We start from the raw sequence: 51,000 nt of genomic DNA on the forward strand, positions 1-51,000 counted from the left end.
GATTGCGAAAATTGTATGAGAGTTCTTCACTTCAGCCAAAAAAAAACAAGTGTATTGTCTTTGAACTGAGTAAGATCTATCAGAAAACTATCTGTCAACAGAGACAATCCAAAGAGAAACAAAATTTCAAAAAAAACAAGAAATGAAATAATTCTGAGAATAAAATACAGACTACGAGAAGAAGATGTAAATAACAAGGACATAAAACGCGAGAAAGCCGATTACAATCTAGCAAAAAACTAGAAGCATCGCACTATGAACAAGTTAATAATAAAGACACAACAGTTTAGAGTCTGAAAGAGGAAATACCAAAGTTATTGGATCGACTCCAATTCCCAATGTGGGAAAACAAGAACAGCAAACGCAAACATTGGGCTTCTCGGCAATACAAGACTGTCCCGAGGCGGATGTTAAAAAAGCAGAAACTTCGGAGGATGATTTGTACAAGAAGAAATTTTCATTTATCAGCAAGATGAGAGCAGGATTTTCAACAAAAGTTGGGCTGAAATCAAAAGACAGATGAAAACGTTGCCTAAATTCAGGAAAAGATGATCGGCATAGTAACGTCAGAGTGGGCGGAGACGGAACCCAAGACGGCAATTCCTGAGAAGCAAAAAGACAGCAAGGCATTTTTGGACATCAACACCGTCAACGATCAAAAATTACTCGCTTTTTTATTGAAAAAGTGGATCTCCTCCCTTAAAAGATGAAAAAGAGAATAAGAGATAAAAAATGAAGACCTTGAAAAGGGAAAACTAAGACATGGTAGCAAGAACAACGGGAAAAAAAATGAGCGAGTTTTTAGATGGTAGGGAATCGGAAAACACACTCTCTCTCACACACACACTCACACACACACAGAGAGAGAGAGAGAGAGAGAGAGAGAGAGTGAGAGAGAGAGATATCGTGAGGGAGGAAGATAGGATAGGAATCAACATTTAGGAGATGCAGAAACGATGAAAACCTACTCAGCCTTGAAGTAAGAATGGTGAATAGTTAACCAGATTTAATCAGCCAAATTTACTCAGATAACTCGTGGATCCTTGAAAACAAGCTAGATGCTCTTATAAGGAACTCGAACGCACCCTAGCGGAAGGTATTCCGCAAAAAGAGGATGCACAAAATTTTAGTTTGGATATCAGAGAACCAAATGGACCTTTGCTCAAGAACTCGACCACTACTAAAAAAAGAAAAACATAAACCAATTGAATGAAAACCTGAACACAATACAACATTAATAACATTCTTAATAACCTTTAATAACATTTATCAACGTCAGGTTTAGGGGCAACATTAGAGCAAAATTGCCCGGAAGGCTGGGTGGCCATAGCATATGCTTCATGTTTTCTAGATTCTCTGGAAGAAACGTATTCTGTAAACGAGCAAGAATTACTCGGCGTAGTTTGGACCATCGAACGTTTTGAATATTATCTATACGGAAAGCACTTTGCTGTCATCACGGACCATCAAGCTTTAATCAGCGCATTAAACGCAAGTGAAAGATCAAAAACCAGTCAAAGCAGGTAAACCCGAGAGACTGACCAGCTAATTCCCTTTTTAATTTTGACATTAAATATTTTGCGGAGAATAAAATGGGTCTAATAGATTATATGTCACAAAATCCGGCTGGATCAACAAAAGCCCCTAGCGCATACGACGAGGAAATTGTAGTAGCATCAATTATTTCATTCATAAACAATCTTGAAATGATTTTCAGTGTCATACTGAGCAATCTAGCCAATCTGAACAAGGCACCACATCGGCTGATCAAAGAGCGCGCGGAAAATAAAAGAACGTTAACTAGCAGTTCAACATATCAACCGAAACTCAAACATTCCGCATATTCCGGACGCGGTCATTCTCAATCACTCAAATCAAATCAGTTCTGCTCCAAACCATTTGAGATCCAGTCAACAAAATAATCAAACTAATTTCTTAATACTCGGTCAACTTGTATCGAAAACACTCCGAGAAAGTAGGACGACAAAGGAACCTTAAAGAATTTGAAGCTGAATTCATCCCGGATGATGTGAAAACGCTTGAACCACGTAGCAGGAACAAAACGCAATGGCAGGGCTAATCGAAAAGTGAGGAGAGCCTGTCCGATCTACTGTGGCACAAGAGAAAAACAGTTTCAAAGAAAACGAAACTAAAAACTACGCCCCCGCGACAGGAGTAAAGAACGCACGATAACTCCTCTTATCACAACCTAAAAAGCAATCGAACTTTCCGAAAATTGCTTTTAGCGACTACCCACCGATCACAGAAATTTAATGACCATCAAAGCCAAATAAAACTGCTATCCAAGCAATGCAAACAGAGAATTACACGATAACAATCGCCAGTCAAACACAAGTCTCCGTAGAAGTACACGAGACAAATGATTAATGCATAAGCCGCTTGGACCCATCTCAATGTAGCCAAGAAGAACATATACCTCCCACTATGACGAATATGCAACAAACACAACTAGAGGCCAGCCACAACCTGATCACAGAGGGAATCATCGACAAAATCGACCAGGGTACGAATACCGAATTAGAGGAGGACACAACTTTTTTTCCTGAGAAAATTCCAAAAATCATCGAAACCGCCACCACCAATTTCATTACCGCCACACATATACCTCCCACTATGACGAATATGCAACAAACACAACTAGAGGCCAGCCACAACCTGATCACAGAGGGAATCATCGACAAAATCGACCAGGGTACGAATACCGAATTAGAGGAGGACACAACTTTTTTTCCTGAGAAAATTCCAAAAATCATCAAAACCGCCACCACCAATTTCATTACCGCCACACCAAAAAGGACAAAACCTTGCGATCACTCAAAAACTTTGTCAAAAATCGAGACTTCGGGTGCCAATCATGACTTTGCATGAACAATACTGGTTCAACATCCAAAATAGACTACACGTGAGAGAAGAGTGTTTGCTGATTAATGAAAGAATTGTCATACCGACAAACTCAGACAAACAGTGCTAGACAGCCTAAAATTAACTCACGCTGGGTCGGTAGACATGTTGGATATGTGTAGTTTCCACAATTACATCGCTCGATAAATCAAATGGCTCAGAACTGCCGACATTGTACAGAACAAGGTGAAAAACCTCAAAACAATAACAGACAAACAACACTCGTTCCAAATTGAGCCGGTGGTCGAACCAAATGAATAATTAAAGCTAGATTTCGCCGGGCCCCTCCCTGATGAACTTAATAATGATGCATACATTTTGGTTGCAACAGATAAATGGTCAAAATTCCCCAAAGCAAATTTCTTTCGTATTAAGCACAACGGTAGATATTGCAACGATATATATCAAAAAAGGGGGTATCGCGACGTTTTTGATGTGAACAACCACATACATTTAGGGCCGAAAAATTTCAACTGTTTTGCAACAAATAACGTCAAATTTCTTTTTGCACCAGTGTTGGCCATAGAGCAATAAGGGTGGTAGAAAGAATGATTCAAACACTAAAACGTAAATTAGGGGTAAGGAGGGAAGACAAAAACAACACACCAAATAAACTTGCCGCAGATGTTGCCAAAATTATGAAAACAGTACGCATAACACCACACGGAGTAAAAAAAATGTCACCGTTCGAAGCTCGCATGGGTAGAAAACAGAATATTCTCTTTTCCACCTTAGCAGCAAGTAGCTCTCCAGATTAGAACAACCTCACCAAAGAACAACGTCTCTACCAGCAGAAATGATGCAATGCACGGTTTACAGAGAGTGTCGGAAGTTTCAATGAAGCGACGCAGGACACTATCAACAACCCTCTGATTGGCGAAAAAGTCACCGCCACAAAAGCACTGAACATCAGGTGCGAAAATTGGGCGAGCCGTATAAATTGTTAAGAATGAGTTAAGCTTAGGACATATAGGAGAACAGGAATTTGTAGACATACACAATCCGTATTGCTACAAAAGTAAAGGACCCAAAAATTTTTGAACAAAAACACAAAACCATCGATAGTAAAAATTTATTTTATACGCCACACAACGCGTGGCCACAAACGTTTGGGAAACAACCCAGACTACTGAGAAATAGTGGATTTGCATTTGTCCCTAATCCTCTAATATACGGGCCTTGCAGACCCTCACGATTAAGTGATTAGGTTGCGTACAAATCCGCGCGGATATTTGGACATTAACTACGTTTTTTAGACAATAAACATCCCAACGCCCAACAACATCCAATGTTCAAGGAGGACATAGCGACATGTCTCCCCAAGCGCCTCACCAGGAAAAAGCAGATCGCAGGACAGCAGAGCAGTCCAACGAAGCGACTGGCCAAGCCCACAGGAAAACGAAAGGGCCGCCGGCCTAACCGCGCGACCCAACCCACAATTGGAATGAGCCTCCAAGCGGAAGAAAAACTAAAAAACAACCCGACCAGAGCCACCTCTGAGGAAAGCTCTTCCAGCGAGGACGAGGACGAGGAAAAGCCATCTACGACATCAGAAACCTCGGCACCGTGGCCAAAACGACTGAATCAGAAGAAAACACCCCCAAATGCCCTACCCACCGAACCGACCAGAAAGCCAGTCCGGAACCGCCAGTCGAACTTGGCAAACGCCCTGGGAAATCCTGAACTGATTGATACAAAGAAAAAGGAAAACAAAAAGAAAATTCAATTCATTTCGAGATCGAGTCACCACCGGACAAAACGCCGCCACCCACAAAGCTAAGCCTAAAATCGTTGAGCGCGGAAAGGTATTTTTCCAAAAGGAAACCAGAGTACAATGCTTGTCTGAAATTCCTCGAGGCAATTAGCCAAAAAACAAGGGTAAACAACAGAATACAACTGAAATCATTGAACTTATCTCATTGAACTTATCGAAAAAAAAAGATGATGCAAACAGAAAAGAGAAGGAAGACGAGACGACAATTGAGGAACATGAAAACCAGACGGAAGACGACATTAACAAAATCGGCACCAAACTCGATCAAAAGACCAAAACCTAGAAATGACTTTATAACAACGAAGTGAAGGAAATTGAGGTTCAAAGCAAAAAAAAATCTAGGGAAAATTAACTCAAAGCCAGAGAATTATATGACCAACAGCTCAGACGTCAATAAATGGTTTTATGAATCAATTGTTTTGTCTCGCTTACACAAGAGATCATGTGTATCAATCCGTTTGGATTCAGTAACTGACACGTTCATACATCGCGGTATGATACATCTCTTGTGTCAAAGCCGATGATTCAACGTCGCACTTTAAAAGATAAATTTTTAAGGTTTACTGAATACAGTTTATTCGTTTTTAGATCCTTTTTTTACCTTGATAACAAATTCACTTTTCAGATATGTGATTTTTCATTAGAACTTTTTTTTGTTAAAAAAACTAAGTTAGAAAAAACAGATAGAAAAGTTTGTTAATATTTTGTTTTCAGGACTGAAAAAATGCACACAACAGTCTATATCGCTAAATAGCCATAGTGATAAATTAGTTTTTTTTTTTGGAAACAAGCCGCAAGTTCTGCAATTAGAGCCATATTGGGAGAACGTCTACACTGGAACTCCTATTCCAAAGGAATTGTGGAGGAAAGGTAGGGGGCTTCCCAATCTAAATCTGGTTGATTGAATCAACCACCTTTAATAATTTTTCGCTAGCGCAATTAATAAGTAACTTGAAACAACTTGATTTGAAAAACTGTTCCATCGAAAATTGGATTGCGTCTCAAATGGCATAATTCCCAAAGGCATAAAAATGAAAAATTTCCCAAATAGCATAAATTTCATGCAACAGCTGCTTTGGAAAAATGGAGAACAAATTTTTCGTGAACAATGTGAGAAAATTAGTCAAATTGTCAATTCAAATGTTGATTGACATTTTATCCTGAAAAACTTGTAGAACTTTTTATCAAAAGCAAGAAGCAGAAGCTTGCGATTATTAATAAGCTTCTTGTGGTCAATTTTTTTTGACAAATCTGTTGCTTAAATTTGTTTGGAAGCAATTAATTCCAAATCTTGTTCACATGCTTTCGTTCCTGACAAAATCATAGAAGTAGAAATTGATAGAAAACGTTTAAATTACAATGAAAACTTAAAATTTATGCCATTTGGGAAAAATTTCCTTTTTTATGCCATTTGGGAATTATGCCATTTGGGAAGTAACCGAAAAACGTACATCGCATAATCTTTCTTTCTCCAAAAATCTGCTAAGTTAATCTTCTTTAGGTTGCATCAGACCACGAATGTTTGACATTTTATTGTTTGAATCCGACACTTATACAGGCATGAAAATTTTTTCCGAGAAATTGATGAGCAACAGCTTCATAACTTAGAAAATTAAAAAAGAATGTTAAGAAGCTATCAGTATCTTTTGGGGGTAACACTCTCCCCTGAAAAAATGTCTCCTGTCTCCTGATAGCAAATAAATTTGAAGAGCCACCATCAACTTTCAGATTTTTAGTAGACTACTTTTTGTAGTAAAATTTTCTCCTGATAAATTAGCTACAAAATCATAAGTAAGATTTCAAGAATAAAATAAGTGCGGGCAAAAATTTCGCTCGGCTTCTGCTTGACAAAAAGTCATCAAAAACGATTTACCATTAACCAATTTGAAAAAAAAAATCGACTGAGTGGTCTGTTGATTATGCTTGGGAAATCCCCTGTGTTACAAAGGCCAGCCAAGTGACCCTTCAAGTGAAACCTGCGTTGATTCGTGGGTTGGCACAGGTCTGAATGACAAATCGTGTTGGAGAGAACGGGAAGTTTTGTGCGAATACAAACTGCCCGAACCAGAACCAGACCGCTTGATGCTGACTGTTTTTTAATTAGGTTTATTTGGAATTGAAAAAAAGTTCAGGATAGACAGAAATATTTCACAAAAAAGTTTCCTTTCAAAATTTTGTTCACACCAAATTTAGCTATTCTGACAGAATACTGTGTACTTTCAATTTTGCACGATAGTTTGATTAGAATCGACAGATTGCTTTTGAACTAATTCTGTTCGTTCGATTTTTTGAAAAGCGTTAGTTACTCAGCTGATAATTTCCGAAGAACATTTTTCAGAACTACGCCATTTATTTTTTTGTTTTTATCTTTGATCGTTTTTGTACAAATCTTAATATGTGCAGTTGCCTATGGAAAATATTTGTCAATCTGCTGGTATAAACCATTTCTTTTGACCATTATGGAGCTTGATTATAAATGGTTGAAAAGAAAAAAAATATGTTGTCTTATTTTTGCAAACGGTTGCTTATAGTTGTGCTTATGCTGAAAAACTACCTCTTTGAAGCTTTTCAAGCATCTAGTTTTGCTTTTAAGTTTTCCCCGAAATGTTTTAAAGTTTCTTTTCCAGACTATGAATAATCGGAAACCCGGGTTGTTTCAGCTTGTTATCGATCTCGGACATTGCGGGTAAAGCCATGAATCAACTTCGTTGACTTTACTTCTTCTAGAAACACTAATTATAGTTTGTCAAGTTTGACAAAAAACATTGATATCGTGTTTTTCATCATAATCGATGTTCAAGTGCTGTAGTTTTTTGTTCGGAGCTTTAGTGTTATGTTCTATGATTACCCAGGTTGACGTGCATAGAAGAAAAATGCTTATCATACAGCTTCATATATGAATTCTATGGAAAAAAGCTTATCATACAATTTTCATGTATAAAAAAATATAAAATAGTCATTTCGTCATAGAAAAATCAAAATTTTCAAAAATCACCAAAAAACGTGTCTGGGTAACTTTAAATAGTTTTAAATAAGTGTATCTATGATAGAGGGCATATTGACAATCAAAAACCTAATTTTAATTTTGTTCAGAAAAATGCTTACCATAAAGTTTTCATATATGAAAACTGTATGATATGCATTTTTTTCATACACAAAAATAAAAATTTGAGGTAAAAAATTTTTAATCCCTTTTTTGGCTGCAAATTTGCATTTGTGCTAAACAAATTTTGAGAAAAAAAAATTGCTGCAAAATTTGACATTTTAGTGTTTATAACGTAGTCCAGGATGAGTTTCTCACCCAAAAAACCAAAAATAACATGAAAAGGTTTTTTTTTGTAAACACGATTATTATCTTTTGTTTCCTTTGCTAAGATAAAAATAAGTTTGTAAAAACAAAAAGGCCTTTTTTCTCAACCATCATATTTTTCCAGCTAAAAATTATCTAGCCATGTTCGAAAAATTACATTTTTGGTATACATTTCAAAACGTTAAAATTAACTTTTATGGCTGAAACCACCAAATGCAGTTTATCTGCGTGGTAACTGCCAGTTACACTTTGGGTTTTCTCATGACAAAAAATCCTTGATTAGTGGTTCGGTATTTTTTGAATTTCCATTTATGGAAAAAATACTTATCATTCAATTTCATAGTATGGAAAAAATACTTATCATACAATTTCATTTTAAAAAAAAATACTTATTTTGCTATTTTCATAGATACTTTTTACTCTATGAAATTGTATGAAAGAATATGATACGCATTTTTTTCATTTATGAAAATTGTATGATAAGCGTTTTTGTCAACCCGGGTAGTCATTTTTTGTCAACCCGGGTAGGGAGCTTTACTTTTTATTGTTCAATGATTAATTGTAGGTTGACTGATATCGTGTTCTTCAATTTAACATGTCAGTTAATCAATGTTCACGTGCTTTAGTTTATTGTTCGGAGCTTTAGTGTTATGTTCTATAATAAATTGATGGTTCACTGATATCGTGTTCTTCAGTTTGATATGTCAGTTAATCGATGTCCATGTCCTTTAGTTTAATGTTCGGAGCTTTACTTTTATGTTCTATGATTAGTAGAAGGTTGACTGAAGTTATTACCTTTTTTCAATTTATGTAACAAATTAAAACAAATTCTCTTCAACAGTTTTATCCGAGCTGAATCTAGATATCAAAAGATATAAAAATAAAAGATAAGTCGTTACAATTCTGTATAACCTCAGTAAGATTTAACTCAAAAATTGGGAAAGTTTTATGTTTTGTCAATTCCCCATAAAATCAAAATGTTAGTTTTTTTCTAAAACTTTCGAACAAAATAACTAAAAAACAGTATTAATTATTAATACCGCAAGTTTATCATTTATCATTTTGTTGCTCTGTGGAATACAGAGTCAATGTTGATCACGAAAATCACAAAAAAGTGCTGGAATACATTGAATGTTTATTGATTAGATTTATTGTGATTCTAAAGTTATGATTAGGTTAACACTTACTTCCCATAAACTTTGAAAATCTAATTAAAAATCCCCATCGATTAGTGTCCACTGAAGATTTTCCGACATTGTAATAAAGTAAACTAAAACAGCACACGGGGGGTTTTTTGGTAGATATGAATAATTTTTCAAAAGAATTGCTGTAGAAGGCGGTAAATCCAATACTTAGTTAGTTGATTGACCGCAGCTTGTTAAAAATGTTAATGAAGTTTGACTTCTTAATGAACTAAGGACAATACAAGATTACGCCTCAACCAATTTGACCATCTTGAATGATATGTTTGCGCATTCAAAGACAAACCCACTTCAAACAGTATATCGAAGCCCGCAAAACGATACAGGACTCCGCATATGAGCACCGCAATGGCTCAACGACGATTCACAAATTTAAAGCAACGGTGATAGTCAGAGGCAAAAAGGATAAATCCAGTGGCAACAAACTATACGAATTTACGTGAAAACTGCTACTCCAGCAAAAAAAAATGTCTGCGTTGCAAGGGCAAAAAGTTTTGTCAACATAAAGTCATCCGCTAAGGTACGACTAAAGCAGCAACTTGAAAAAGAGAAATTTCGCTGAAAGGCTCCAATTGTTTGAAATTGACCATGGAGTAATTTGCTGCTCAATTTTTTGTCAGTTTTGTACAAAGTTGGCGATGAAAATCTCACATGTCCTTAAAAGACTTCGAGCATTGCAAATTTCCATGTAAAATTTATCATTTGAAAAGGTGATTAATTCGACTCAAAGAAAAACCTTATCGGATTTTTTGTAATAAATTTTGGAGCTTTTCTCTGTTTTTTTCTACTTCTATCAGGCTAAACTGTTTGTCTTGATTGGAGTCATTATCAAATCATGCTTCTTAATAAATAGGTGAAACTTTAATTCAAACACTCAGATTGGGAGCCCTTAAACCATGACCCCTGAAACTTTGGGCGAACTTGCATGACCGAGAAAAAGTATATAGGGGCTTATTGCCCAAGACGAGATATTTCAATATAGAAAAATAGTATAGAAAAAAAATTGAAACAAGTTCAGAGGCAACGGATTGCAAAGTTCCTCTGTTGGCTCGCAATTGAATTCGATTTGTCAGACTTTTCTGAATTTTATGTGAGAAATAGACCTAAATTGCAAGCAATTTTTTAGATTTTTAATTATGTTACAAACTTGTGCTGGCAATTTTTAGTACTATGTTTCCTATTATTGTAACACCACGGGTTGTTCATGATGTCTTTCTATTTTCTACTCCGAGAACTCTAATGAGTTGAAAATGCAACACCAAAGTTAACGCATCAATTTTCACGGAATATCTGCTTTTGAGGTTATTTCACAAAAGTCTATGGTTGTTTGTCGCAAAAAAGGTTCATAATTCTTTCAAGCGGTGTATGGACTGAGAATAACGGTTGCCGCGTTCCTATTGGCCCAATACCTAATCCGATTTCAGTGACTATGTTAAGGTAGAGACTTGCTGTATTAATTAGTCAGCCTCAATTGAACTCGGAACAGTTTTGTGGTGCGGGGGATTATTCGCCTCAACTAACTATTGCCCGTTAAATTTTGAGCATCGGAGTATCATAGCGCTCTTATAGTCGCTTTAGTCTATTTGTGAGCGTTTTCTAGCAATCTTTAAGTCAGGATAGTCTATTGGTGAGCGCAAACATTCCGGAACCACAAAAATCTATGAATCGGTCCACCGAGTGAAATGTTTTTGAGATTTGGTCCGAATAAAGAAACATCCCGAGCGTATACATTCGTTACTGTCCTCAAAATTCGGAACAACAGGTAGAAAGAAAGTTTGTTTGCAAGTATTTGATGCACTGGTTTTTCTCATAGCTAAAGCAATCACGCTGTTTTTTTTCAAACCAAAACTGAAACACAATCCAGTAAAACGTGTCTTAAGCTCAACCAAAACACTACTGTTAACACAAAAATCTTGAAATGTATAATTTTTCATCGTAATTGCAAATAAATGCGTGATTGCTTTAACTATGTGAAAATCATTTCATCAAAAAATTGTAAATAACTTATTTTTACTACCAAATAAAAAAATTTCGAAAATAGGTTTCAAAAATTCTTTAATTAGCAAAACAAAAAGGAATATCGTATAAAAATGTATGCAAAAACTCTAACGCTACGTGGTGCCTCTCATTTTCTTTTGCGTTTTTTGTTCTGACTTTTGAAGACAGTAACCAATGTATATGCTGGGGGTGTTTTTTTATTCTGACCAATTCTCAAAAACATTTCTCTCGGTTGACCGATCCATAGGTTTTCGTGATCCCGGAATGGTTGCGCTCACTGCTAGACTATCCTGACTTAAGATTGCTAGGAAACGCTCACAAATAGACTAATGCGACTATAGGAGCACTGTGATACTTTGATGCTTTAAGCTTAACATGCATTAACTAGGTGTGGCAAATTATCCCCCCCACCTCCAAAATCAATTGAGGCTGCCTAATTGACCTGGTGGAACTCCATTCACTGAAAATGCTTATTATACACTTGCATATATTAAGTGTATGGAAAAAAACTTGTCACGCATTTTTCGTACGAAAAATGGTTGAGAAAAGATATGATTGAGAAAAGATAGCGGCTTTTTGATTCCAATGAAACAGTCTGGTTTTTGTTTTCTGAAAACAAAATGCTTAGGATACAAATTCTAAATATGGAAATTGTAAGACTAGCTTTTTTTATGGCGACACAATTAATTTTGAAATTGCCACAAAACTTTTTTGTTTTTTTTTCAACTGCAAAGTGAATTTTGTACTCGAAAAAATAATTTTTATGGTAAATTTAATCTTTTGTGTGCATAACGATACACTAATATTGGATTTTGTTTTTCATTTTTGCCTAATTTTTTTAAACGATGAAAAGGCTTATTTTGATTTGAATGGCATGTTTATGTATGCCGTGATCAATTACTGATATTTTTAAGATTCAAAAGTTGAAAAACTTTGCAAAAGTTTAAAAGTTTGTTATTTTCGTTATATCGTTTATGAATGACAGCTTAAAGACAGCTCAGGTCATTTTCGATGCAATTTAAAAGCAACAACGGCCAACCTTTAGAAAACGAAGATCTTTGTCACTTGCGGTCGGAAAATTTAAGTTCGAGAATTTTCTTAGGAAAAAATCAACTTTTTGTTTTATAGGAATTCTTCTCTCAAAAATTTTTCACATTCACATATCAAAAAATGCTTGTCTACATTTTTCTGTACGTATGCAATTGTTTGGAATTGCATCGTAAGAAGTTTTTCATATATGGAAAATGAATAATAAGAAGTTTTGATCAACCCGGGTTCAGACAAAAGCTAAAAACAGTTTGAGAATGAAAATTGACTGAAGTTAGTGCCATATGATTTAACTTAAAAAACTAAATTTGTTTTTTAATTTGTTAGATAAACAAGTGAGAGTGGCTACTTGGTAAGTATTACTGATTGTTGCACCGGCATTCTTGAAAAACTGCAACTTTTTTTTATCGTTACTTCTTTGATTTAATGTTTTTTCTGTGTGTGTTGCGGTGATATTATTAAGGGACTAGTGAGTTTGACATGAGTACAATGATTGTATTCGGTCACTGAGCAAAAACAAAAAATCTTAGCATGAATCAAGACAGTTTTGTCAAAATAGTCCTCTTGCAGTATTATTTTGACTTTTTTATTATTTGATTTCGCATGAAGTGTTGAGGGAGGTTAAAACTGAAATAGTTATAGTACGATACATCCTTCGACCTGTGAAAAACGAATTAGTCGGTACGTCAATTCAGAAATAATAGTATCTCCAATTGTATTTCATATCAAAACAGATTCAACTATTTCAGATCGAGAGCATGAACAGTGACAAGATGGCAGGTACTAATTAACCGCTGACAACACAAGGGCGCAAATAAAGAACTCAATCAAAACAAACTCAAACTGTTCATATGAAATGTATATATATGACATTCCGTCTAGCTTAAAAATTTTAAATTGTAACTTGAAATTGCAGAAACACAAATACTTCTGAATTTTAGACCAAAACTCAACCCTCTCCCTGGTCATATACCTTTAAAATTCTGGTTAAATTTTTCTCCTGTATCCTATAACAAGCCCGGACTTTTTGGCGATCGCATATTGTCCAAATCCTGCAAATCCTGACTTGAGTAGGACACTAGCCGCTGTTTTCGCAGTCTCCCGCCTTCTTTTTAGCCCTCCCATTCTCGTCTCCGCACGCTCTTTGATCACGCTCGCGGCACTACTTTATTTCTCCTTAAGTGCCGTTTTGCCTGCGTGCGCCTACTCCTTTGTTTTGTTTTTTTTTTGTCCGTTGGCATTTCATTCCTTTCTGTCGTCGTCCTTCATCGTCGCTGCGCGGCTTGGGCCTTGTCCGGCCTCCTCTGCTTTTCTTTGGCAGTCTATGCACAGGGCAACACTAATGGTTAGTACTCGGAATTGGAATCCGAATCTTCGCCGTCCCAGCTATTTTGGTTCTGCAGTTTTTAATGGTTCTTTCTTTGAATTAATGTTTTTTTTTTGTGTGTGTTGCTGAAGTGTGAGTGATATTGTGAGTGATATTTGTGAGTGATATTTTTGAAGGCGCAGTAAGTTTGAACTGATTACAATGATTGTATCCGTTCAATGAACAGCAGCAAAAAAAATCAGAGAAAAAAATCTGGAAAATTTTGTCAAATTCGTCTTTTTGCATTAATATTTTGACTTTTTTTATTATTTGATTTCGCCGAAAGCGTTAAATGATGTTTCCCACAGATAGTTTTCCTTTTAAGTAAATCAATTTTTGTAGCCTGAAGATTGTTAGAAAAAAGTACTTAAAACTGAAATGGTTATTTTACGATACATAATTCGACCTGTGAGAAACGAGCTAGTCGGTACGTCAATTCAGCGTTAATAGTATCTCCAACTGTATTTCAAATCATAACAGCTTCAATTATTTCAGATCAAGAGCACCCTCAGTGACAACCCGCACCGAGCACCCATGGATCATAATCGATTAAATTGTCATAATATGGTCAGCATCTAAAAACTGACAAAATAATCTATTATAATCCATTAGTAATGGATTAGAAACCTAATATTTTTTATCCCAATAAAATCGATTAAAAACGATTACAATCAATTATAATGGATTTTTTCGAGAGGTTATTCATGAAATTTACAATTTTGTTAAAAATTATCTCATTTCCTGATTAGTGTAGTTGCTACGTGTTATGTTTCATAAAATGTTACATTTAAGAAAAACATATAAATTTTTTTTGTCTCTAGTTTTTCTAATTCATCGCAGTTTAACACTTCATTTTACCCCCCCCCCCCCCCCCAGCCAGTTAAGCCCCCAGTACCCAGTATACTACCACCCACCAGTTTACTCCCCCCCCCCCTCCAGTTTACCCTTCCCCTTTAGCTGGGTAAGAAGTTGAGACATGGCATTTAGTAAAAGACAGGGCATAATTTCTGCAAACTTCTCGCAAAATTTGCAAAATTTTGCAAAAATAATCGAATTTAGAACTAAAATTGAAATGGATTATAATCAATTATAATGGTTTATAATGGCTTTTCATTTCAAAGTAAGCGATTATAATGGATTATCTTGGCAAAAATATTCGATTTCAGTGACAAAAATAAAGGATTATAATCGATTATAATGGATTATAATGGATTAATTTTTCTCAAAAATAATCGATTATAATGGCAATATAATCGATTTCGTTGTCTGAATTTTACATTCGGAATGGATTATAATCGATGATTTTTGTCTCGGGCGCTCGGTGCGGGAAGGTTGCAGATACTAATTAACTCAATCCACAACCACAGACAGCACCAAGGGCGCCAAAAAACAAATTCAATCAATTTCAAACTGTTCATATGCATTGTGTATTTATGATAAAGATGATTATTTGCACTACGTAATTTTGCGTGAAAAACCTTTAGAAAAGATTGAAAGACTAGAACACACACTGGCACAAAGTTCTCACCATCTCAATAGCCAGATCAACATCTATATATTTTAGCTTGTATATCAGGGAAAAACCCTGCATGTTCCTACTGTTTTTTATCGTCACTTACGAGCTTTTGGCCCCATAAGTAATTTAAAAGTACCATGTGATACATTTGCACGTGGTAACATATCAACAGCAGCAAATCGTTTCCATCAAATTCATTGGGTGAGTTTCATTTGCACAGCTGGATGAAGACCACGCGTCAATTGAACAATTTTGACTTATAGTTGTAGAATTAGAACCAAATTCAAATATTATATCTCTGAGAAAACTTCAACTAATCAAATTTTCCTTTGAAAAGTTGAGCTAGTGACAGCGAACTTCTTAGAAGGCATAGGAAGAATTTATCAGAAAACGCTGAGTTAGAAAGTAGTTGAGTTGTTCGAAAAAAAAGCAAAAACGGACCTAACTAGGGTCAAATTTGTTAATTTGGTGCTTGGCTGATTATATTAACTTTGTTTCCTTTTGATTATAATTTGCATTTCAATTTTTCACAATTACGTTTTTTTTTTCAAACTAAGATAAAACAGGACTACGCAATTAAGCAGCGCAAGTTAGTGTAGGTTCCTTGACAAAAAGCTGAATGCAGAAGTACACCGTGATAAAATGAAATGAAAGGGGAAAAACGTTTCGAAACTTTGTGGAAAATGCTAATCTGAAACAATCCAATTGTTTGAAAACAAGTTCGAAATATTTTGAGCGTTGGCTTTTTTCAAGGCTTCATTTGAGGTTAAACACAAGCAAGAGTTCGTTATAGGTACAATTCCTTAGAAGTTTTCGACCGTTTTTTCCATCACTGCCCATTATGAAAATTTTGCCCCATAATTTCAATAATTTTTGCTCAAAGTTGGCATCTGAAATTAATTGTTAACCGTGAAAGAATTTCTGATAGCCACATTTACACTGTATTGTTGATAGCATTGACCTGAAAATTCTCCATCCGATTAAAACTCCCTAAGGGTTTAAAATTTAATTCAAAATCGCTTCAGATTTTTCGTTATCTAATCGAAGCCATTTTTTTCTAATCTCAGGCTTTTATAATAAAACACGATATTTTTCGATTGATAAACAGTTCTGCTCAAGAAAAAGGCGCAAGTCCAAAACGTAAGCAGCAAAAACGTTCACGACTAGCCGCGACCAAAGAGAGCAAAAGAAGATATAATAATTTACTGCCATCAAAAACCTGGCCTGCTTGTCAGTTTAAACTATTTTTTGGTATTCTTCAGTGCCAAAATGTTCACTATTTTTTTTTCAATTCTAGAAATCGAGCTCAAAAAATTTTCTCAAAAATTTAATAAATACCAAAAATACTCACATGAGAAAAGAATTTGATTTAAATAAAAAATCAAAATAAACCGCACGCCGATTTGAAACCAAAATTTGGCCGACGACCTTTTTCGTTTTCCTAAAAAGAGTTTCACATAAAGCCAGTTATTGGAAAACCTTATAAAATTAGACTGAATAGTTGATTTTTTTGTATTGTTCATCAACACTCAGCGGAAATTTTTCATCTTTGCAGCGATGTGAAACGCATGGTTTTTGAAATGCAAAACATTTTAAAAACTTCAAAGGAAAAAACGTTTTTTTACGAGGTCGTGGTTAACTTTCAAATTGAGAACAAACAAAAACATCATCGAAATTTGAGCATTAACTTCCGCTGGCAATTGCATTAGGAGGATATTTCACACAGATCCAAGCTTGTTCTTCGCATAAAATATTCAATTTGAACCAATCCCATGTCAATTGATCCCGTATTTTGTCGTAAGGGAAAAAATGAATCATTCCACCGGTGTTTGGGCTGAGAATATAAGTTGCCTGGTGGTTTTCATGCGCTGCAATTGGCCCAGTCCCGAATCCGATCGAAGTGACAATGTTAACACACAGACTCCTGCTGTATTGGGCCTAAAACAGGAGCAAAATACGAGTGGTGGGGGGGGCAAACAATGGTCAAACTCTTCAACTGATTTGGAACCAGATCTAAACTAGTATTTATCATTGGTTATTATTATGATATTTTATCTCTATAAAATATTAAATACTAACCAATCATACTCCATCAAACTAACAACCCACTTGTTTGTAAGTGTTGAAACTACTTGTAGTTTCAACACCAGATCAATTTGAATTAAACTTAGAATACAGTTGTTCTCATTCTGGAACTAACTCGCGCAAACCGGTGTACACTAGATCTATTGAGACTAGGAGATATAAGAGTAAGATTAAGATTGGTATTAGACTAAGAAGTTGCACGAATCTATCCGTCCGAAAAAAAAGATAGCGTGACGAGCAGACGGTGTACCTTATCTGAAATTACTCCAAAAGGATATAACTCATCTGATGCGACTGACGATGACTGAATAAGATCAAGACTGAACTTACTTCAAATTATCTTCAGGCTAAAATTGTTTCTCATGAAGTGTTTACAAGAAACTGATAATAGGTCAAAAATTGACCTTGAACCAAAGGAGAAATGTAATCGTTCGTAAAGGTAGTTTTTCACAATCTGAGCTTTTTGAAGCGGCATAAAATAGAACCTATTTTACCTCAAAAATCTAGCTAGTAAGCGACATTTTACGGAGCAATTATGTTTCCAGTTGTTCTCGAAATAGCTCGTATCGAGTGACTAGCAAAGCTTGCAACACATATAATCTGTTTGTGTGCAATAAGTTTTTCTAAACTATTTTAAAACAACTTAAATATTAGTTAAAAACCGGACAATTTTTCTGGTCCCTTATATTATAATTGAAGAAGACAAACACATTTTTTAGTATGACAAGTATCTTCTCAAATAAAATTCAATTTCAATTATATCAAACATTAAGAAGTTTTTCTGAGAAGACACCTAATCACTGCGTCCAAATATAGACGAAAGTTATAAATTTTTGAAAAACTAATCGTGATAATAAATTCTTTCCAAAACATATCTAACATTTCATCACTTTTATTTTTTCATTTTGCAAATTGCAGATTATTTTGGTAGATCACCATTAGACACAAATTGTCTGTTTTGAGACGTCTAGCAAAAAAAACTAATTGCCCTCGAGAAATTCTTAGATCAACTCATGATTTTGACGCCTGTGTTTTTGACTTTTCCAATCGTAAAGCAAAAACAGGGGATTGAATTTTTTTATACCTATGACCAATTTAAGTGCAGCGACATATGACAAAAAAAATAAACTCAAAATCAAATCATCATAATTTAAATAAATAAAACAAAATATAAACTCAAATAAAAATTTAGTATATGTATAACCAGGGGTGGATCTAGGATTTTCACAAGAGGAGATTGGTAGGTTTTTCTCGAGGGTGGTAGGTTTTTCACGATTTCAAAAAAATGAATTTTTGGTCGAACAGATTGATTTTTCTGAGCTCTCCCAAATATTTGTAAGGACCCCTTTGAAAAAACAGGCCAAAAAGCATTTTCACGGACTTTTTGGAAAATTATAAATAAAAAATAAAAAAATCGCGTTTTTTCGGCACGCACTCCACCTCAAAATTAGTACATATTGGCGCCAAAAGCGCCTTAGAAAAGTTTTGTGGTTCGTCAGCCAAAAATTGATTTCTCAACAAAGTAAAAAGGGGGACCTTTTGGGTAAGCAGGTGTTCGAATCCCTGAGTTGTATTAAACCTTGCATTTAACTATAATAGCCAGGGTGATATGTTAACATTACTTCGGCTGTTCAAACTTTTTACTTGATTCGCGCTGCTTACTCACACTGATTAGATTCACTTTCCGGTTATCGGAAGTGAAATTTATGACTTCTTCGTAATATTCTTGAGGGGAGATCCCATGTTCCTGGCCCCACTCTTTGTAGACGCCGAGTTGTTTCATGCAGCATCCACCCCATTCTGAACAAAAACCCAATGCACTGCCCAGAAAGGCTCTTTTCCAGGTCCCCCCCCCCTTGTGAAATAACAAAAAAAATAAAACTGTTCAAAAATTGTTCACCCGGCATTTTGCATAATATAATTGATGTAAAATTCTGTTTTTCTGTTCATGCTGACACGTTTTTAACATGAAAAGTCATTTTATATAGATTTTCCTTTCATGAATTTCAGAAAAAATCAAAGGGGGACTGAAAAAGAGCCACCAGAAATTGTAGGACGTTTTCAAAGGGGCAGATTCAAAATAATTTTGGCCCCTCATTTTTGGAGAATTGCTCAAAACGCCTCAAAATCAAAATAATGATTGACTAAGAGAGCTTTAAATGACAGAAGTTTTCAAACAGTCAAATCAAAAACCTTTCAAATCTGATTGCTGGAAAACTATTTGCAAATTTGGAGAAAAAAAAACTTGCAAATTGAGCGAAAAACTATATGCTTTCAGCTGTAAAAGCCAGCTTTTTTGATGTAATAATTATCTCTTGATAACATTTTCAATTTTTGATGCATCGATTTGTTTCTGTCTTTTGTAAGCAACAGTTTTTTCACGTTTGGTGAACAAAATTTAAGTTACTATCTTAAGTGCAAAAATATCAAAAAAGGTCCAACCGATTTTTCAAGCAATTAATGTTGGGAGCTCCAAAGCTTTCTAGCGAGTATATTGCTGAGTGGAAAATACGGAAAACAAAAAGAAATCAAAAACTTACCCACTTTTTCAAATGAGTACCAATTGATAGTTTTATAGACTAATTTTATAAGGTCTCTGAACTGGTAATAATCGTCTGTGCGCTTGACTCTCATCGTTGCAGCTTCGGAAGCAGCTCCACGCGCAATGAAACGACCCAGATAACAAAATCTTTCGCTGAAACCAAAATCTTAGCAGAAAGGTTCGTTTTTTCATCCAGTTTTTATAGTAAATTATGAGAAAACACTTGGTTTTTATTAACTTTCCTACACTAAATTTTAATGTTAGAAAAAGTTTTAACGTTAGGTGAACAATTCCAAAAAACAAAATAAAACTTTAATTTGATCATAGTTATATATTTTCTTATAAGTTTTATCCTCCTATCTAGAATTTAAATTCCTGTTAACCAAAATGGATAGACTTTTTTTGCCATTCAAAACATAACCTGCATAAAGCAACAAAACTGATTTTAGTTGACAGCATTAAAATTGCATATAGATTATATAAGATTTTTTATGTCACTCTAAAAAACAGCCAACAAGCAGTTGGAAACGAGTGTAGGAATGCTAAAAAGAAACGAATTAACACTGACTTGTGTTTGTTTTTGGGAAGGCATTTACTTTCAATTTTCAGAACAATTTCAATTGACCACAATAATCTTTGATTTTTCAAAAACAATTCGAGGTTTGGAACAAAATTGGAACAAAAAACTAAATACATTTAAAAATTGGATTTGAAAACTAAAATCCAGTTTTGAAACTAGAAGTCGATTACGTATGTTGAGACATTAAGATCTTTATTGTTCGAAAGCAAACTTTGTATTCCTGAAATTAAAGTAAATGAATTAAACTTAAAAAAAAGTCCTAAATAAAACCAAATTCTGAGTATGAACGTTTTCTTAACCTACTTTGCTGAAAAAATTAGGCAAAGTTTATCACGAACTATTTCACACTAAGTTCAGTGGCTCTTAAACGCTGAAGAAGAAAAATCTGGTCTGTTTAAAGTTTGAAGGTGGTATTCAAGGCATTATCGCGCTAAAATTTGATTTGCTTCACAATATAAACTCCAAGAAATTTTACATTTTTGTTAAAAATTACAAGCGTTCACAAGATTGTTTGCCGTTTGTTCACGCCAGGTTTTTTGTTCTCGACAGGTTTTTTGTTCTCTCGGTCATTGAAAAATCTGCCTTTTTGACCAGAAAGCACCAGTCTATAAAAATGTGATTAACTGTTTCAACTTTCATAGTTTTTAATGCACACTTCACTTTTTGATCCAGACAACAGTTTTTTAAACTAATGTTTTTTTCTGGAATTTATTTCAAAGTATTTCGAAGCCCATATTTGACTCTTTCAAAGTTTTTAGTACACAAGTTAGTGAATTTCTTTGTAGTCGTACATAGGATTGTTTAGAAACTTCAATTGCTTTGAAGCGAATTTTTAATGTGAGTTGGGATGGATAGTCTAACTGATAGAGTAATTTCAGATAAGGTACACCGTCTGCTCGTCACGCTATCTTATTTTCGGCCGGATAGATTCGTGCAACTTCTTAGTCTAATACCGATTTTAATCTTACTCTTATATCTCTTAGTCTCAATAGATCTAGAGTATACTGGTTTTGTTACGAGTCGGTCTCTTGGAGAAAGCAACTAGGTTGTAAGTTAAATTCAAATCTCTCTGGTGCTGAAGTTACAAGTAATTTCAGCACTTACAAATAAGTGGGTTGTTAGTTTGATGGAGTGTGATTGGTTAGTCTTTAATATTTTATAGGGATAATTTATCTAATTTATAACCAATAATAATATATAGTTTTGATCAGGTTCCAAATGCACTCTTTATTTCTTGATCCAAACAACAGTTTTTTTTTATTATGTTTCTTTTTTGAAATGAAGTATTTCGAAGCATATCGTATTTGACTGTTTCGAACTTTTTTGTACGCATGTAGTGAAACTCTTGCTGCACTTTGTATGTCGGACATAGGAGTGTTTAAAAGCTGTTTTTACGGCTGTTTATTTGCTACTCTGGAGATTTTTAACTAGTTTGTACAATTTGGGCTCAGAAAAGAAACTGTCTATTGTTTTCCCACCTTTTGATTTCAAGCTTTGATGGTGTTTCATTGCTTGAAAGATAATTTTTAATGCACAATTCACTTTTTGATCCAGACAACAGTTTTTTTGATGATTCGTACTTGTAAAAGCCGAACGCCATAGTTAGTTTTGTATTGAATCTTCCTAAAATCTTGGGCATTGAATAAAAATCTTACGCTAATTTTTCTTGTAATTACAGTTGAAATTGATAGACTTCTTTTTTCTAGTCATATTTACAGAAAATCAATTTTTGTTTTATCACATTTCAAAGCATGTGCCTTAACTTTTTCTCCTTGATTGAATTGATTTAAGTATACATTTATGAAAAGCAGTGGACAAAGAGAAGATACTTGAGGATGCGAATTTTCTTTATTTTTCAGGTTGCACATTTCGGTTCCACAAACTGCTTCTTTTGACTCAAAAAAAGTTTACATTTTGAATAAGATTTTGACTCGGATAAAATTTTTGAATTGATTTTTCAATTACAACCAATTAAAAACCTAAACCCACATGACCGAAATTTTGTAACAGGAATAAATAACTGTCCCAAACGCTTTTTCAAATTGTATGAAAGTGCATTTTGGCAATTTTACTTGATCGTGGAAAATTGTTTTAGCCTCAATAAGTGACAGGACTGCGTAGACTGTTCCACGACGAAATAAAAATTAAACCGATTGTAGTTGAGAAAGTAAAACTCGACGAAATATGTTATCATGCTGATTTTAATATTTTTAGGAGCTTACCTACCACTGAAAAATTAAGGCAGAACATTTGAGGGATATTCTTTTTAGTCTTCATAATAGACTTGAATCATTTTGATCAGCTTAGAAAAATCTTACAGCTTGAATTAAATAAAATGACAACGTTTTCAATGCTGGCTACCTTTGAAAGTTTTTGCATTGCTTAAAATTGAATTCGGAAATGTCTTTTAAATTCGGAAAACTTTTAAAACAAAAACTCTCAAAATCAATTTTTTTTTGTAGTATTTCCAAGTTTGTTCTTTTTTGAAAATTCTTTACAAGTATCTTCGATGGCATACAAATTAATTTTTTTATTTATTTTTGTCAATTTTTTCTTGTATTTAATAATTTTTGATTTTAAAGAATCCTTAATGTTGTTCTAAAAATGATTTCTTTTTGTATTATGAAGTGGAACTGCAAACAATTCCAGTTTGAATTGTTAATACCTAGAGTGCAGATACCTCAACCCACCGTTGAACTTTTTGAGTAAAACGTGAAACAAAAAGGAAACAACTTTTGTGGTCCAAGTATCTGCGAAACTTACTAGAGATTACCTGGTCGCTAGTTCAAAAAATTTTCCTTTGCTATAAATTGACTTAGAAACTCTACCAAATAAGTATTAAACTTCTTAGCTCAAACAAATGACCCCCTCTCCCCCAAATGAGCCACTGGTTACCTAATTGAAAAAAAAATACTGTTTGCTGACCTGAAATGATAACAATCACGCGCATTTGCATCTTTAGTTTTTCGTAACGGCAGTGCAAATATAGCTGTGGTCCAGTTGCCACTCTCTTCTTTGTTTGAAGTAGAAGCAGCAGTCTCTAAAAAGTACCTTTTTCCTTTTCTTCAAAAATAGAAAACGCTGCAATAATTAAAAAAATGTATTAAACTTTTCCAAAAATTACTGCAAATTAAAAAGAAACCATAAGATTTCTATCGTATTTTTTTCTCTGCACAAATATTAATTATGATCGGAGCGTTTCTTTTCTACCCTGCCGGTACGTCTTGTTTTGGACCAAATTTTCAGTCCAGGGTTTTTGTGGTTTAAAAAACTAATTATTATCTCTCTGGAATATTCAACTTTGGACAAATATCTCTTCAACGTTTTCGATCTGATTTTTGGACCATTCAAATTAGAAAATATCTCTTCAACTTAAATTCACTATAGATATTTACTGAAGACATTTAACTGCACATATCTCGGTAATGTAGAACAGCCGCTTCTATTGTTTTTTGTCTCATTGTTTTTTTTATTTTTTTATTTATGGCTGAAAAAAACAAGTTAGAGTTAATTGTTTTTTCTTAACTAACCTCAATTTTTTTTCTAAAACGTTAATACTTTCAGAAAAATGAAAACAAAATACGCAGAACCCAACTTTCAATTTCATTAAACAACTACCAGACCATAATACCGGCTGCAAATTCATCTTCAAAATTGAAAAAAAAATGGAAATTAAACAATCCATTGAACAAACCAAAATATATCAGTCGGTCAATTCATGATGTGAAAAAAAATCTATTAAAAAGTTAGAACAGTGGGGCTTTAAAATCTGTAATAGTCAAAACGTCAAACTGTTTTCTCGGCCAAGTTTCACTGCTAGCAATCTAACGATCAAAAAGACTATCAGGATGTTGAAATGCCTGCAAGAGTTGGAAGAAGTTGCTGATGATATAGCTTCCTGTCTTCCAGCAGACGTGCAAAAACGGCCACAAGATACCTCTTGATACATAGCCGCGAATGTTAGCGGAAAAAAAGGCGACGATAGGAAAAATGCAACGGAACACAGACATAAGATTCCTTCAGTCCTTCTCGTGCATATTTCCTCGGCAACTTATAAGAACACACACCATGCGTGTACGTCGCTTTTAGTTTAGATACTGATGCAACAACGGTGCCATCTAATTTTTATGCTTTTTGACTGCCAATCCGTTACGACTACAAAACTAAGGGACTTTACACTATGACAGGAAACTCAAGAACGATGCAAGAATTTCCATGGCCAACACATCGACGACAATGTGATGACATTAACGACCATTGTAGTTCCTCTAGTTCCTCTTTATGATAAGTATGCACTGAATTCATCGCCACAACAGTAACATACTTGTGCTAATGGCCTCAGCATAAGTTCTACGGATCAGCTGGGTGTGAAAATTGCGAAACTAGTCAGCAAGTCAACACAAGCAACAGTTCATTTTATTACAGTCTCAAATGGATCAAGCTGATTGATTAAAAGCGTGTAAGTTTCTACTGTAACCCAATAGAACGGAATAATTGGTTTGACCTAATTCAATTTGCAACGGGGAACAAAGTCACACAGATTGATGTGAAAAAAATTTACCTGCAGTACCTGTGAGACGATGGAGCTTGAAAAATTGTGGTAAATTTTGGCACTGGTTCTTAACAGTAAACTCACGCAAAACAGGAGCTAAACCGCAGATGGGGCGACACCGAATTCGTTATTTAAGCTTTTACCAGTGAACTGCAAAATTTTGGGCACTTTGATGATACCCAATTTTTCGTCATAATTACTGCTTTTCAACGTAAAATAAGGCATATGTACCCATCCGAATTGAACTTGAGCAACCTTTTTCGGCTTGCTCGCTGCATATCCCACTAGCAGTTTTATTCAAATGGGAAAAACACTGAATTCATGAGATGGATTGTGATACATTCAATTATCCCACGGACAAAACAATGTCTTGCTTGAATTTTTTTTGTAAAATTGGACAAAAACAACCAGCAACAAAACTCTTTCGTAACAGGCATTAAATCGAAAAAAAAAATTTATTAAGAACGAAGCAAGTAAAACAAAAGGTTCATGCCCCAAGAACAAAAAAAAAGTCACTACATTGGACAGCATCTAGCTTTCTTGAAGCTCACTGCGCAACTAAACATAAGTAGAGAAGAAGAAAAATGACTTTTGCTTCAACTGCCAAGTTAAAATACATAAACTGAATGTACGTCTGCAAGACGTTGTGCCATAGATAACTGAGGGGAAAAGTTCTATTTTCAATTGGAACAAGAAAGAAAGTACTCAGCAAAAAATTCAGATATCTAAAACTGTCACCTTGAAAACCAAGTGATTTGAAAGTCTGGTTTATTATACCAACTCAAAAACATGTCAAAATCATAACTCAACAACAAACGAGCGATTCATTGCTATTTAATTCTGAACAATTGCAGCAACTGTTCCTATTTCTTGAAATGCAAATATGCCCTACAGTGTAGGGCCCGTCAAGCAGTTGAATGGAACATTCTTTATGTTTTCAGCGAGAACGATGTTTCTTCAAAAGTCGATCAACTATTTTTTGGATTTTTCATTTCTACTTCTGCTACGTTTATTCTACAAGCAGTCTAATCAATGTTTAAATTTCGCGCGAGTGAACAACGTAAGTTACAGGTATGACCATCAACGACACATCTCATTATCTAGTCTCTTCGATCTGTTTTATACGGCTTCGACATATTCTTTCAAGAGAGGAACCCTTTGAAAAGCCCTGTCGGCAGCCGTATGAAATATGCATCCTGGTATAATGGACGCTAACCGACACGCCAAATCAAAATTTTTCAATTGAGTAGTAAAACTATTTTGCTTGAAATTCAATGAAGTAAGACAACACAAAGATGCCACTTTAAATGCAATTTTGATAAATGATGGTAAGTCGAAGAATCAGGCTCAATTTTTATTGTAACTCAGGACTATTTTCAAGCAAACAAACAAAGCAGTTTGAATTTGAGAAACAAAGCTATCAACAAGATGAAGCTCGCTACCGCATCAACACGCTTTGGAACAACATACAGCAAATAATTCATAACAGCTTCAAAATGGATGATTTTGCTCTCTTTGTAGACAAGCAACTAAAAGCTCAGCAGTCATCTAAAGGTTTGATGTTGGCAATTCCAGTCGCACTAGGTTTCCTCACTGAACCCAAAAGTAAAACCGAAAACCAGTTCATCGGAATTTGGGAGGACTTGTGATACCAGGAATGATACTCTTTCATTCAGCCCGAAGATAAAACGGCTAAGGAAAAACCACTAAGAAAATTTTGACTACCATAGCAGGAATCTTGCAAACAGAATTTGTCGTAATTCTTGAAATACTGAACCAAAAGCTTTAACTGTCCAATAAAAAATGATATGCTTGCAATTACAGGCAATATTTCGAGCAAGAACACGAAAAACTGTTATTTATGAATGGAATAATCAATGATGCACCATTATTGAGAAAAAAAAAATTTGAGCTAGAATTGCAAGCTTCTGTGTTTGGCGCCCGTTTTTGTAAATTTACTTTCGAGCAATCCCCACTCAAGTTCAACTGTGTTTTGTTTGGACAAATAAAACGACAGAAAATGCTGGATCAAAACAACGGACAAACATAAAGACTATTATTCCCACAGAAATAATCAAATTTGTTTGCAATCTTAAGATATATATGTTTGTCGGAAAAAAGGAACTGTGCAACGATGTCACAGAGCTCATTTCGAACACAGCTTAGGTTAACACATCCTCTTTACAAGTCGATCGTGCAATTCTAAATATCCAAGCTTCAAAGAAAGAGTAAGTTTACCACATTTTCTGCTACAAAAGTGGTCCAGTCTTTGATGTTCCGGAGAATTGATCGTGTTATAAAAATGACACATATGCTTTGACGGTAACAACCTATAATGGGTAAAGACCGGGAGCAAGCTCAGACTCCAATTTACGAGTAACTTCGGCAATTTCTCAGATATCGGTAAGCGGCTTAACGTGTATAAGGCACTATAAAGCAAAAACGCTTTACTACCCTGCTCACAATTCCTTGATGGATTTTTCTTCAAATCTGGTGTAGGTTGACTAATTCACTAAATCCAGATGCAACCAAGCATCCTACTTATTTATACGCATGTGAACCATGAACTTGACTGATGGTGAGCACGCTCATCATAAGCGTATGCAATTCAGCACTGATAATTTACAAAACTGCTTGCAACAAAACTTCATAATATTGAGACTCCGAAAAATGTTGAGGCAAAATTGTCATCACTACTTCTTGTGCTACCGCTTCCAAGGTAAAATTTAAAACGCTTTTTTGGTTGAGATTTTTTCTTAGCAACAAAACGATCGGGAAATAATTTCACTTCCATTCGAAAAGGTTGGACTTGATTTTGTGTCGTGCAAAAAAAACTATAAACAAAAGCTACACTTGTCTTATCACTTGTCTGACAACGCGTGCAATCAACTTCCATACCACTAAAAATCTTAACTGAAAGTTGTTCACCAGCAGTTTGAACGTTTATGACTCAACACAGAGCACCGGAACTACTTCTGTTGGATAAAAAAACCTAATTTGTAGCTGCACACAAGCAAATTGTGCAGAGTCACTAGCTTTCAATCAAGACGAAATAGCAACTAAGCTCCAATTTTAAAATTTGGAAGGCGGCCTGACCCCAGTCTGCTCTTAAGTTTGGCGAGGCATAAGAGAAACTCGTCTCCATGTTATAAAACGAGCCTTTCTCTTAAACTTGAGATCTGACAGACTTTCTTGTGATCTGCTTTCAACTTTAGCAGTCAAATTTGAAGGCCATAGCAACTCGAGACAACTGACTCAAGTAATTTGGAACAACAACAAACAATTGCTACTAACACCGAATGTATTTATGCTCAAACTTTTATTTCATCTATGCTCCTGCGACTACATTCTAATCAAAACCACGCAAGAACATATTGAGCACTTAAAACTGGAAACCTACAAAACATCAACTGTGTAGCTTTTGAAATACGCTCCAACTTGTATCACTCAAAGAAGATGATCCAACCTTGATAAAGCGGATCGAGAGCAACTATACAAAAAAATTTAAAGAAAAAAAGGGATCCTCAAGGCACTTCGGTAAGATTTTCGAAGTATTTACCGCTCCTGGTGGCATGGCGCTCTCATGCTTTAATGAATTTGGGCTAGGAAAACTTGCCTTGGTTGAACCATAAGAAAGTTTTTAGATTTTACTATTACTAAATTGTACCAAAAATCTAACTAGTCTAGCTTAAGATAATGAAAAATTATAAGAATAGATTTCAATTGAAATGTGTGTTGTTATAACACACAATAACACTGACGCTCGCCCACTCCGAAGGAGGTCACTTGCGATAGACAAGGTCATATAAGACCGGTTAAACAAAAAACGATAATTGAAATAAGAACAATCACAACACTTCCCCTAACTAAGAAAAACTCGAACTAAGTACGTACAAAATAGGTGATCCTTTTCCCTCTAAGAACGAGGAAAGAAAATAAATAAAATCACAACTAACTAGATAGCACGATGATAAGTTATAAATTAGGAATGCAATGGCTGCGCTTTGGGCATTTAAAACTAATGACGTTGCACATTATGATAAGTAAAAAAAAAAATTTTGAGTGATGCAGTTTGGTTTATCCGGTGGGTTTGATAGGATAAATCAAAACTTCAATGTGAGGTACCTGAACTAAAGAAGTTTCCTCCGTATACAACTCCAAATGTCAGTTGCTTACATACTGTAAGCGAAGAGTTAAAGTTTAAGGTATGGAGTTTTTCAGGCGAAATGAGCCGACGGATTATCTAATTTTCTAAAAGAAGTCTAAATGTGTTTAGAAAAAACTATGGTTAATGCCATAAGCTGCAAGTTTCAGATTTGATAAAGGTTTGGGTATAAATAGCAGATCCGTAAGGAAAGAACAATTTACAAAATCCGAAGGAAAAATGAAGTTTTGTAAAATTTTAGTTTTTTATGTCGGGTTCGAATTTATCTAGAAATTTCTCGCATTGCCTAATTAAATCTGAATTGATCTCCGAATTGTCTGAATTTTCTACTACTGAGGGCGGCATTGAGGTAAGTATCTCCTGTAAACCTTCTTTATTCGGCAACTACCTCCGTCGGAACTTGTGAGATGATGGGACTTGGCTGTTCAAATGATTGGGTGACCAAAGTTTCTCTGCACTCCCTCTCATTTTACGAAATTTTGTCCCTTGCAGTGCCCTCACTGAGTGTGTGGGGTTATCTGCTGTCCCAGCTGACTGTTCTCTTATAACAACTAAATACAACCTTTCACCCTAAGTTTTTGGTGGTTCAACATTTCGTCTTCGTCTAAAAGGAATAAAGTTTTTACGTTCAGGGGACTATCCCACTTCGTACAACAGGTTTTCATTTGCGAAATCGTCTTCCAGTTCCAGTACCAACGGCTCAGCAAGTTACTCTCTGCTAGTTCGAATCACATCTGGTGTTTTGTCATAAAAATAAACGCTGAAAGCGATTCCGTGCAGTTCAAAGAGAAAAGGGGGCCAGTGTTAAGCTGATCGGAAAATTAGCTGATGCTCTTTCTTGAGTTTTTGCACTAATCCATTGGAACGGTGGTCGACCACTGTAAAACTAGAATATTTATAAAGTTTGAATCACAAAATTATTTAAAATCTGCTCCGGTTTAGATTGGGATTTCTTGAAGATGAATGTAATTGGTAAGAAAATCGACTATTGTTTTAGCTGAAGTACTTGGAGTAATTTTCGACGAAGGGAATTTAGAGATTATATCTATACAAAATGGGCTGTACTTACAATGGCTCCACGAATAATCTGATGGACCAGCGGAATATATATCAACTTCTTCATTCACAAATATAAGATCGGGGAGACGATTATAAAAATTTTCAGGAATTAGTGGTTCAAGATTTTTACCTGCTTGTATACAATCTGAGCAATTTTTTCCATAGAAATAAACCATTCTCTTAGCTTGTGGCCACCAGACGTATTCCGGAAGGAATATCTTTCCAAAATAACCAAAATAACCTAATTTATTTTTTCATATTGAGTATTCCATTGGCAGCATGTAAGTTTTTGTAAAATTGATTATAAAAACGGCCCAACTTAGTGGTCTGAAACTCTCTTTTCTTTTCTGGAGCTCTGGCAATGGTTTATAAAACGCTACTTTCTTCGGTAAGCCAAGCGATCATTATGCTATTAGAACAAAACCGGATGACAGGGGAGTATTTACAACTCCACCATTTACATTTACATAAAATACAATATTAAATTCCATGGGATATTTTAGGTATTTCGAATTTAAAGATAAAAAACGTAGATAAAAAAACTTTGAGATGGTAATTTTGGAACAAGTTTTTTAGAATGATCAAGGAGAAGTTATTTAGAAACACTAATTAGAAATTCGGAAAGGATTAGAAAATCAAAATCGCAAATGTTCAATATGGAGCTATCTAGGTTTAGAACTGATTTTCGGTAATTTAGTTAAGTTGTAATACGTCATTGAAATTTATCGAAAATTGATCAATCAAACTTAGGTGTGGCGCTAACTTCTCGTATATCTGTATATCCGACGGATGTATAATTTAATTAGTTTTACTGATTTTTGCTACGACAATCTCTTCTCCAAAATTTCCGAGAGCCTCTGGAATTCTTACCAATTGCAATTCTTGAGATCAAATCGGTGAAGCCCATATCTTTGCCCACTAGGTGATTTATCGAAATTATAAACAGTAAAAATGTATCGACTCATCTTGTTAAACAGCTATGATAGGTTTTAAATCTATGATTACAAGACAATGCTGATAAAAGGGCTTTATGGCTGGTTATGATTTCAAATTCTGAACCGTATAAATAATGTGTTTATTGTTCTACAATTCAAACAACGCCGAGGAGTTTGAGTGCGTTTAATGAGTTTTTAGCTTCATGCGGTTTTACTAATCGGCTAGCGAAGAAAACCGATCTCCAGTCATTCTCGTGAAGTTGTTCGAGCGTTGCCCCAATGCCGTTGTGTGGTGCGCCAGATTTTTCTCTTGTATTCAGTTTCACAACGAAGTATTTATTTTCGGTTTTATTAATAATTTTTGATTTAATGTTCTCGAAAGCCATGTTATAAACATCTTTCGATTTTATTGTCGAGACCGAGAAATTGTCGATTTCTTATTTAATAGAGTTCTCAATGGACTTTCTAATGATGCGAGGTTCGGTACGAATTTTATAATTTGGTTAGTTGATGCGAAAAATGAGCGCAACTCCCTCATGTTCCAAGGAATTGGGTCAGATTCTATTTCTAAAACTTTATCACTCAGTGGGATAACTACTGATTTCGATTTTTCCCTACCCATCCATTTCGAAACCTAGCCTCTCGATTTCCTGTTTTAAATTTTTCATTTCAACCATTTGACTGCAAAATGTTTATTGTCTAGTGTAATAAGAAAAATTTCAACGACCGCTTTTTGATCCTTAAAACTTTTTTTGGGAGGAAATTTTATATATTCGAGGTAAAGGTTAGTAAAAGAAATTTCTCCGATGGTTGTGTCCATTACTCTTTGGAACACATTTGACATATCGCCAAGTCCGTGAAACCACGTTCAGAACTGATACGCACCGGTTATTACACTATTTACTTGCGAAGTCGTCTAAGTTAATTTATTGTAAGCATTTTTGAGGTCTAAAGTTGAGAACCAAATTCTCCGTCGGTTTTTCTGAAAGTTGTGATGCAAAATTCTCTACTAGTTCATGTTTGTTCGGCATCTGGTATTTAATTTTGAATTTTTATTTTTATAAAAATTTTTAGTCTAACGCAAGCTTTATTGGTTTATCTTTCCTGCAGGTAATTACTATTGGCTGATATTTTCATCTTCGTCGCATAATTCTAGCTTTTTAATATGTTTTTCCGAGATAAGTTTGTCAAGCTTTTTGCTTACGGCCGGAAGTAAGTGCAGCGAAAACCTACGCCCTTTTGTTCGTATTGGGTTCAGCAGATCGTGAAAACGGGTAAACTTGATTTGGTTCTTTCTTTCACCGACTCTGTTAAATAATTGATTGAATTTCTTGAAAAGAGTTTCTGTTTCTTTCTTGTTTAATCTGACGGGATTTATGAATGACTTACTTTCATTGCTGTTCTTGTAGTATGGAAAAGATTTTTGCGCGACTTCTATTCCGACGTGTGGTAGATTGTCGTTTCCTACAATTTTTGTTCGTGCCCATCGGTTAAAAAGAAAGCTGTTTTGTCGTACATTTATCCTTTGGATTTTTTTGGTACGAGGACTTGTCCCACGATCTTTATCGGGTCATCCGTGAAGCCGCAGTAAAGGTGTTCCCAAGTGTGGATCAAGTAGTTTAAGTTCAAACTTAATTGCTTAAACTTAATTATACGTTCATCTTCCAAAAGCATACTGGACTAGCTGAGTCTACCTGTAATTTTAGTTGTACGAATATTTCGTTTCCCGATCCAAAACTCAGTAGTTTCTTTGTTCCTTTTCCATCGTTGTCAATTATCGTCGTCACATTCAATCCTGAACAATCGCCGTTATTACTTTGTCTTGTTTCCGACCATGCATTAAGTGCACCGCAACGTTCTGGATGTATATGGCTAGTTACAGCAGGTTGTTCCGATGGATTTACAACTTCGGTATCTACAATTTCATGATCATTTACAACAGTTACGTTTTTTCTTCGAGAATTACATTTTTTTTTGTTAACTGTCCTTTAAAAATACAGGATGTAAAAATCGCGTTCTTCACCGGACAGACTGCAAGATGTCCCTTTGTAAATTTTCATTTCATACTTGAATTTCCTCGGTCCACAGCTAAAGTTGGATCCCATTTGTTAAAGTTTTTGTGGTTATTTAAAGCATTATTAATTACAGGGTAGGAAAATTTAAAATGATTTGAGATTCCGTTCTCACCTAGTTCCGACATCTCATTTTGTTGATAAATATATCGCGGATCCACTCCTCCACTCCGCTGGCTATGATGCATTTCTTTGCCCTTTATGCTAGAGAGCCCCAGAACTGTTCCAACCTTTCTCTGACTCTCTGGCGTCTATTAAGTAGCTTGTGACGTTCGAATGTTATATTGGGTGTTCTAATAAAAGCTTGGCTTAGAATATCCCAAAAATCGGCGAAATTTATCCGTAGGGTTTTGACTTTCGAAAGCTTTTGTGAGAAAACTCTTTTACGCTCACTACCAAGTGCTGCTAGGTCTACCATAGAGTGGATATTCGTGTCTGCTTCTTCTATTCGCATTCCATTAAAAGTCTTGGTTTGCACTTTGATTCGGGCGTTTTAGGAATTGTTGAATCTACTTATTTCCTCTGCGTTCCTTGCTAAACGTTCCATTTTTGCCGTCGTCGACTTGTTTTGAGGTTCTTCCTCCAGTTGTAAAATCTTTGGTTTCAAAAATTCCAGTGCTTTCAGCTAGTTATCTATATCGTTATCCTCCCTTTGGCTATTAACGCCAATTGGAACATATTCCTCCAATCTTCCCATTGGGGTGGGGGATCGATAGTACGAGTTTGCCAGAATGAGGGTACTCTACTCATGTCAGATGACCGTGCCTTAACCAAAGGTACTAACACTCCAACTAGTCTAGCTTTATATTAGAGTTCAAATAAAATGTGTGCTGTTGTTTTTTTCAAATAACACTGCCGCTCGCTCACTCCGAAGGAGGTCTTTTGCGATAGTCAAGGTCAACTAAGACCGGTTAATTAAAATAATATAATTGAAATAAGAACAATCACAACAACTATTAATTGTACAACCAAGCCCCGACCCCTTTGATCTCTCCTATTATTTGCAATCCCCGAGGATACTCATGTTGCATTGGGATAACCTTTCATAATGAATAACATGAAAAGACGGCAATTCAAATATATGATTAATAAGTACCAGATTTTGATCGCAAATTTGGATGATGTAACAGTTGACTTTTGGTCAAGTAAACGAAAAAAAAAGTTATTAAATATTTACGCGATTTAAATGATTAAATACGATCTTTTGGCTTAGACCGCCCCCATGACACTTAATTGCTTATAATTTCTCTTTTAAACTTACAGTCATACTGTGATCTACTAATGCTATGTTTCATGAGCAAGAGTTTCTACTCAGAAGCCAACACCAAACATCTATAGCTTTTTTAAAATGCCTGACCTGAATTGGTTGGTTTTCGTCTTTCATGATTGAAAAAAAAAACGATTTTGCTTCAAAAATGTAACCAGAAAAATCAGGGGCGGATCTAGGATTTTCTCGAGGGGGGGGAGCGGATTTTCAAAACATTTTCCAAAATTTTGACGACTTTTTTTTTTTAGGTCGACCAAACAGATTTTTCGAGCTCTCCCAAAGCACTGTTTTGCCCCTATTTTGGCAAAATTTTGTGCGCCGCAGGCAAATTTTTGAAAAAACAGTCAAAAAAGCCGTTTTTGAGCACTTTTTGAAAAATTTTGACAAAAAAATCGCGTTTTTTTGGCGCGCTCCCCCTCAAAGTTAGTATATATTGGCGCCAAAGGCGCCTTTAGAAAAAGTTTAGGGTCGGTCGGCCAAAAATTGATTTCTAAAAAAGTATCAAAGGTGGGACCCCCCCTAAATCCGCCTCTGAGAAAAATGGAGTTTTTGATCAGACGCAAACACTAAAGATTTCGTATCACTAAATTATCTTTTACAAATGGTCTAAGCAGTTTTAGCTCGCAAAAATATTCACCTTTCTGATCTCGACTAGTTTTTTCTTCTGGTTGCTTTGCACACTCGAAGATTTTATAAAGAAGTTGCTACTCATCAGATACTAAACTAGTTTTAAAACGTACCGCTTTTTTAATTTGTTTCGAGTTGTCGACTAGTGTAGTTTCACCGATCAAATGAATCACCGAAAAAAAGCATTTAGTATAAGTGAAACTTATCGGTTATTTCAACATTAAAATTATGTTTTGTCAAATCTAGTCTAGCATTTGTGAAGGCTAGCTCTCGTCTCATTTCAAAGAGAAGCCCAATCACTTTAGATGTGTTTGTTTAGTTGGAAAATTGTTAATTAATATATTAAATTATATAGAGCATTTCAAAATTTGAATGGCTAAGTTTTCGCAGGTTTTTCTTTAACCAAAAGTTGCTCGGTTAAATCAATACGTTTGAAAATACGGCTTTTTCAACCTGATGATTATTACGTACTAAAGACAAGCTTAGGCTAAAAAGAGAACCTAAGAAAATGAAAAAAGTCAAAAGAGACTTACCGAAAAATGAAAAGAGGAGAGCAATTAAAAAGATCATAATTCGTAAGAAAATACGCTTTGAGCAATATTATATTGAAATGTAGCAAACAAACGTTCGAAATACAATTCAACCCTGACCGATGAAAGCAAATAGTGAAGAAAGACAGGCGCTCGATTCCTTTAAAATCAATTTTGACAGAAACTTTGAAGTTTGGACAACATTACACAAACTTCAGCCTTTTTTTTCAAATAACAAGAAAATTTAGATGTAAGAAAAATTTTCGTTTTTCGACCTGACACTGTCGGCTAAGAGAAAAAAGAAGAGAGAAAAATGAAGCATCGAAAAAACTTTTAATGATGAAATATGAACTCTTTTGAAATGTGTGTTTATCATCCTTGAAGTGATCACTTGAAAATCATGTTTGTGAAGCATATCTTACGAGGCCAAACTGTGCATTCTGCGCATTGTAAGCGGATTCCGCAACAGGCCAAAATCAGACTTGTCGTGGAACTTGCAACATTGCTACTTTTCTTTGAGCTTCTGTGCTGTTTTAGATTCCTCAAAAAATACCTAAGACATTGCACCACTCGAAATTGATCCGAAAATGGACGAACATGCCGGATCCGCAACAATTTGTGACTTCCACAAATAAATAATAAGACGTGCATAGTTAAAATGAGCTATTGCGGAATCCGCAAATTGTACGCATAATTCGCAAGATTTAAAAGTATTCCGCAAATTATAGTAGGAAACCGCAATTTGTTTGCAAATTCCGTTCACATATATGTAAGACTGAAGTCGCGTTTTAAATTATATGTTTAATTTACTAGGTGGTCACCACCAAGTTCAACCTTAATTACTAGTTGTTGAGCTACCAGTTGAAATACTAAGTGTTCGATCTCAATTCCTGCCCCTATCTTCCATCTCAAAATTTGCCAAATACCCAAATTCGATCTCAATTCCTGTTTTGATTTTCTCCTCAAGGCAATGCATCTTTTGTTTTGCATTTTATCAAGTTATCAAGACAACAGAAACTTAATTAGTAGGTTTCGACAGAACAACCATCTTTTAAAAACACAGGCAGAGTAATGTTTCAATTTCATGCTGATTCAGTAGCACATACGTCTAGAGAGCATCTAAAACAAAATTTCTCGGAGTTGGGTCCAAGAAGTTTTCCATACAAACACTATGACTAATTTTGACGCTATAAGTTTTTTAATTTAAGCAATTGTGAGTTTATTAGCTACTCTCCAAAAATAAAATAAGATTTAATAAAAAGGGGTGTTTGGACAACAAAATCATAGATTTTTTCTCATAGATCCCAGGAGTTAGCTGATAAGAACAGCCTGGCAAAATGGGATCCGTCATCACAGTTATACCGACACTTGTGCCGATCCGTCTATTTTCTCCAATTTCAGAAATTTTTCTGAAATTAATCCTATTTCGCGTTCGTCCAATTTCACCCTATCTGGTAGCTAATTCATTAATCAAAATAGCTTGCATGTGTATGTGAGTTTGAAAGTTCATTGAAACACTCTTATTGAATTATCTTTTGTTCAGTTTTGCTTGCGTTATTGTGTTTTTAAAACAAGATGGCTGAGATGTTAGTGTTTTGGACTGCTAACCCAATATGGTCTCCGTGCGTGGGTTTGAATCCCGTCTCTACTGAACGGTTTTCAGTGACGATAATTTAGTTTTCGATTTCTCCAATTTTTTTTCAATTATGTAGAAGAAGATGACTCTTGTTATAACTGGAACTCTTTATAAAAAAGAAAACTACTTTGATAGAGTGGTCCCTTTAAATTAACCAGGTCTCTTGAGAAAAGGGCATTTAGAGCTTTAATATAGTTTCATAGTTATGAGTTAGCCTTTCAATAAGATGTCGCATCATAATTGCAAACTAATATTTTGTTTGTTCCTCCTCAAAACTTTTGTCTCACCCTTTTCAGGTGAATGAAAAACGACAAAATTGAGTGTTGTTGACAAATAAGGTCAGTGATTCATGGTTGTTTATTCGTAAAATAAGTTGGAGTAAGCATATTTCTGGATAACAACAAAATATTTATTACATTTCTATATCTGAAAAAAATTCTGACTCAATATATTTCGCGAGACCTTTGAAAAGAAGAATTGATACATAAGTTTTTTTTCAAATTCCTTCATGCTATACGCATGCAAGACATGTCTGTCATAGTTGCTTTTTCAAGTGACCACTCTATCATAATAGTACCCAGGGTGTATACTGGGTGTGCTTTCATCTCATTTCAAATACTGCCCCCTTGATTTAAATTATTTTCGTCTCTTCTCAAATACTGTGCTCATAATTTGAATTCGCTCTATCATCTCATCCCAAAAGTTGACTTCTTGATTTGAAATCACTCTCCACCAACTAGATCAGTGTTTGAGGTTGATGGAATCCCAAAAACTGACCTAAATCGGTGAAATGCTGTGCGTTGTATTTCCAATCATTCTCATCCCATAAACTCCAAATATTGAAATTAATCGGTGCTTTGTTTTCAAAAATTTGATGCCAAAAATTGTTTATTGAAATTTGTATCCCAAATACTAAAGGGTGACATTCACCAATTTAGTTTGCCAGTTTTTTAAGATTTCTTCGTGGATTCCGCTGTTAATGGTTAGGTCCTTTTAAGTTCCACATTGTTAAGAATTCCAGCTCTAGCTTTCAATTGACAGTTCATATGCAAGCTCCGTAAAAACGAATTTCGAATCCATTCACAATTTGCGGACTCCCCTTACATGTGCGGATTCCGCTGACAATTGTTATAGGTTACTTAAGTTGGCGGATTCTAGTAAAAATTACCTGTATTCGCTTGTTGCTGAATCAGCGACACAACAAATTTGCCGACAAAGATAACGCAACGGCAGTTTTTACACGGATTTTACGGGAATTTTATAAATGGAACCCACTTAGATTTTGGAAAACGTTTAATGTTTTGTCTCTGGAATCCAGGAACATACGAACACAAAAAAGTAATCAAAAAAAAGTTTAATTGCAGCCAGAGATGATATGAGTTTTAAATAGGATCCACTATGAAAAGACTCGTCAGTATAACTTTTTTCACTTTTTTTCCCGATTAGAGAATGAAATTTGTCAACTTTGATGCCAGCTGTTTTTTAAGCCAAAAATATACTTTTTTATCATAATTTGCAGCGTTTTCTTCATCTTCGTTTTATACTAAGACTATTTTCTATGCAGCACTCAAAAAATTTTACAAAATTGGTACTAAAAAAAAAATCTTTTTTTTTCTGGCAGACGAAGTCTTGGCAAAAACTACATCAATAATTTTCAGCTTATTATAAAGTCTAGTTTTTTGGGCAATTATGATGAAAAAATTTGCACAAAAAGGACAAAAAGAGTAGAAGAAAAGATGCTCAGAGTTATACGAAACTTCATCTCTGTAACTATATTCCTTCTTTTGTGAACTGGATTCTCTGTTGCTAGGAATAAGTTAACATATGCTGAACAGTTAAATTTTTTTTCAGGGGGGTTCACTCAATTTTTAATTACCAGAGGGGAGCGAAATATTTGAAAAAATCCTTGATATGCTTCATTTTTATTCGAAACTTTACCTCACAACGGGACATTGTGGCATGGGTTCTTTTCATCGAAAGTTACGCAAAACTAATAATCAAACACATTGAATGCTTGAGATATCATTTCAATTGATAACTTTCATTTAGTAAAGATGGATTATGAAAGTGAAACTAGTTTTTTTTTCTAGTAAAAATAGACATGATAAAAAATTTGTTTGTTCTCACCTTTTGTCCATATTTCAAGTTTCATAAGATGAAGACAAGTGTAACAAACGTATACTTAAGAAAATGCATGTCGAGAGTTGGAGGGAGAAAAATTATGTAAAAGGACCTGTTTTGAAGTAAAAGTTTTAGACATGAATTTCGTTAAAAAAACATATCTATACTGATAAAATTCAAGGCAATTGAGAAAATAATTTGAAATTTCAGATTTTGTTTGTTTTGTGCGTTTTTTTTAAATACTACTGTAGAAATACCGAAGTCACCTGATCAATGCTGCTCTTTTCTGCATACCCGGGTTGACTTCCATAAACCTCCATAAACTGAAAGTGCTTATCTTACATTTCCCCGCACCGAAAATGCTTATCATACAATTGCCTACATCAAATGTATGGAAAAATGCTAATCATACAATTTTCATAAGTATTGCACCAAAAACTTTTTCGTTTTTTTTTTCAACCTAAAATCGAATTTTGTACTAAAACAAACCTTTTCCAAAAAAAAATTTGAATGTAAATTTGAATTTTTTGTTTGATATTATTGTTCAATTTTAAAAAAAACCATCTTTGGAAAACTTTGCCAAAAAATAAAAGTTTGATGCTTTCAGTATATGATTTGTGAAGAAGTCATTTTTACAATTCAGATCGTTTCCAATGCATTGTCAAGGACAGACGATCAACCTTTTGGGAACTCTAGTGCTGATTACACCATGGGTTTAGTCACTTGTGTTCGGTCACGAATAAAATTTAGAAAAAATCAATTTTTTGGTTTATGAAAAAATGCTTTTCCTACACTTTTCATTTATGAAAAAATGCTTACGCTACAGTTTTTTTCTGCAATTTCTGAGTCCATGAAACTGTAAGAAAATGTAGGATAAGCTTTTTTTCGTATATGGAAATTGTAGGACAAGCATTTTTGGTCAACCCGGGTAAGTTTCGAGTATGACTCATACTCGCAGCCTAATGTTCCGACCATTGAAAATGAAGAGAGGCTTTGTAATTTAGTGTCGTAGAGTTTAATCACTTTGGATACGATTGATTGTTGAATTTGTTTTTTTGTTGGCTTCGAGGCTGCTTTCTTAGTTTTCAGAAGTTTAGTCAAAACGTTTTTGAGAATATTTTGTTGAGTCATTAAACTCTACGAGGAAAAGGACCTTCAAAGAGTTGAGTCAGAGGAGAGAGAGAGTTGAAAAAGACTCAGGATTGCCGTAGATCGCATAGTCGTTTTCAGGATACGGGGAACCGCTGGATATTTCCATGGGGCATGGTAAGGAGCCGCTTTCATCCGATAGCTTTTTCAAAATTTGATTATCCAGCTCTAGCTTTTAATGGTATATATGCGAGTTGGGAATGTAAATATGGGAATTCATTTACAGTTTGTTGAATCACCTTACATTTGCGGATTCAGCTCGCAAATTTTGCGGCTTCCACTTAATTTTTCGCAATCATTTACGCTTTTAGAAACCAGAACAACTAGCTATATTCGTTTGTTGCGGAATCTGTGACGCAACAAAAATGCCGACAAAATTTACGCTACATCTAAAAGTTTAAGAAAACAACTCGCATCCACTTTGAAGCGTTAATAATTGATTATATTACTATTTTAGTACCAGACTTACAAAAATTGAGAAACAATCGATTATAATCAATTAATAATCGATTATAATCTCTCTTTTTATAATCAAATTATAATTAATTATAATCCATTATTTTCATTCAAAATCTAATTGAATAGTTTTGCACAAAAGTCCATTATAATCGATTATTATTGATTATAATTCCTTTTGTTTGACCATTTTGTCTTCGATTTCGCATCTAAATTAATTATCTTTTATGCTTTTTGTAGACTTTGGTTCCATATGAAAAATGAGAGAAGGTTTTAAAAGTTTTCCAATCACTTCAAGTATAAAAGGTTTTTTTTTCAATCCATCCAAATTAGAGTTGTTTTGTGATGCTTATTTTAAACTTTTTAACCACCGAAACAACGGTAAATTGATTTAGTTCCATGGCTGATGCGGAAGATTTATGAAAGGATATCTATAAAATTTTTGTTTCGAGGTAAAACTTTGTGTTCAGATGAACCAAAGTGTTCAAAAGATCTCTCTTTTAGAGATTTTTATATTGACACAAAAATAATAACCCATAGGATATAGTTCGAATATTGTTTTCAATTGATAAAAGTTTGGCAAAATAAAAGATTATAATCGGTTATAAAGGCTTTTGTAAGAAATATAATCAATTATAATCGATTGTAAGTTATTATAATCTCTTGGAAAATACCACGATTATAATCAATAATCATTGTCATAAATTCATCATAATTTTCCATTATAATCGATTATTTACGCCTCAACTTGGATGCGGGAATCAAAAAAACCCTCAGCATATTTGTGAAAAAAATTCTCAATGATTTTTCTTGTTGGAGCAATCAAGGTTATAAGCACTCACTATCATTTCTGTAACGAACTTTTTTTTTACCTGCAATCAGTTTAAGAACAGAACATAGAAAAACAATTAGAGCCTTTTTTTCACTTTAAAAAACTCAGTTCTAAGCTCTTATTAAGGTACTTGCACGATTTATAGTTTATCAGAAAAAAAAACATTTGAAAGTTAAAAGTCAAATAATCATAAGTTTTTGTAATTTTTTTTCATTTAGATATTATTATTGTTTTATTTGATAGCAAATGGTGGATTTGAACCCGAGCTTGTCGCGTTCTGGTCTTCAAATTGCAGTCTAGGCTATTTTGCTATAAAAAAAAACAAAAGCAGGAAGTAAACTATTTAATGCTCAAACTTTTTTCCCAAAACGCGTTTACAAATAACTTTGATTATATTGAAATAAAGCTACTTATATCAATAACGATTGATTATAATTTATTAGAGTTGAAAAAAACAAAAAGTTTATTTGGCATTTTTTTGGCATGAGATAAAATTAGCCAAGTTTTTTTAAAACGAATTTTAACTTTTAACAGTTTTTTCGAACAGTGAAAGTAAAACATCATTACCATCAAATACTAACATTTTTCAGTTATATGCGGTTTAATTCACCCCAAAAAATAACCCGAGGCAACAAACCGTACCAAATCATCATAATAATTTTTAACGAAACTGTTGATATCTCATTGAAGATATTCACTCCCTGAAAATAAAACTAAAAAAAAATTCGTCTCAATCTTTTTCGCAAAGTTTTCAGAGTTTCAAAATTGTCAATTTGGCTATGCTCTGGACTAATCTATGGACACTTTGAAAACTTTATCCATAATCCTGAAACCGTAACACAAAATTTTTGCGTAGCGAATCATCCCACCAAACAAAAATATTCCAAACTGAATTGTGGCTAACTGGTCGGTCGTATTAATTGCGTTTAACTCATACTTTCACACTTGATCTCTGATATTGTCCATAATTTACTCAAAAATCGCTCAATTTTGAACCCAAATCCATATTTGTGCTTTTACTTAGTCAATTTTTTCTTTCGCAATTCAATTTCGTTAATAAGTAACTTACAGCTTTCGTTTTCATTTATGAGTTTCAGATCAGATTTTGGTAACGCATTTTTCCAGCTATTCATGTTAATTGAAGCGTTGCGACTCCTCTTTGAATTAAAACCTCCGACAATTTTTGAGTTAGCATGAGTCCAACTCCAGAATTTTTGAGTAATTGAGTCGTCGGGTTTCAAATTGGCAAATTGCAGTAACTTTGGAACGACAACGTTTTGATTTAAAAGCAGATGTTCGTATGAAATTTGCATAATTCGTGTTGAGCCCAAATCTTCATATAACTTCCTGCCTAAAACATGGGCAAGATTTTACATTTGTGATTGAAGCTGGTTCATTCGAAAAAAAAGAAATCAAAAAATTTTGTTTTCAAATCTCAAAAATATCAAACTTGTCCTTATGTCGAAAAATAAAGTAAAAAAAATCCAAAATTCAACAAAAATTAGTTTTCGCAATTGCCCTCTGTTTTGTAAAATCCAGGCATTAGTTGAATTCATTAAATTAAATCGTTCCCCGACGCAACTGAGATACAAGTTTGCATACTAAGATCTGAGAAAAATCACATCAGGCCAACTCAAAAAGACGCTGTAATTAAACTAAAAAATTAACTCTCTGTTCAGATCATTTTAAAAACCCCAGTTGAGCAGTTTGATCGGTTTTTTAGACGGTTGGGCTCAAACCGCTTAAACCTATCAAATCCTCGCGAGGCACAACCAAACTGTTCGCAACCGTTCAAAGCTGCTCAAAATTTTGCAGGAATCACTCAAACATTCAAATCTTGAACGGTTTTTTGAAATTTTTTTCAAAAGTTTTCTATGGAGTTATCACCCGGGTTGATCAAAAATGCTACATATTTAATATGTAGAAAAATGTTAATCATACACTTTCCATGCATTTCCAAAAGTACAGAAAAAGCATGAAAAGTCTATGATAAGTGATTTTTCATATATCGAAATTGTATGACTAGCATTTTTTTAATGAACCAAAAAACATTATTTTTTTTATTTTAATCTCGCAAAGTTTTTCGGTTGTGTTCGTGGCTGAACACAAGTGAAAATACCTTGGTTACTCAAAGTAAAGTAACCAAAGATTTGACGGTCTTCCATTAAAAATACATTGGAAACAGCCTGAAACTTCTCAATTCTGACTTACACAAGTAATATAACGAAAATAACAAACTTTTCAATTTTGGCCAAAATTTTCAACAATGACTAATTTGAATTTTAAATTTTTTAGTTATTGATTAAGGCATACATAAACATGCCATAATAAAAATAAAAGTTATCAGCGCTTTTGAAAAAAATAATTAGCAAAAAACGAAAAAAAATCCAATCTTAGTGTATCCAGGACTACGTTATACACAGAAAAAATAAATTTTGCATGCAAAAAATTGAGTTCTGAAAATTTTTGTATGAGTACAAAATTCAATTTGTCGCAATCAAAAAAGCTAGTGTTACAGTCTCCATATATGGAAATTGTATGACTAATATTTTTTTGACAATTTTTTTAAATTAGTACGATACACTGAAATTTATGCCAATACAAGAAAAAAGTTCTTCGAAAATTCGATGGCATCATTTTTGCAAAATGTATGAAATTTTTGTGACTAGTATTTTTTTATTGACTTAGTTTATGGAACTGTGTGACTAGCATTTTTGGTCTTTGAGGGTCAACCCGGGTAGTTGCAGCACTCACAGAATCAACCTTTCAAAACTCAGAACTTCTAACCTTCTGTTATACCAAAACATAAGGCAAAAACCTACGTAAAAAGTTATGGGTTCCAAAAAACAGTCGTCGAGATTCAAACAATTTTTAAAAAAGCCAAAAAAGCGCTCAAAATTGCTCATTCTAAAACTAGATTCTGTGCGCAATTGCTTAGATTGGTCATCAAACCACCTCGATTTGAGAAATGAACATTCAAAATTGAAAAGCAAATAACTGAAAAATCGAAGGTGCGAGTAGTTAGAGCAATTTTTCGTAGTTTACAATTACTCAATCTTTTTTTATTGAACAACTATTAAAAAAGGGTTCCTTCATTTTTCCCTTCATTCGAAAATTGATGTTTGTGATACCTCGATGCCCCATAATTTCTAAAAATATTGTAGCAAAGAAAACAAGTGTTCAAAAAGTCAGCTCCCGAGAGGAGAGGCCTTGATATCATTTTCATCATAAGTTTCATTTTTTCAAAAAACTTGTTTTCTTCTGAATACTTTTTCAAGTAAACTAAGCTCAGTTAAGTTGAATTCTCCAATAAACCGCTTTTTTTTCATCAAAAAATAACTGATTGTTAAGCCAACTAGCACAGAATGTCCCGATCCGACGACAAAATTTAAAAAATAAACAAAACCTTTTTTAAAGTTCTTGTTTCAAATCAATGTTGTTTTTTTTTTGCGAGTTATCTGATAAAAATATTTGCTGAAAAAAAAAGAATTTAAGCAATTTTGAAAATCAACGCAATCTACTCAAATGGTTGAAAAGTTTAGTCGAAAAAAAAAATCAAAAAAAATAAAACTTCTGAAATGTTTTTTCCTTATTTTTTTTAGCAATAGTTGTAAAAATTTGAAGTAGGAAATATCCAAAAAAAGACAGCTGCGAACAGGCACTGTCCAGTTTTTCATTAAAAAATTCATTTTTCCAAAAAAACTTGTTTTTTACTCTGGATGTTTTTTTCAACTAAATAAACCCCAGTTAACTTGAAATCGCCAACCTAACGTTTCTTTTTTTGGATATCAACTGAAGTTTTATGGCTTATTCTTTTATTATAAGGTTGTTCTTTTGCTTATCTCGCTCGAAATTCGACTAAAACTTGAACCGATTTTTTCTCGACACCGGGAAAGGTTATTGAAACTTTTCAAATGTTGTTCGAATCAGTGCTAAAAGGGTTTTGAAATGATTTATCACATTAAACATCCAATACGATGATTATTTGCGGTTAAGACTTCTGGTTGAAAAACAAAATAAGCCTGCTCGCTCACCTCATTCGCTCGAAACCAGACCAAACATTTTAAAATGGTTTTTCTTGACACAGGGAATTTTTGGTTGCAATCTTTAATGTCGTAACACACCCAAATACGATGTTCCTTCCCATTTTCAATGATCGGAACGAAAATCAGAGAACTCCTAAAAGGGTGAACTAACGATTTGTGACAAGAGAAGGACTGTTTCTTCCTAAAACTTTTTCAAAAATTCGGAGAAAGTGGTCTCAATTTTTTTTTTACAGTTTTGTGGTGGTGTAGAGTCTAGTAAATTGGAAAAATAAATAAATGCTTCATTGATTTTGAGTTTTTTGTTCAAAAATAGGGTTGATTGGCCGAAAATATAATTTGTAAATTTTTACTAAAGAGGTCAAATTTTGAGGAAGAAGGACCAAATCTCCTTTATATCAGCCCCTGTCGATAAAAAAAGTTTATCAAAAAAGAAATTCGATGCGTAATAACGGTGTAGTTAAAAAATGAAGCATTTTTTGAATGAAATTCAACCAGAGATTTTCATACGTTGACAAAACGGCGAATACATCTGAGAATGAACATTTCTGAGAGACGCAAAAACTGTTATGATCAAAGGCTCCTGTAAGTGATTCGGGTTTCTTGCATTATGTTGAGAGTTTAGCTCAAGATTTTAATTCTAAATTTTGGCGTTCTGTATCAAATTTGAAACAGAAGTTTTACCTCCTAAAAGAAATAATTGTCTTTTTTGAATTAAGTATTTAAAACAGTAGCAAGAGGAAAATCCAACATTTTCTTTTCCAAAAAAAACGCGTAGTCAAAACTTGAGTATTAAAACTATTTGAGTGATATAGAAAGATCCGCAGCTCAGACGGGGAATCGAGAAGATATGAGACAATCACGTGGGATGGGGAGACAGAATAAACCGGTTTATACAAGACCAGAGAGTAGTCGGCCCCTAAAACAATTGTTACATTTAAAAAGAAAAAAGCCCAGAGTTATCAACCGTCAATTTAGACATTGTGTTTTGATCAAAAAATGAAAACGACAAAAGTATCACAAGTCAAAGATACATGGAAGTTATGACTAATCATTGGGATCAAATGAAACATAACTAGCGCTCAAAGGCACTAGCGTGTTTAGCGTAGTGTATTTCCAAAGATGATAGTGATTTATGAGAGCTCGCAAAATCAATTTGGTCGACTTCTCTTAGCAAAACGCCACAGCTTCCCATCGAGAAAATCTTAGATCACCCTTTTTCAAAAATGAGGAGTAGGAATCCCGGTGCTCAGTCAAACACTAGTGACCAATAATTGAGGTTAAAAACAGCAATTAATTGCGAAGATTTTTCTTTGATCGATTGAAATTTAATGCCAGAGCAAGTCAATATGATCTAGCTAAAATGCAGATCTCAAATAAAATGCAGAGGTTAAGTAAAAAAGCAAGCATAGAGATAAGGGTTTAGAAAATGGGGTACTAGATGAGTTTATGCTTCCAAAACTTTTCATGAATCTCGCTGAACGATACCAGAAATGGTGAAGGCGCGATCCACGAGCGAATAATGCTTTGATCAGTAGAAAATTTCAAGAAGAAAGAAAATAGAAAGAAAAACAAGACTGCTCGTATCAGGGCGAAGCCCTTGATGTTCCGACTGCCTTTTAAGGTTTATTGAGCAGTTATAACATTCAGAAAATAAATGTAATAAGACAAAATGAAAAAAAAAATTCTAAATTTTGAAATTATCATGAAAATCATCCCCCCAGACGCCATATAAATTACAAAAGGATAAAGTTCGCTCCTTGTAACAAATCAATTATGGCAAATAAGCTTCTTTCAACCAAATTGGAACGATTTCTAACACGGATTAACTCTCCGCATACGCGTTAATAGCGCGAAATATATCGCGCGTTAATTGTCCCAAATTGGCCAATATTGCAATCTTTAAACCCCCGTAACTTTACGAAAAACGATCACAGGTGAATTATCTTTTCAATATTGAGCTCAGGACATTAATACTTTTCGAATGATATTAAAAATTTCTGTCAAAAAAATTGCTAGTTAAAAACTCGAAATTTGTCTGAAGAAAAAAAAACCACCGCGAGCACAAACATTCCGTTACTTTCGTATCGAAAGTCGGAACAAAAACTGGATAGGCTCACAATTTGGTGCTTGTATGTTCTTGATTAAATATACAATTCTTTGAATATGGATAAAATTAGTCGGAAAGAACAAAGACAACGAAAGAGCGAAAAAAGAACAAAGGGAGCGTCCTTGTAGCGGAATACACTTACACTTCGCAAAATACACAGTTTGACCCAGTAAAAAAAGTGTGATATTCCCTCGTGTCAAGTAACTATTGTATTTTCTGAAGAACTCCATTTTTGATTTAAATACAAGAGTATTGTATTTGTGGAAAAAAAGGATTCTGAAAAAGATGTGTTTTGAAAGACCAGTTCATGAGTTTTCACATGCAACGAATAACAACAGAAAGACTGAAAAACTAAAATGGAAGGCCTTGGACGAACGAAAATTCGAAAAAAAGATGTTTTAGAAAATGTGGCAGAAAAAATTAGATCAAATGATCAAGAAAAAACTGTCACTGTACAACAAAACCATTAATTTGTGGGAGGAGGAAGAATTCCGGAAAATAGTCTATAGAACTTGGTGCAAGTACTCCAGTTGTTTTAGTCTGATGCTACTTTCAAACCTTCACTAGATTTTGACGTTTTTCCATTGTTTAGTTATTTTGTTGGGTCATTTTATTTAACATTCTAGGATAGTAAAGGCTACTCGGGGCACAATTTAATTTTCTTCAGTGATGATCTGGCGGCTGACAGAGAGTGGAAATCAACGTTTCAATTAAATGAGTGTCGTAGTTCTTCCTCAATTCCTGAAAACGGATATGGTAAAGATGGCCGTGTTGAGTGCACTTAAGTTCAAGTTTTGGAGCTTTGTGAAATTAATTTGAATTCGTCGTTGAAAAAGGCATGCTTTAGTTGAAAAGCTATAGTGATCTAAGCGAGTGAACAAACTGTTAGGTCATATATACGTTTTGCGTTAATTTTCTTTGAGAAGTCGAACGATATTCAACACTGCAGTTTCAGTAAAGCAGGATGATTTTGAAATCTTTACAGTGAGCCATTTTATTAATCGGGCGAGCGAATTCCACCTCATTAATTTCAGCAGCCCTAAAAACTCAGTCAACAAGAGAAATTTATCCAACGGCTTCACACCAATACTGGATACGTTTGTTGAAGAAGTTAATCCCAACACTACTGCCACGACAACTATAGTCAAAGTAGACGCCGATCATCAAATTGAAAAATATCGTAAATGTTTCTTCAGGTTTTGAAGCGTACGCTCATTGGAACTTTGCAACAGTTGAACCAATTGACGACAACCGGACTCACGTTTACTACAAGATTTTGCAGACAGCAACTGCAAAGTGAAACCAATACTGTCTGCCAATTTGTCAATTGACATCGATCAGTTTTTTGGATGACTTGACGCTGTTCATGCGGAACCTAGAAAACTCCAATAAAATCTAAGTATTTCAATCAAAGCTACACAAAATGAACAAAAAACTGAAAAAAAGTAATTTCCCAACTACTAAGTTCCCATGGAAACTCATAAAAAAATCAAATTAGCCATCTCAGAAAAGAGCAAAGGAATGGCCAATCAACAGCGTTCATTTTTTAAAATAAAAACTCATCAGAATAATATGTATAGTATCTCGCCAAAATGTCTCATTCAGGCATTTTTTCTTAAAGTATCTGTTGAGAAACCGTTTTTTAGATAAGTTGTCACAAAAAATTATTAATCCTAGTTAGGATTTGAATAAAAAAGTGAGCCCGTAAATTTTGACGTGAAAAGTTTTCACGTTTATTGTGCGTTTTGTTGGGTTTATTCAGTTAGTTCACAAAAATGGCCTAACGCAACACGTTGAGTTTAGAAACAAAGTTTAAAACTTACAACAACAAGGTTGGACCGTCAGAAAATTAGCCAACAAACTGCGTGCAGTCTTTACAAATTTTATTTTAGAGACCCTACCTTCTCTGGGCTTTCTAGATGTGAAAAAAATCCAAAATTAGAGGATAAGTTAAAAATCTTGCTCAGAAATGTAAAGAAAAGAGATACAAAACAATCCATCAAGTTATTACAGTCGGTTTATAACTGTTTCAAGAGTGAAACCATTTCAGCAACTGCGGTAAGACATATTTTGAGAAAAAAAATGGTTTTTCGAGTAGATCCGCAGCTCTGAAACTAAGTTTGGGCAAAAAGAACAGTGCTTTTCGAAAAAAGAAATATGGTTTGTGGGCTAAAAAAAAATCTTTGTGCAATGTGTTATTTTTTCAGACGAAGTCCGTTTTGCCCTGAACACAAACGGCCGTATTCGAGTTTGGCGTCCACGTGATGAGCGTTATAAGCCACAGTGTGAAGAATTCATCCAGTTTTTCTGTTATGCATCGGGGGTTCATTACACCTGACGGTAGTTTTGGATTAGTAAATTTTTCCTGCCAAAGAACGCTATAACTTATAGGGACGTGCTTGGCCAAAACTTGATCAAGGTTTATGCAAAATTTGGCTGGAAGCTCATGGAAGACAATTGCCCCGTTCATAAAGCAAAAATCATTAGAATTTTTTTTTGCCGGAAATCATATTCAGACCATCGAATGGCCCCCATTAAACTTCATAGAGAAGGTGTTGCCATTGATGAAAAAACAAATGACTGGAATGACTCTAACCAAAGGAAGCTTGGAAGAAAGCATCGAAAACGCTAGAAAATCCATCTCTTTGGTTTTTGTGAAAAACTGTATAAATCTATCCCCACTAGAGTAAATTTAGTAATAAAGTCGAAAGGTGCTGCTGTTGGTTCTAAGTTCACTCCTCGGTAAAAAAATTTTGATCTTTTTGGTCAAGTTCCATTTTTTTGAAGAAAAAAAAACGAAGTTTTGTCTGTATGAGTCTTTTTGGAGATAAAGTGTACATTAAGGAACTAAATACACCACCGGAATAATTCTTTTGATTTATTTATTATGATAATCAATGCTCTGAACTCACGAACTGTTCTATTGTATATCAAAACATGCTTCTTATAAGCTGAAATCAGGTTTGAAGTGTTTTTTTTTTACTTTGCAAATGTTGTTAAATTATCAACACAGGAAAGATTGCCCCTTTGGTACCTAAAATTTTTTTCTGACGAAGAATTTATCATTAGTTTAGAGCCCTCAAAATTTTTAGATAATCAATCTC

The 51,000-nt window shown here is 34.4% G+C and overlaps 1 protein-coding gene across 1 annotated transcript; it reads right to left on the minus strand.

The window, feature by feature from the left end:
• Positions 1 to 16,818: 16,818 nt before the first annotated feature.
• LOC134854973 (uncharacterized) lies at positions 16,819 to 35,663 on the minus strand. The gene is made up of 5 exons (XM_063871352.1): positions 35,553 to 35,663; positions 23,268 to 23,382; positions 19,761 to 19,915; positions 18,887 to 19,020; positions 16,819 to 17,073 (listed from the first exon to the last, which is right to left on the minus strand). The coding sequence occupies exons 1-5, from the start codon at positions 35,587 to 35,589 to the stop codon at positions 16,819 to 16,821; spliced, it is 696 nt and encodes a 231-aa protein (XP_063727422.1). The 5' UTR covers positions 35,590 to 35,663.
• Between the last annotated feature and the right edge of the window lie 15,337 nt (positions 35,664 to 51,000).

Source organism: Symsagittifera roscoffensis, chromosome 10 (genome assembly GCF_963678635.1).
Source record: "Symsagittifera roscoffensis chromosome 10, txSymRosc1.1, whole genome shotgun sequence".
Lineage (NCBI taxonomy): Eukaryota > Metazoa > Xenacoelomorpha > Acoela > Convolutidae > Symsagittifera > Symsagittifera roscoffensis.

Coding starts and splice junctions, on each gene's coding strand:
- LOC134854973 (XM_063871352.1), bottom strand. CDS start 35,589: ATGATCTTTTTAATTGCTCTCCTCTTTTCATTTTTCG. Junction 23,383..35,552: donor TCTCCTCTTTTCATTTTTCG/GTAAGTCTCTTT, acceptor GGTACTTTTTAG/AGACTGCTGCTTCTACTTCA. Junction 17,074..18,886: donor GGAAAGTGAATCTAATCAGT/GTGAGTAAGCAG, acceptor CTCCTGTTTTAG/GCCCAATACAGCAGGAGTCT.